We start from the raw sequence: 72,089 nt of genomic DNA, 5'->3' as shown, positions 1-72,089 counted from the left end.
GACCACGAGGTAGTTGGCAGCATTCGTAACTTCAAAGAGTGTTGCGCGATCATCTACCAAAGCTCTGACGAACTCCTCATCCCACGTTTTGACGGCATCGATTGATACAGTGGGGGCATCAAGAACATGGTATCTGCAATATTGAATAACCAGACCTAGAATCTTGGCAGAAACGAGAGGCAGAGGAATGGTAATGTCGGTACCCAAGTCCTCCATCATTCTCTGTATGATGCCTGAAGTCGATGCCACCTCTGTTTCCAGCTCAAATATTTTGCCATCGCAGCTCTGCAATTTCACAATATCATTCTTATTATTATTGCATACTTCCTTGGCCATAGGGATGGCTGATTCATCCATGATCTGAGCAAGTGGAGAGATAGACACGATGAAGTGAAAAAGATTGGATTGCTCTGAGATGCCTTTGATGATGGCAATGGTAGTAGCGTAATTTTGTTACAATATTTATAGAGAGGCGAATTCATATGAATGGAAAAATGAATGAGCACGACGGCTGGTACTCTTCCATATTTGTTGCCGACACATGTGGGTGCTATGTAATCAAATGGGGCCATTTAGGGCCTTCGGTTACCATGACATCAGCATTCAAGACATTAGAAGGTCATTGCAGCTACTTTTTGCTTGTTGAGGTGGTTTGTTCCATAGTTCTTAGGGTGGGTCAAATTTCTCATATGATTTTGACTTTTTGGAGTATGATTAAAAAGGTGCATATTTTCATTGATTGGGATTTTTTTGAGTTATTGAATAAGGTTATAGTAAATTTGACTAGGTTTACTTTCTAAGTTTAAGGTGGTGATTTTAGTCATATAGATTTGGCTGCTCATGGTATTAATGTCCATAGATTAAATGTGATAAATTCTTTAAGAAGTTTTAAAAGGCTCGGGGATTCCCATTATATTGTGCCTCATTGGGTTTTCTATGGGTTGCTTTATGTTAAATCTTGGTTTTTTTTAAGCCATAGTGATTTCGAGTTAAAATTTATTTCACATATTATTGTTATAATTATTTCCTCTCATGATTTCATTATTGACAATAATATAAAATCTATTAATTATTTTTTGAGTTCATGTTTTCTAGGTGAAATCTATTTAATGTGTTACAGTTGCTATAATTATTTTCTCTCACCTTGTTGGGCAAGAACGGCTCTACACCCTAGTATGGTGGTAAATCTCAAGTGTAAACATTTAACATGTCATGTTTAACATTGAACATTTTTAATCTAATGTAGTCTTTATTTAAAAATCAATGTAATTATTATTATGTATAAATATAATATAAATTTAAAATATAAAGAGGTTTCCTAACACTCAAAAGAGAGGTATGGTAAATAGATGAAAATATAAATAAACTAGAGATATGGTAAATAAATAAAACCTCCTTTTATATTTATTCCATAAACCTCCTTATATTTAAGAAAATTAAAAAAATGTTGTATTTAGGTGAAGCATATGGTCCAAATACCATGAGACAAATTATTATTAATACCATGGGCCAAATAACATATTTATAAAAGAGATATGGTAAATAAATAAATATAAAAGAAGTATAAGGTGGTATGGTAAATAAATAAAAATATACAAAATAGGATTAGAAAACAACATCTAATTATATACCAAAGCTATTGGCCAAATGCCATGGAAAATACCCCGGATGCGGGTGATTGAAAGGATGGGATGTGCTTTTAAATGCAGCCACCTGCCAGCCATGCGTAGTCGAAAGGAACACACATGGGCACAGGACTGTTTTCAGCCGCGCGGGAGTGGTCTGTTTGACATATACCAGGGGAGCTTAAATGCTCCGTCCACCCTTGTATGCAAGCCAGGGTCCGGCTCCTCGACTCAGATGAAGGTTGCAGTAATGGCGGACGAGTTTCGAGGAGCACGCAGGTATGATAAATGCAGTGGTGGGTTGGGCTTCATTGCGCTTGATTATGGTTTGTTCATTGTTCAACCTCAGGGTATGTTTATGCAACCTCTAGAGCTGCGAGCAGCTCCAAGCGGCTGCCTTTCCATCTGGGCCAACCCACCGCCTGTTTGTTGTCTCCCCGGGACTAGATTGATTCTCAATTTCATTCTGCGCCCTATGCTCAGCCATCGAGGCACCTCCCATGGAGGATCTTCGCGCCCTCCTGTAGACGAAATTTCTCCCCATTGCTGCCATTTCCATTTCCATCGCACCCTTGAAGCCAACCCCCTTCAGTCCAGTCAATTCCTAGATTCAAGCGCTCTTGATTCTGCTTCCTCGCCCACCTTCGGCTCTGCCATTTTCAATTTCAACAGTTCTTTGAACGGTCCCCGGATTAGCGCCCATGTGTCGGTTCTCTTCATCGAAGAGTCCCCTGATGGAAGCGATACTAAAGACAGTCGGGGGAAGCAGCGAGCTGACGGCTCAGAGAAAGTCATGAAGACGCCCACTGCAGATCGAGGGAATGTCTCAAAAAGCCCTCTGGCTCAGGAGGTGATGATCATCCAAAAAGAACATGTCAACATGGAAACCTCTCCAACTGCAGTGGAGGTGGAGGAATACGGGTGGTGTTGGGTGGTTTAGGAGGAACCTGAAGAATAGTTGCACCTTCGTTCCAGGTCTCTGCGTCACATCTGTTAGGACTTTCGGCCTCTCTTGTTGTTTTGATTATGTTTTGATTTTATGTTACTATCTTTATGCCAATGTTGATGGCAAATTGTCTATGTTTGGGTTCTGGAATCATTTTTCTATGGTTGGGAAGTGTTTGTTTCCCCTACGTGGGATTAGTGTGTTGCTCTGCTGGCGGCTCTGCGAGGGTTGGTTTATTTTTGGTTTGGTTAAGTACTCGGACATTGCAGTCTCAGCTGTTCCAAGCTGCCATTACTTCCAGGCAGATGGTTCTTTCTGTTTTGAAATGATGTAACTGTTAACTGTTTATGTATATAATAGAATAGTTTTAACGAGAAAAAAAAATGCCATGGAAAATAAAAGATATATGATAAATAAATATAAATATAAATAAACTTGAGGTATGGTAAATAAATAAATCCTCTTTTTATATTTACTTAGTAAATATATTTATACTTATGAACGCCGAAGAAAGAGGTTTTATTTAGGTGAAGCCTATTGTCCAAATAACATCGGCCAAATTATTATTAATACCATGTAAAAAAACATTATTAACCATAACATTGATATTAAAATATGAATATTTATATTATTATTAAATCTAATATTCATATTAATTTATTAACTCTAGATATATATGGGAGGGAAGAAAAAAGACATAGAGTGATAGAGGTGGAGATATAGGCAGTGTGATAAGGGACTAAAGGAGAGGGGAGAGAAGAAATGAAGAGAGAGAAAGGGAGAGGAGTGAAAGAGATAGAGAATCCTAAGAGAGGGAGAGGGAGTCACAAAGATGGAGGCGAGAGGGAGTGAAGGAGATAAGGAGGGAGACCATGAGAGGATTGGAGGGCAGAGAGAGAGAGAGAGATGGGGGAAGAGAGAGGGAGGTAGGAGAGAAAGGGAGAGAGAGGACTTGAGAGAGAGGAGGAGAGAGGGATGGATAGAGAGATGGAGTTGGAGGGGGAGATAGGGAGTGAAGAGGAAAGAAATATGCAGTGAGAAGTTGAGATATGTAGGGAGTGACAAGGGAGAGATGGAGAGAGGCAGTGTATATTTAGGGGTCAAATAAAGAGACAAAGAAGGATATATGGAGATAAGTGGGGAGAGAAGGAGAAAGGCAGGGATATAGTAACATAGTTAGAGAGAGAGAAACACACAGAGAGTGATGGGGAGAGAGAGGATTCGAGGGCACAAGGAGAGGGAGTGAGAGAGAGATAGGGGAAGAGAGAGGGAGGTAGGAGAGAAAGAGGGAGAGAGGAGGGACAAGAAGAGGAGGATAGAGGGAGGGATAGAGAGACGAAATTGGAGGGGGAGAGAGGGACGAATGAAGAAAGATTCAAAGAGTGATAAGAGGAGAGAGAGGGAGTGAGAAGGGAGAGATGGAGAGAGAGTTTGTATGTCTGGGGGTGAGATAAAGAGACAAAGAAAGAGGCATGAGAGAATGGGCGAGATAAGGAGAGAGAAAGAGAGAGGGAGGGATATAGTAAAAAGGTTGGATGGTGAAGAGAGAGAGAGAAAGAGAGAGAGAGAGAGAGAGATCAAGGGAGAGAGAGGAAGAAAGAGAGAGAGGATGTGAGAGAGTGGATAGTGTGAGGGCATGATCCAAAACTAAATAGAAATGCAACAAATCATAGATATAACCATAAATACAGAGATGCATAAAAAATAACAATGGAATATCATAATATTGAAATATGTTTACAAAAATAATGGAAACAAACTAGCTCAGACGATGGTAGCTTATCTTTTAGAAGAGATATGGTGGCTACATGCCTCTAAAATATGTTACAATGAGACTCAAGGGCGTGCTTATTATTAAACAACAAGAGAAAACCCTAAAAAACCATAACCCTAACACCACGAGATGTAATGGCAAGAATTTCTCGGCCACGTTGGGGTTGGCTAGGTAACCAACTTCCTAGGGTTGTAACTTGGTCACATTATCTTCATTGAGCACGTACGTTACCCTGTTGGAAAGGTCTCTCGAATTACTACAACATTTGTGGTAAGTTGCGGTGGACCTAAAAAAATACCGTTTAAGGTATCAAAACTCCTCTCAAACTTTAGGACCTTAAAAACTACTAAAAATAGTAAATGTTGGAATAAACAAAGAAGCAGATGAGACCAAATTGAGGTCTAGGTGGAATAGGTGGGTGGCCACCAATATCCTCCTCAATTAGTCCTGCCCCCTTAGGAAGCAATGTTTCCCATTGCGTGCAGATCCTCTAGGAGGTGACAGAATTTCTATTGAATGTGGTCCCTACTGAACCACTTTCCCTCATGAAGGAGTTGCCCTACATTGACAACTTGCTATAGATAGACCCTCTGTTGGTGAGTTTTGTTAATCATTGTATCCATCATTTCATCAGTTTTGGCTTGTTTCATGGACTAGACGGGAGTCGAGTCTCCCTAAGCAGTTGCAAATGTAATGGCCATATCAATGAGACATAGTGGCTGAAATTCTAGCCCGACTTGAAAGGGGATATGGCCTATTGAGCTTTGGAGAGCTCGGTTGTAGTTGTGTTGCACATAGGGGAGGATTTTATCCCATGTGCATGGATGCTTCGAGTTTTACATAAGCACAATGTGTATGATCATTTTGTTGATTACCTCTGTTTAGCCATTAATTTGGGGACATAAATTCATGGACTTAGTAAGTTTGGTATCCAACATCGGCCAAATACTTGACAAAAATCACTCAAGAATCTATTGTCTCGATTTGAGACAATGGACTGCGTGTTCCCAACGTGTACGCACACTCGCTCAAAGAAGAGCTTAACAGTGGCATCTGTTTTGATACTCTTCTGACAAACTGCCAGAATGGTCATTGAATGAAGGATTTTTCTTCCTATGTGAATTCCCTAGTAGGAATTTAGAAGATGGTCCACACTTATGAGATGAAGAACAAGAACTATATATATATTGATGGACAAAAACTACAATCTAATGGTGTTGAAGTAGAAATTATGAAGTAAACTCCTAAGCATTGTGGTTTTTTTTATTATGATAATTAATTTACTTATAATTTATTTTACAAATTAATAACATGTATTTTGGAGTTTCAAATAAGCATGTTGACATGTAGTAGGTGTAGATGGAAGTGCTATACTCAACAAGTTCATTTTGTTCCACATTTACCTTATGAGAAAATGGATTGATTTATATGATAAATAGAGGGAAGAAGTTTTAGAAGCAAGGAGACAATTTAAGAGATCAAACCAAAGGAATACCCCATTTCCTATTGATCTTCAAGGGGAACAGGGGAAATATTGAACACTAGAATGGGTTACTGAACAAATTCAAAATCAAATAAAGGATTTATGTATAGATACAAACATAAAAAAAAATGAAATCAACATGTCTAGAGGATGGGAAATAAAGGTAGAGTTGAATTTTATGGAATATTGTTTCCTTATAGTTTTGAAACTATCAACTATTTTAATATTCATCATTATATTTGTTTTAACCAAAATAAATGGTCTTTCACAAGTAAGGAAATATCTAGCAATGTGGGCATATGGTCAACATTATCATGTAGAACGCGTACATATAAAGAGGCAAAGATTTGATTGTGGCATCATGGTTGAATTCAAGCAATCCACTTGATGAGGATCCAAAGATAAGAGTATTATTGAAGGGAATCTACAATAATCTGGGAAAATTAGAATTTGGTATGTAGAATTTGATAGTACACGAAGACATGATGCCCATGTGGATTGTTTTCCATAGATTTGTCAAAGTTCCTATCGAAGGATAAGGAGTCGTATCTTCTACCAATTCATTGTGAGAAAGTGTTTTCTTAACTCAAGGAATTAGAGGAGATAATGATCTACATTCTATTAATACATTGTTTACTATGAATCTATACGTGTGTTTATTAATCAATAAAATTATTATAACATATGTCTAATATATGTATGTACTCGTTCATGTGCAGATATTTTTATAAAGATATTCTAGACCCAAAATGGATATTTGTCATACATTATGATCTAAGATTAAGGCATGTATTTGATGATGCATTAGTGGATACTAAAAAAAAATGATCGCCAACAAAATGAGAGAGGGATTAGAGAACATGAAATAATTGACATCCATGATGATGCTAAAGATGGTTATGTGCAGGCACAAGAAGACAAAAATAGATAGTTACATGATGTTACGGAAGACAACAACATCGATGGTATAGAAAAAGGATGTTCCAAATACATCTACTAAAAGTGTGGATGGTATAGAGTGAGATTTCAATGATGATGAAGATGATGCAAGTTAAGGCTAGGATGATTATAATATTAGGTACTTGAAAGATCATATGAACATTGACAATGATATATTGGATGACATGGATGCAGACAGTGATTTTAAGACAAAAAATTCTAATTTTTCATAAATTTTACATGTTTAAAAAATGATGATTCTTATCGCCTAAAATATTAAATGCTTTAGTATTATTTGCATCAATACAAATTACCTATTGCAATATTGTTAAGGTATTCAAGGTATGGTACAAATTGATGGCAGAAAAGATTAGGATTGCTCGAATGATTATTCCATTCATTTTTTACCAACATACGTTCATGAAGAGATAAACTTTAATAAAATATTAACATGCCTCATAATGATTTGAATAAGAAACTTTGTTAACCTCATTAATTTTATATTGTTTTCATTTTAATGTTGGTTGGCATACTCTTACATTTAGTTGTCAATCTATGTAGCCTTCAATTTTTAAAATATTGACATGCAAAGTCTATGCTAAGGAAGATGACGACTAGTATAAAATGACCTCAAACAAAATTTGTCGGACACACACTTTCAGAAATCATCAATGTTGTTACACTCCACAAAAATTGAATGTAAAGAAATACTACATAATAAGCTACTCTGTCATTCAAGCACTCTCATAGCACTCTTAAAAAAAATTACTCATTCAATATACACACATAAAGGAAGTGCCACCCAAACTATATCAAGAAATAAAATAATTTACTAGCGGACTAAATTGAGGGACCAGTCCGAGACTTAAGCTGTCACACCATCCAAAACCTATCGCAATTTATTAAATTAGACACAAAATTAACTCTAACAACAACAGTAACAAAAAACATATAAATGAGAAATATTTATGCAATCTACCATTCAACCACTCTCATAATGCTGCTAAAAACCATCACTCATTAAATATGCAAACATAAAAGGAAGTGCAATCCAAAATAGAAAAAAAAGGAAATACTCCAATACCACAATAAACTGAGGGACTGGTCCAGGACTTAATTTGTCACACCATCTAAAGCTTATTGCTACTAATTAAATTACATAAAAAATTTAATATAGAATTAGTAGTAACAACAATCACATAATTGAGAAATATTTATACAATATGTCATCCAACCAATCGCAAAAACTCTTGAAAACCATCGCTCATTCAATATGAACACATAAAAGGAACTGAAATCTAAACTATAACAATAGAGAAAATAATTCACTATGACACTAAACTGAGGGATCGGTCGAGCACTTAAGTTGGCACACCATTCAAAGCGTATTGCAATTAAAATTTGTTATTCATGGGGATCCTCCATTGGGTTTGCATCAATAATGGAGTCACTTGTGACCAATGTTGGAGTAACTAAGTAGATGTGCCTACAACAATACAGAACCTACACCACCCCAACAATTTCATTATGGTGCTTTCCTTGGCCACCCCTCTAGCAACCTTGGGTGGAGGCCACTAGGTGGACCTGGCAAGTAAGGCTTCCTCTCAGCCAATACCATATCCAAAAATCTAATGTGGTAGCCAACATCATCCCTCCTTCCATTATCATTTCTAAACAAGGATTTCCAAGATGAATTGTTCGTTGGGCACCACCCCAACTAATGGCATAACTACCAGCATGGTCTATCAACCCACTCATCCCGGACAACGTCATCCCATGAATCCTTTCAATGAATGATAACTCTTGTAGGCTAGAGCTCTGGACCACATCATCCTCCTTCACCTAATCACTTTGAAGGAAAATTTGTCCATGCCAATCACAAGCATCAATGACTAGAGTTCTACCTAGATGAAAGATAAGGCTAATTGTCTCCCTCAATAAGCATAAACCTTCACCTCCATTGTTGGAAAAATTTCTTGCGTTCAATTTTTTTCATGGCTAAATGAGAGAGAGATCTTCAGAACTTTGGCATAATGGCTCAAAGGAATCAAAAAATTCTTGGTGGATACTCTATAAAATAGGGTTCAACCATAGGACTGTTTGATGGATAATGGCATGTGTTTCGGCTGCTTCAATGGAAGTAATTATAAATGTAGAGACCACAAATTTCTTCAAAATGAGCAGCAGGTTAAGACATGGATACACATTGTCTCCTTTGTTATTGATATTAATTATGCCTTTTTTTCAGTAAAGGGCTTCAGGCTATGAAGGAAACATGTGCTATTAAGGGATGCAAGATGTTGAGAAATAGTAAGTTATCACATCTACTATCTGTAGATGTTAGACTTTGTGTAGGAAGCTAATTTTAGATGGGAGAGACTCACTAGAGATAAAAGTTATAGCATCCTTGTTTGGGGCGAGGATTCGATGTTTATCTAAGGGATTTAAATATTTGGGATGCATCTTGAAACCAAAGATGGATGTTACACAATTCGAGAGGAAATTTCCCAAACGTGACCATAGATGGCTGTCATTGGGAGGTAGGTTAAATATGGTCTCATTTGTTTTTTAAGGAATCCCTATGTTCTTGATGCACATTTTGTGAATTTCAAATGTTATCATAAAAAATATTGAGTTTTCTATAGAAAATTTTCTTTGGTCCCAATTCCATCTCCATAAAGTGAATCCATTTGTTGAGATAAATCTCGTTTTTAGACCAAAAAACAATGGTGGTTGAGGAATCTCGAACATCCAAAGATTCAATCAAGCGGTCGTCACGACGAGTATATGGCATATGTTTAGCAAGGAAAATTTTAAGAATGGAAGTTTACCTTAAAGTTTAGAAACCTTAGTGAATCTTACTAGTCCCTAATATGTAAATTTGAAATTTTTTGGTGATATTATTGTAGAAATATTTAGATTTCCAACGAATTTATATTAGTCGATATAATATTTTTGCAATTTTTAAGGTAAAATAATGGTCTACTATAAAATTTGGGCGGATGATTTTAGAAAAAAATGGAACTTGGTAAATATTTTTTTGAGAAAAGCATGGGAAATTAGCCAACCTACGAGGATTAGCGCCTAAAATTTTCCCTAATGTATAGAGGTATTTGTCATTTTATCACAATGGAAAACTACATTTCCAACGGTTGTGGTGCCATGGTTATGTAGAAATATGCGCTTGGTCATTGGGGATCGGCAGACAATTCAAGTGGGTTTGGATGCCATCAAAGGAATGTCGAGAAGCCATCTTTTATCTACCCCATTAATTGATTTCCTCACCCATTAAGGGCTAAACATTCTAGCCAGTATTGGGAGGGGACAATTGTTGCCTCAATCTTCCACATTTTGGCCACATGCAAGTGATCTTGGGATTCCAGTGTTTATGGAGCCTGAGTGGCAAGCCTACATATGTAATCCTTGTTAATATGGTGTTCCCTTTTCCACACACCCAGAGAAACTGGAATTGGGTGGAAAATAATTTGATGGTTTCATTGCAGCTACGAAAGCATACAGACACATTATTTGTTGTTCACTATCCCTTCCCTTTATTGATCTAAGTTATCCCATGTGGAGATCTCGACTCCCGCATAAGATCCTGTGCGTCACATGGTTAACCCTCCATAATCGTATTCTCACTTTGCAAGTCAGCGGTAGAGGATTGCTTACATCTATTTTACATCTACCATTTTTCCCAGGAAATTTGGAAATGGGTGATTTCACTCTTGGGATTATAGATTAATGTGGACCATACTTATATGGTAGCTTGCATTAGTTCTTGGGATCAGAAAAGTCAGGATTATAGAGTTTTTTCTCTCTATGTCTTCTAGGGTATTTGACATGCTCGAAATGCTTATATCTTTGAAGGATCCTCCCTAAACATTGTCTTGATTTCCATTCATATTGTGGCATATTTCATGGAGGTGGGGCTATGGTTTCCTAATGTTTCTCCCCGATCTACTATTTTAGTTGATCTGGCTAAAATCTTTCCTATTTTCTTCTTTGATGGGGATTTTTCTAATGGGTGTTGCGGGTGTGGATTATCTCCCCATATTGACTCTCTTCTCTTCTTTATCTTTAGATGGTTCTAGGGTCTGTGAAACAACTACAGGGCTGAGATGTTGACACTATGGGCAGCTTTACAGGCGACACTTTGGCTCAACATCGATATTAGTTTGTTTCTCAAGGACTCTCTTTCTACGATCCGTTGCATACAAGACCATTTTTTTTTATAGCTCCCAGCCCTTCTTAGCTAGATGCACCTTATTTTAGATCTCAATGCTCTATTCTGAGAGGTTTATTTTCAACACATCTATAAAGAGAGGAATTTTGAATTTCATTCCCTGTCCAAGCGTTCTCTCTCAGTTTTCCCTAGCTACATTTTTTTTGAACAAATCATGGACAAATCCATTAGTAGTGAGGACTCTTTCAATTTCGTCTTATTACACTCTGTTTTTTTCTTTTGGCCTTCATTCCCTTGCAAGGGTTGGTTCCAAATTTTCTATCTTAGTTATGATTATCTTTCTATATTTCTTACAGTTTCTCTTGATGGTCTCTTTCTGAAGCATAATATTGTTTCTTAATGATGTATTGGAGAATATTTCTGCTCTCTTTTTTGTAAGAAGTGAAACAAGGATTTTTTTCCTTGGCATGTCATAAGATGAATGACTCAAATATTATCCAATGTTCAAAGTGCTTTGGACCTACGAATATGTAAAACATTTCATCCTCAACTGAACATGTTTTCATTTTTTCTTCTTAAAAAATATCGGACTTTGATGACAATAAATATAATAGTTCTAACACCAAAATGATTCAAGATACCTACTTATTATCCTCATAAAACCAAAGGATTCTATAGACATACCTTGTCCACTTACAGTGTTGTATTATCCTTGGTAAAACAACTTTGAATATATTAAATATTATAATTATAACACCAAAGAATTCCATACAAATATTTATGTTATATTATTCTCAGCAAACAACTTTGAATATATATTTCAATTTGAAGGTATTTTCCCTTTTTAAAACTTGAGAGATCTCTTTTCTTCTTTAGATAAAAGGGAAATGATGCCATTTTTATTTAATGACATGAAAAATATGTAAGGCATGTTATACAAAAATAATTGGGAGATATAGGTGAGAGAGTGTTGGTGGTGTCAATTGTGAGATTGAGGCACAAAATTTAGATGCGATGAGATGAGAGATTTAGTCGAGTCTCAATAATAAAATGACGTTGGTGAAATTTTCGTCAAAAGGTAGCATATTTTATTCCAATCCCCCAATTTTCCCTTTTATATTACCTCTGTGGTGGAACCTGCATATTATTTGAACAACCCAAGATTATTATTTAGGCTTACCATGAGGAGGCTCACATTATTGTTTATATCTATAACTTGTTCTTCTAGACACGTAAACATCTCATTTGCTAGATCTTGATGGTTATCACAATTTTATTTGTCGGCCATGTATATGGCTTTTTTACTTTATGTTTAAATTTATTTTAGCCCGTCCACCTTCCTAAAATATAGACAAAGAAGAATGGTTTTATACCAATATGATATGTTAGTCACCATGGATCTTCTACTAGACATTTCATCACAACATATTTTATAAAAATAGATTGAAATTTAAAAATTACATTGTTATGATTAATTTTCCATAGATTTATATATTTTTTATTTTTTATTTTGTTTCTTATGCTAGTGATAGATAAAATGTGAAAAATAGAGAACAATGAAATGAAAGACACACCGATAATATTGAACACCTATATATGTTCTAGAAAACCCTTTTAGGAGAAATCCCAACTAGAAAGTAAGGTTACCTCTCTCTCATTGTCTAAATGGAAATTATGCAAATACAAAGGAGAATCACTCTCTATGGACTTACCTTGGAAGTGTGACTTATGGACTATTATGAAACACAAAATGCCTTTATTATTCTTTATGTCTATCAATTTTCAACTAATTTTCTCTACCAAGGAACAAAAATGCACTCCAATAGAATGGAGCTTCTTTTCCTCCTATTGGCTGGATTATTACATAAACGAATGACCCACTATGGGTTAAATTTGACCAATTTTATTTTGAGTTGCAACTCAACCCTTCTATAATGTTCCTCGTAATTTCCCCATGGATAACCCATTCTTCATGACTAACGATATTTCAATATGTTATGTCCTACATTCATTGGCTTGGATTCAATGATAATGTATGTAGTAGTGGGTGAAACACCATGTTATGAAGCACACTATGACAAATAGATCTTGGAAAGCCTTCAAAAAGAAAAAAATCCAGGTTGTATCAAATAGTTTCTTGGATTAACAAATTCTAGGAAAGAAAGGAAAAACCAACTAGTAATCAAGCTCTTTCTAAAAATATATAATATATATAACATACATAACATGTAAGAAAAATATTATCTATCATATTTATAACTATTGTTGATGTAATTTTTATTTTTTTTTGTTTTGTGGATGGATGTGATAATCCTTCAACATTGTTAGTGATTATATATTAAACGATTACAAGTACTTTTTTATTTTGGGGTGCGAAAGAGATAATTATTTTATTGATCATTACAAATCAATTACATTTTATCATTTCCTATCCCTATTGGTAAAGAAACCATGTTTCTAATCCATCCATAATTTTTGTACAAAGAAATGTTTAATTTTTGAGACATATAAATGTTAATATCGTATTATGCTTTCCTTCCTATTAACATTTTGATTTGAGAAATGAGAGGGTGTTTCTAAAATTAACCAATATAAGAGAAATAAATCTTCTCAATGAAAGAGAAGATGTATATATTTTTTTAAATATTTATATTCTCGGCAACCCTAGATTTCAATATACCAGGTTAAGAATAGGTGCTCCTTGCCTTCAAATTATCTATATTTTTTCTTTCTCCTTTCTTCAATACGTTTCGACTTTTATTTCCATACACTAGGTGGTACATATATGTAGTAGTTACATATAATAATGTCCATTACTTAAGCTTAAATATAGCAATAAATGATAATGTCAATTTCAAGGAAATAAGTTATAGAGCATAAATCCATGGAGTTATTATGCTACAACCATATATTTTAAAGAAAAATAATGTGTTCATATGGCTTTATGGCTATACCTTGGGCTATTTTTTATAACTATAACCACAAAATTCATAGGATTCAACATGGAAAATTTGTTATAATAAGAGCCTTTGAAAATGCTTTCATAGTGTGTGTTGGACTAAATATAATAGGAAACCAAATTGTAGTAGTATTGGACCCTTACAAGTTACTTAAGGCATATAAATACCATTGCACATTACATAAGGTATTGCAAGCCCTCTACACTTCACATAAGGTATTGCATGGCCCTTTATTCTAGGTCGTACTATATAAAGAAAAAGGCCCTTTTATATACCCATAAATACTTCCCAACATTGAAAATTCCTTTCATTTCTATCTTTTAGGTTAATACTTCAAAGACTTGTTATAATTATCCCTTGTTTCTATTTTTGTCTCCATAATATTATTTTAAGACTAATCCAGAGCTAAAGAAGGTAAATAGGATTTATAGGGATACATAATTTGATTATGGTCAATAAATTATTTTATATAAATACATATAATTGTGCAAAAGGGTCTCTGACAAGTCCTTCAATATTATGTTCTATGGAGACGCTTATTTCTATCATGGAAGACTAATTTATGAGCCATATGATTTCAAATTGAGTTCCTACATCATAGGTTAAAATGGTAGTTTCGGGGGTTAATTTTGGAATGAAATGATCCGAAAGGAAATGCGCATTTCAAGGAGACAAGGCTTGAACCAAAGCTAGCTCCATGTGAATATTATATGGGTATTCCTCAGTATTGTGTAAGTGTTCTAGTGGTTCTAAACCACTAGCATAATCGATGGTGTCACATATATGACCTAAAATATGTGAACAAAGGATTAAGTCAAAGTGAAAAAGGTATAGAAGAAACCAATTTCAATGTGAAATATTTGATGTTGCAATGGAATAGATGGAAATATGTATTTGATAAGAAATTGGAAAATCATAAAAAAGGTAAAGACCAATGCATTATGATAACTAGAGAACACATTGTAAGCATGTGCAAAGAGAAGGAGGAGTCTTGGGCTTTAATGAAGTAATTTGACGTAAGAAGGTAAAAACAACTTTTGGCATATCATCCACTTAGTGTCTATTAAAGTGCATGATGGCCATCTAAACCCCACTCCCACATTTATGGAATCTTGTTAACTAATACATATGGATACCTTTGTGAACTTAGCTCCTTTAATCCAATTGAAATTTAAACTGACAACTAGTTATGTGGAGAGTTGTTTTGTTTACCCATTTCAAGAGGTTCAAATCACACCTACCCATTTAGTGGCATCTATAATCATTCCTATGGATTTTGAAGATTCATCTCCATAGGTGGACCACAAGATGGACATCCTATTAGGGAATTTTTTGTTTGTTTGTTTTCTTTAGATGGTTTGTCTTTTTATGTGCTTACTAGGTCAAGGACACTCTGTCCTAAAAAAACACATGTTGCATTATACCAAGGTCATTCTCAAACAATTTCCATGTTTATAAATTATATGTTCTTATGATATTGGAATAACTAAGGGTATGTGCTTCATTCTTGCTCCTTATTTTGTAAAATTATCCTTTGTACAATTTGATTGTAATCTCTTAAAGTATGGATCTCTATCCATAACTATGAAAAAATTGAGGTCCACATCCTAACGTGTGTAAAGTAACCTTAAAACTTGGTAGATAATACAATATAGTGCACAAAAAATGAATAAATATGTATTAATTGAAGAAACAATGTTTAAATGAACATGGACAAAGATATAAATTGAGGTAGGCAAACTAAATTAGAATATGCATAAAATGGAGACTACTAGAGCATTAATGAGCAAGGAAATTGAGGGTGTACACATGTAAGATATTATATTCTATTCTTTTTTGAAGCCATTCTTTTGTAGAAAGTAATAATAAAAAAAAAAATTGTAGTTTGTGTGATTACATTTGAAAACTAAAAAAATTAATTGGATTGGTGTATGTTTAGTGTGCAAAGTAATTCTATAGTACCCCAATGATTGGTCATTAGGTTGAATTACTTAGTCACAAGTGGTGACACCACGAGATATACAAGAAAAGAAAATTTAAGAAATGAAAATACTTAAATTCCCCATAAGTACATAAAAATTGGATTGATTTTAAAAATGTTTAAATTTAATCTTACCATATTTTGACATGGTAATCGCTTATTTAAATAGAGAATGAAGAAAAGGGTGTGATTGGCTAATTGTCTCTACATTTGCTATCCCAATATTATATTGGGGTTAAATTGAATATATGGAGGTAGTGGATTGGGTTTTAGCTTCCCTTTCCTTCAAGTCATTTTCAGTTCCATTTCCTTATGGTCATGTATTAAGGTATGTATTGTTATGTTGGAAACAATGTTTTTCAATGAGTGAATATTTATTTATCACCCTTGTGGATTAAAATATATCCTCAAATATTTTGAGAGGATTATTCACAGAGACATGATTCACTATTGGATCTTTGATTTCTCTTTCAAATATTTTAAGGATTATGAATAATGTTATCCATATATATTATTTTCTTCAAGTAACTTTGATTTGTTTTTATATTGATGTTTTATCTATTTTCATTGTTCGATATGTTTTAGATGTATATGAAGATTCAATATATAATATGGTTGAATTTGAAGTAATCTTTGGTGCATAATATGATATCCCATGATTTTTCTATAAATTTAATACTTTGTTGATATTCTACACCTATTTAGATTGTTTCTTTTAGACTCTAAGTCAACCCAACGATCCTCCTTCCATTTAAGTTTTTATTCCACCATCAACCTGATCAAATATCTAAAGTACATGAGCATTCCTTTAGAATACAAGTAATGAATTGGGATACTTTCTTTGATAGGAATCCAAGATCATGAAGCCAAAGGAGCACTATTGTGGTGAGATTGAGCTACACTTTTGCATAGCTCCAAAGCGTGGTCTATTGGCAATAGGGACTTGATGCTACCATGATATTTTTGGAACTAATATATTATATAATTTTGACAACTTGGTGGTGAATTTTAGAGGATGTGACTATTCATATGAAATGGTGGACAATAGGGATGTTAATGCTAAATCACTTTGGAAAAAAAAATGAAAATTTGTATTTTTTCATATTTCTATTATGCATAAGTTGAAAAGAGTTTTTGGATTAACTATTATTGAAAAAAAAGGATATGTGGAACATATTACGAAATAACACATGACCAGCAATTCTGTGATAAAAATTGTAGTCCCATAGTATAATATTGACTTTAAATTATTGTAAAAACTACTGCTAGAAAAGGAAAAGTGCAAACAAGAAAAACCTAGAATGCTTAAGGAAATGTGTACTCTAAACCTAATGACATGCTCTCAAATTAATGTTCAAACGAACCAAATTGCAGAAAGGGAAGTACTCTGCCATTGCACAGTGATTTAAAGATTAATTCTATCTGTTCAGCGGTTTTCCCTTTCAACATATTAGCAATAGTTTGTGACCACTAGGTAGTTGGTAGCGTTTGCAACTTCGAAGAGTGTGGCACGATCATCTACAAGAGCTCTCACGAACTCCTCATCCCATGTTTTGGCGACATATAGTGATATAGTGGGGGCATCAAGAACATGGTATCTGCAATATTGAATAACCAGACGCAGAATCTTCGCAGAAAGGAGAGGAAAGGTAATGTGGGTGCCCAAGTTTCCCATGGCTGGGTTCCCAAGTCGCCCAAGATGCCACAAATGCATATATTCATTTTTTTTAATTCAGGTAATCTTATATGAGAATATGGAAAATATTTCCATTTGTTTAAAATTTTAAGAATTCTTTAAATATAACTGAATAAATATAACTGAATGAATAAAGTGTTTAAATTTTCTCTAATTCTTTGAACCATAGTTAAATATTTTATTTTATTTAAAACTAAATCCTTATTTAAAAGTAAAGCCTTATTTATTTTCATGACTTTTCTTTTGAAGGTTTGCCACCATGATTTTGAAATGAATATGTGTCACTTCTGATGAAAGAGGAATGTAATTCCATAGGTTTTCACTTTGAATGAAAAAATGGTATAAAGAAACATGAACAAATTGAAAATGTTGATTTTATATTTTTCATAGGAATAAGCATATCTGATGTTGAAGGTCTAAGAATACCATGGTAAAAACCATGGGTGAAGATTACCATGAGTTATTTTATTTTGTTTTTATGTAATTTCAGTGAATAAAAATACTGACAAGAGAAGACAGTACACATTTTTTTGTAAACTATGTTGGAGAGCACCTCTCAAGCCAACTATAACTAGTAAAATCATCTTACTAACCTTTGATCTACCATGTAGGGAGAGGGATCAAATCTGTTGAGATAAAAATATATTTTACAGTGAAAAGAGATTTAATCCCTCTTAGAGCTTGATATATCACCACATAACATGAGGATGAGTTGGTTTAATTCCCCCCTTTAAATAAACAATATTCCATATGAATATCATGGGTTCTCAATATCGTGGGTCATTTTTAGTTTTATTTTATTCTATAGAGTTAGTTTTTTGTTTTTTGAAAGTTAAAATGTTATTTTAAACTTGAAAGGGGCAAGGTTCCTTCATGATTAGTAAAAATAGAATGGAAATTGCCCTGTTTGTTTTTTATGGTAAAGATTTTTATTATTTTCTTCACAAATGAGGAGGTCACTAAGTTCAAAATAGTGAACAACATTATAAAAGTATAGGGATTCTTTTCAACTAACAACCAACAAAATATTTAAATTTTGAGATCTATTGCCTAGAGTTTTCTTTCAACTAACAAACAACCAATTTTTCACAATCTCAAATCTAGGAAGGAGATCATGATGGAATTCTAATTAAATTCATAAATTAATATAAGATTACATATAAGATAAATTAATAAAACTCGTTTTCTTATCTTTGGTCTAATATTCTCAAAAAAATAAATGACCAAACATCACTTCAAAGTAGCTTCAGAATATCAATAGCTCAACAACTTGGTACAAGTTTTAGATAATTGGAACATTAAAATTTGTGGAAAAAATTGTAAATTAATTGGAATTTTATGTCTTTAAATAAGGTATATTATAGAATAATACTACTAGCAAAATATGTGTTATCAAAAATCTAAATCCAAAAACAACCAACAATAAAATTGACTATTTTACCTCAATTTTATTTTAATTATTAGTTTTATTTTATTTTTTTTGAGCTAATTTAATATAAACCTATAAAATGAATCAATGGGCATGTATGCAATCTATATAACACTCAAAAATATAATTTTAACAATAAAAAATTAAGCATTGTATTTTGTACTCCAAAATAAACTTGCACTGAAATAAACCTAATCCCTCTGAGCTCATATTAAATCCATACTTATAATTACAATAAGATTATGTTGATTAAATAATTAAAGCAAAATATTTAAATAATTTTAAATAACAATAACATCACATTACATTACAATATCTCTTCTATACCTATCTACACACACATATTAAATAATATCTTTTTCTTTTATTATATTAAAGATAAACTAAAACAAGAGTCATTCATACTTCCAAACAAATAATAACAGGGACAATTGACTACATGCAACGTAATTACCAAAGGAGCTAGTCAAAGAAAAGGGTGTAATGTGTAACAAGTTTCTATCAAGGTACTTTACAATCAACTTAATTACCAAAGGAGCTAGTCAAAGAAAAGGGTGTAATGTGTAACAAGTTTCTATCAAGGTACTTTACAATCTTACAGTTCTTATCACTAAGTAATTCACAACATTCAAAGTGCAAGGGTGCAATATGTAACAAGTTTCTATCAAGATAGTTTACAATCTTATAATTTTTATCACTGTCACATTTCATCCCGTATATAAAATTAATAGTACTTTTAAGCCAAAATATCAGATTGATAAATGAGAAATTGTGTGATAGAAAATCTCATGAGAGAGTATAATACTCACATTAAAATGAGAAAACTGCTGAAAAAAATAGTAAGGAAATGTGTACTCTAAACTAATAGCATTCTCTCAAATTCATGTTAAAACTAACCTAATTGCAGAAAGGGAGGTAGTCTGCCATTGCAGAGTGATTTGGCTATTAATTTTCATACATAATGTTGAAAATTCAGAGCTAATGATATATTAATATATTATATATAATATTATAAAAAATTTAATATTGTATTAGTATAAAGTTATTAATTTTAATAATATCGATATTATAATATATTAATATGAATATTAGATTTAATAATAATATAAATATTGATTTTTTAATATCTATTGAGGCTATCAATGTTTTTTTTGGGATCATTTTTTGGATCATAGACTAACAACAAATAAAATAAAATTAATAATTGAAATAAATGGTCTTTCACACCCAGAAAAATATCTAGGAATGTGGACATATGGTGGACATTATCATGTAGAAATTGTACATGTAAAGAGACAATCATTGTCTCATTGGATTGTGGCATCATGGTTGAATTCAAGCAATCCACTTGATCAATATCAAAAGATAATAATATTACTGAAGAGAATATCCAATAACTTGGGAAAATACAAAAATATATTGACTTTCTTTACCACTATTTTAAATGTTTGAGAGTGCTGGAAGACATGATACACATAGTGGATTGATTTCTATAGATTCCTCAAAGTTCTTATGGAAGAATAAGGAGCATTATCTTCTACGGATTGATTGTGAGCAAGTATTTTGTTAATTCAAATAATAAATGAATGTACTCATTCATGTGCACTTATTTTTTTAAAATTAGTTTATCTAATTATATTAAGTTTGATGTAAAATAAAAGTGAAAATTAAAATATTTACAAATGGCCTACATTCATTTTTAAAGTATCAACAGCTCGTGCATATATGTGACAACATCTCCCTAGTGTGCTCGGTTGTAGAGACCCTCTCAGCCCAATTATTATTATTAATACTATGAAAATAATTAGTGCCATGGAAATTAAGTCTTGTGCTTGAAGAGTTTTAAAGTTCAATTTCCCTAATTTACCTATGAAGGTCATACATAGGGACATAAAAATTATAGTGGTAATAGTGAAAATTGAGACAAACATAGTTGTGTATTCCTTTATATGTCCAAAAGAACTAAAAAAGGAATTAATAAGTAATGAAGTCTTATTAGTGAGGTGGTTCAAAGTTCAATTTCCCTAATTTACTTATGAAGGTTATATATAGGGACATACAGACTACAGTGGTAGTAATTAAAGTTCACACCAACAAAGTTGTGTTTTAAAATTAATGAGTGTAATATATATATATATATATATATATATATATATATATATATAAAATAAATTAGTCCAAAATTATTAAATTTAATAATATTAATATTATAATATATTAATATGAATATTAGATTTAACAATAATATAAATATTAATTTTTTAGTTTCAATATTAGAGCTAATAATGTTTTTTCAGATTGTATTAATAATAATTTGGCCAATGTTATTTGGACTATAGGCTTCACCTAAATAAAATTGGCTCAATAGCAAATAAAATAAAATTAATAATTGAAATAAATGGTCTTTCACATACAAAAAATTATAGCCATATAGTGGACATTATTATGTACAAAGTGTACATGAAAAGACACAATCACTAGATTGTGGCATCATTATTGAATTCAAGCAATCCACATGATGAAGATCAAAAGATAGGAATATTATTGAAGGGAATCTACAATAATTAGGGAAAATACAAGAAATTATTGAGATGGATTACCACTATTTAAATGTTGTATCTTTTAGTGTAGATGGTATGTAGAATTTGAGAGTGCACTAAGACATGATATTCATAGTAGATTGTTTTCCTAGATTACTCAAAGTTCCTATGGAAGGATAAAGAGCAGTATCTTCTACCAATTCATTGTGAGCAATCATTTTTTAACTCAAAGAATATATGTATGTACTCATTCACGTGCACTTATTTTTTATAAATTAATTTATATTAGTATATTAAGTTTGATGTAAAATAAAAGTGAAAAATCAAGTATTTAAAAATGACCTACATTGAGTTTTAAAGTAACCTTAAAATCTTTGGTGCATAATATGATATCACATGCTTATTTTGTAAATTTAATACTTTGTTGATATTCTACACCTATTTAGATTGTTTCTTTTAGCCTCTAAGTCAACCCAACTATCCTTCACCCATTTAAGTTTTTATTCCACCATCAACTTGATCAAATATCTGAAGTACATGAAAATTCTTTCAAAATATAAGTAATCAATTGGGATACTTTCTCTGATAGGAATCCAAGATCATGAAGCCAAAAAAGCACTATTGTGGTGAGATTGAGCTACACCTATGCATAGCTCCAAAGCATGGTCTAGTGCTAATAGGGAATTAATGCTACTTTGAAAATGTATTTTGGGAACTAATATGTTGTATAATTTTGAGAACTTGGTGGTGAATTTTAGAGGATGTGACATATTCATATGAGATGTTGGACCATAGAAATGTTAATGTTAAATCACTTTGAAATATGTGTTACATATTAAGAAATAACAGATTGAAAGACGAGCAATTCTGTGATAAAAATTCCAGACCCATAGTATAATACTAAGTTTAAATTGCAAAAACTGCTACTCGACAAGGTCAAAGTGCAAACAAAAAAAAACTAGAATGATTATGGAAATGTGTACTCTAAACCTAATGGCATGCTTTAAAATTCATGTTCAAATGAACCGAATTGCAGAACGGGAGGTACTCTGCCATTGGAGAGAGAGATATAACGATGAAAATGGCAGAGTGATTTAACGATTAATTTTCATACCGAATTTTGAAAAGCTGACGTATCTCTTCAACGGTTTTCCCTTTCGACATATCAGCTATAGTTTGTGACCACCAGGTAGTTGGTAGCCATTGCAACTTCGAAGAGTGTGGCGCGATCATCTACAAGAGCTCTCATGAACTTATCCCATGTTTTGACGGCATCAAGTGATATAGGGGGCATCAAGAACATGGTATCCGCAATATTGAATAACCAGACGCAGAATCTTCGCAGAAACGAGAGGCAGAGAAATGGTAATGTTGGTGCCCAAGTCGCCCATCATCCTCTTTATGACGTCTTATGTCGATGCCACAAATGCATAGATTCTTTTTTTTTAAATTCATCTAATCTTATATAAGAACATGGAAAAAATTTCCATTTATTTAAAATTTTATGAACTCTTTAAATATAAATGAACAAATAAAGTGTTTAAATTTTCTCAAATTCTTGTATTTTGATGGCTTGCCATCATGATTCTGAAATGAATATGTCTCATTTTTTTTTATGAAAGAGGAATGTAATTTTATAGGTTTTCATCTTGAATGAAAAAATGGTATAAAGAAACATGAACACATTGAAAATGTTGCTTGTATATTCTTCATTGGAATAAGAATATCTCATGTTTAGGGCCTAACAATACCATGGTAAAAACCATGGGTTAAGAATACCATAGGTTATTTTATTTCGTTTTTATGTAATTTGAATGATTCAAAATACTTAAAAGACAAGACATTACACAATTTTTTGTAAACTATGTTGGAGAGCACCTCTCAAGCCAACTATAATGTGTAAAATCATCTTACTAACTTATGATCTACCATGTAGGGAGATGGATCAGATATGTTGATATACAAATATATTTTATAGTGAAAAGAGATTTTGGAAAAGTTGTAAATTAATTGGAATTTTATGTCTTTAAATAAGGTATAATATTATAGAATAATACTATTAGCAAAAAATGTGTTATCAAAACTCTAAACCCAAAACAACCAACAATAAAGTTGACTTGTTTACCTCAGTTTTATTTTAATTATTAATTTCATTTTATTTTTTTTGAGCCAATTTAATATACACCAATAAAATAAATCAATGAACATGGATGCAATCTATATAACATTCAAAAATATAATTTAAACAATAAAAAAATAAGCATTATGTTTTGTACTCTAATATAAACTTGCACTAGAATAAACTTTATCCCTCTAAGCTCATTCTAAATCCATACCTATAATTAAAATAAGATTATGTTGATTAAATAATTAAATAAAAATATTTAAATAACTTTAAATAACAATAACATCACATTACATTACAATATCTCTTGTATACCTATCTACACACAAACATTAAAATAATATCCTTTTCGTTTATTATATTAAAAGTAAGCGAAAACAACAACCATTCATATTTCCATTCATACTTACAAATAAATAATAACAAGCACAATTGACCACATGCAAAGGAATTAAGAGAGGAGCGAGTTACCACACTCAAAGTGTAAAGGGTGTAATGTGTAGCAAGTTTCTATCAAGGTACTTTACAATCTTATAGTTCTTATCACTCTCACATTTCATGGACTATATAAAATTAACTATATTTTTTCATTTATGAAACCAATGTAACTAAATGTGTACTCTAGACCTAATGAAGTGCTCTCAAATTCATTTCCAAACTAGCCTAATTACAAAAAGAGAGTTACTCTGCCATTCTAGAGTGATTTAACTATTAATTTTCATACCTAACGTTGAAAAGCTCATTATGTATTCAGTTGTTTTCCTTTTCAGCATATCACCAATAGTTTGACACATCATGTCCAAAAGGTTTGTGACCACCAAGTAGTTGGGAGCCTTTGTAACTTCAAAGAGTGCAGCACCAGAGCTAATATATATAATGATATATTAATATATTCTATATTATATTATAAAATATTTAATATAGTATTACTAGAAAGTTATTAAATTTAATAATATTAATATTATAATATATTAATATGAATACTAGATTTATATATATATATATATATATATATATATATATATATATATATATATATATATATATATATTATATTTTTAATATCTAATGTTAACAACGTTTTTCTTGAATGGTATTAATAATAATTTTTCCCAATTTTTGGATCATAGGCTTAACAACAAATAAATAAAATTAATAATTGAAATAAATGCTCCTTAACACCCAAAACAATATCTAGCAATGTGGACATATGGTGGACATTATCATGTGGAACTTGTACATGTAAAGAGACAATCATTGTCTCATTGGATTGTGGCATCATTGTTGAATTCAGGCAATCCATTTGATCAAGATCAAAATATAAGAATATTATTGAAGGGAACTTTCAATAATTTCATAAAATACAAAAAAATATTGGGTTTTGTTAAGCTATCTTAAATGTCTTATTTTTATGTGTAGATTGTATATAGAATTTGAGAGTGCGGGAAGACATGATAACCATAGTGGATTGATTTCTATAGATTCCACAAAGTTCTTATGGAAGAATAAGGAGCCTTATCTTGTACCAATTGATTGTGAGCAAATATTTTCTTAATTCAACTAATAGATGAATGTACTCATTCACGTGCACTTATTTTTTTTAAATTACTTTATCTCATTATATTAATTTTGATGTAAAATAAAAGTGAAAATTAAAGTATTTAAAAATGGCCTAAATTCATTTTTAAAGTAAAAGTAGCTTTAGGCACAACATCTCTTGTGACAACGTCTCCCTAGTGCACTCCGTTTTAGGCCCCTCTCAGCCCATCTATTATTATTAATCTTATTAAAAGAATTAGTCCCATGGAAATGAAGGCATATGTGTGAGGAGTTTCATTGTTCAATTTCCCTAATTTACCTATGAAAGACATAAATAGGAACATACAAATTATAGGGATAGTAGTTAAAATTGAGACCAAATAGTTGTGTATTCCTTTATATATTAAAAAGGAATTAAAAAAAGGAATTAATAAGTAATGAAGTCTTATGTGTGAGGAGGTTCAATGTTCAATTTCCCTAATTTACTTATGAAGGTCATATATAGGGACATACAGATTACATTACAGTTGTAGTAATTAAAATTTAGACTAACAAAGTTGTGTATTCTATTATATATTCAAAAAGAATGAATAAGTGTTAATAATATATATATTTTAAAAACATATGTTACAATATTACTTTTTACTATATATATATATATATATATATATATATATATATATATATATATATATATATAGATATATCTATACATTTTTTTTTTATTATTATTAAAGTAGCTTTAATATTATTGTTTATCGATACTACATATCTAAAGCATGACAAAACATTTTATCATTAAAATAATTTAGCTAACTCTTATCTTAATTTAATTTTATGACAAATTTGATAGATTAATTACTTTTAACATAAATTTCAACATGCATTCTAATTACTACTCTTAAGAAAGACTTTTTCACCTTGACACATTTGATCCGAAACTATACATAAAGAATTAAGATGGATCTAGGGTAGTTTCACGTTATATGGCATAGAAAAATAAGTGTCTTTTTATTCTTAAAACGTGATAAGTGTTTCACTTATTTTTTTCATACATTGCTTTTCAGTATAAAATATTTTTTAATTAAATAATTATTTGTTTAAATTTATTTTGAAATTAATATTTAGTTATATTTATTTTTTGAATTTTTTGTACATATATTTTTCAGGAATAATTTTTCCCCAAACACATTAAGTTTGGTTAAAAAATCTACCTCAAATTAAGCTCACTATGAACTTATATCAATCTTAATGCCCCATTTAATGAGCAAAGAAAATATGTTGAGGTGCAAAGCTATTTTATAATAAAAAGACATTTGACTCACTTAGGTGTTTGGTAGATACAAAATTAAGAGTAATCTACGTTGGTTAATTTAATTTTAGTTACTATAATTTAAATTTTTTAATAACATTAAATAACTTATTTGTTTATTTATATAAAATATATATTCTTAATATATATTCATTTCAAACAATAAAATAATAAAAAACACTTCATGTGAGTGGAACAACTCAATTACTGAACATTTTTTCCCAAACAAATTAAGTTTGGTTAAAAAACCTACCTCCACTTACAAGTTGAATACCAACTTACACTTACTGCCCCATTTAATGAGCAAAGCAAACCATTCGAGGTGCAAACCTCTCTTATAGTAAAAGGAGATTTGATCCCTTTAGGTGTTGCTAGATACATAATTAGGAGTGATCGAGGTTGGTTAATTTAATTTTCATTGGTATAAATTTTTTAATAAGCTTAAATCATTGATTTGTTTCTTTATATAAAATATATATTCTTAATTGATATTCATTTGAAACAATAAAATAATAAAAAAATAGTTCATGTGAGTGGAACAACTCAATTACGCTAGACATAGTAAGAAGCTTATTGAGGACACTTCCTAAGGATCCCCCTCTACCTCAAGAGGAGAATATTATACTTCATTTCGGTCTCCACTCCATAAGTCCTCAAGGAATAATAAAAGGAGTGAGCTTAATAAATACAGGTGCCAACATTTGGAAGCCCCCTCCTTATGGTTTCTTCAAGGTTAACATCAATCGAGCTTCTAAGGGAAACCCAAGTTTAGATGGCTTTGTGGGTGCCATAAGAGATTATGAGGGGGAAACAAAGAAAATCTTCCATGGCCACTTGGGGAAGGTCACTAATAACATGGCTTAGCTCTTGGCATTAGAGAAATGCCTGGAAATCCTGGTGGAGTCAAATTCACATAATGTTATCATTGAAGAAGATTCGGAATTGATCATTAGAGTGACCAAGAAAATAAGAAATGGAACTTCTCCAGATAAAGTGTCAAAGCATTGGAAGCTCTTGCAGGTCTTTCACCATATCCACTCCCACTTGAAAACCCTTAAAACTGTCAGATTTGTCCATGTGAAAAGGAAAGAAAACATGTTAGCGGATCGGTTGGTGAACGAAGGAGTGACCAAAAGGGATAGGGATTCTCAGTATGCTTGGGATTTGTTACCTACAGGAAAACTACGAGAGGGTTGTCTTTATCTGGCAACCAAAGATATGGAACTATGGATGAACATGACAAATCAAAGGGATTTAGGAGATAGGTGGGAGGATAGTGAATCCTCAAACGTTTGACCATTTTGGTTTTGGCTACTTTCCGAAGCTGTGATTACTTTCGGTTGGATGGTGAAGGTACTCACTCAGGCATCACCATAGATTTGGTCTCGTTCTTTAACTTTTCTTAGAGGGTGCTTGACGAAGAATCTAGGCGGAAGGCTCAGAAATTGGCCACGAGACTGGTCTGACAGTCATCACTTGGTGAGAGAGCGTAATTGATTTTCCACGAAACAACAGATTCAAAACCACAAGTGGTATATCGAGTAGGGTCCGAATGGTTTCTGGTTTTTTAAAGTTCGCCCCGGATTCCATTCATCATGTGACACGTTGCGGCGAGAGGAGAGAGAAAACTTCCCTCATCGGATGGTCAACCCTCGTGCTTCTCGTCCACGTGATATCCATGAAGGCTGTTGGATCTAAGTTGAGTACTCAACGGTGGTGATCTGATCGTGAAAGTTGTTCAAATGTTTCAGACCCGAAAACGTTTAGAGGACTAAGGCTATAGCTTTTGTCGAGTCCCTAAGTTAGTTTTTTGGGTGGTCTGGGGTTCTCTGTGGACCCTTAGTAGGACACTTGTAGATTTTTGTGGGTCTCCATCCCGTGGACTTGTCTTCCAAGGAGTGCAGGGTTTCTTTTGGCTTCTCTTAGGTTTGGGTGAGTTGTTAAGTTTTTGCCTGCCCTCCTTACTGTGGAACTCTCATAGAGCGGGTTCTGTCTCATGTAAATTATGTATTATTGGCTTTCGTGATAGAAGGTCCTACTCTTACTTGATCCAAAAAAAAATTGAACCGTTAAATTATTAAAGTTTTTCATTTTGTTTCTCATTTTAAAAATATTAAATTTATCTTTAGAATTAAAAAGACAACTTAAATTACAAAAATGGGCAATTTTGCAAACTATTACAAATTTAAATTTGACTAAAAACAAAACATTTAAATTCCTCTTTAAAAAATGGCTATATTAAGTAAAATAAAATCCTTAAAATGAATTTTATAAATACTTCCACAACTCTACTTCTTAATTTAGGAAAATAAGTAGAACCTCCCCATTATATTTTTTCAATTCAAAATCTAGTACAAACTAAAAAGGTTTAAAAATTTTAATTTTTAGCTAATCATATTAATTATATATAAGAACATGGAAAATATGTCCATTTACCTAAAAATTACTATTTTTTATTATCTTCTTCACAAATTTAGATGCCACTAAACCACATTTTGAAGGTCTAGGTCTTAGTTTCAACTAAGAAACAACCTAATATTTAAAATTTTGCATCTATTGTCTAGGGTTTCTTTTCCACTAACCAACAACTCTTGGTTCACAATCTCAAATCTAGGAAGGAAATGATGATGAAATTCTAATCAAATTTATAAATGAATCTAAGATTATTTTTAATTAAAATCAATAAAAGTAGTTTTCTTACTTTTAGTCTAATAAAAAAATGATATACTTGAACACAAAAATCTGCATAGTAGCATTGGGGAAGGAGAAGATTTAATCATGTCCAAATCTTGGAGAAAGACATTAAATTAACTGGAATTTTATGTCTTTAAATTAGCTATATTATAGAGTAATACTATTAGCCCAAAATCTGTTGTCAAGGGAGGCCAAAAGCTATCAATAATAAAATTGGCTATTTTACCTCTATTTTATTTTATTTTTTATTTAGCCAATTTAATATACTAGTATAAAATATCCATGCACCTATATGTAATCTCTATAACATTCAGAAAGATATTTTAAACAATAAAAAATTACACATTATTTTTTTCCTTTAAAATAATGTTACCCTATAATAAAACTTGATACCTCTCAGCCCACATTAGATTTATGAGAATTAAATAATTAAATCAAAATATTTAAATAACCTAACTTAACAAGAACATCACATTACATTACAATATCTCTTCCATACCTATCCACACACAAACATTAAATAGTATCTTTCTCTTTTATTGTATTAAAAATAAACTACAACAGCAACCATTCATACTTCCAAATAAATAATAAAAGGAACAATTGAGAATAATTACAACCATAGAATAATTTAGGGGCTAATATTGGTAAGTGGACTAATTTTATTGTTTGCATATTACATAATAGTGAAATTCCAGGGGCTTCTAAATTTCATGATAAATTTCTATGCTTAAAATTTTCTTTAATTACAACTGGACACAACGTTCAAAGTTAAAATGGTGTATTTTGCAACAAGTTTCTATCAAAGTACTAACAATATTACAGTACTTATCAATCTCACATTCTATAATCTATGTGAAATAAACCTTTTTTTTTCATTTATGAAAAAAAATAACGGATTGAAAAACAAACAATTGTGTAATAACAATTCCAGTGCATTGTATAATACTGACTTTAAATTGCAAAAAATGTTGAACGAAGAGACAAAAGAAAACCAAAAAAAAACACTAAGGAAATGTGTACTCTAAAACTAATGACATGCTCTCAAATTCATGTTCATACGAACCGAATTGCACAAAGAGAGGTACTTTGCCAATTGCAGAGTGATTTAGCGATTAATTTCCATACCGAATATTGAAAAGCTCACGGATATGTTCAGCGGTTTTCCCATTGAACATATCAGCAATAGTTTGTGACCACCGCTTAGTTGGCAGCCTTTGCAAGTTCGACGAGAGTGGCGCGGTCATCTACAAGAGCTGTCACGAACTCCACATCCCACGTTTTGACGGCATCAAATGATATAGTGGGGCCATCAAGAACATGGTATCTGCAATATTGAATAATCAGAGGCAGAAACGAGAGGCAGAGGAATGGTAATGTGGGTGCCCAAGTCCATCCCACAAATGCATATATTTTTTTTTTTTTAAGAATTTAGTTAATTTTATATAAGAATATGGAAAATATTTTCATCTATTTAAAATTTCATGAATTTTTTAAATACAAATGAAAGTGTTTAAATTTTCTCTATTTCTTTTAACCATAGTCAGTTTTTCACTTTTTTAAAAGTAGAATTTTTTTTATATTCGTGACTTTTCTTTTGATGGTTTGTAACTATGATTCTGAAATGAATATGTATCCTTTTTATGAAAGAGGAATGTAATTCCATAGATTTGCACCTTGAAAGAAAAAATGGTATAAGGAATCATGAACAAATTGAAAATGTTGTTTGTGCAGTCCTAGTGGGAATAATCATATCTCATGTGGAGGGCCTAAAAATACGATGGTAAAAACCATGGGTTAAGAATACCATAAGAAAAACCATATGTTGCTAAAATATAGTTCCATAATGTTTAATTATTTATTCACTTACTTTATTTTGTTTTATTTTATTTTGTTTTTATGTAATTTGACTAATTCAAAATACTTACAAGACAAGACATTATACCATTTTTCCTATACTAGGTTGGAAAGCACCTCTCAACCCAACTAAAATTTGGAAAATCATCGTATTAACTTGGGATCTACCAAGTACAAGAAGGGAGCAAATCCCTTGAGATACAAATATCTTTTATAGTGGAAAGAGATTCGATCCCTCTAAGAGCGTGGTAGATCACCACATAACATGAGTCGAAGTTAGTTTAATTCCCCCTTTAAATAAACCATATTCCATATGAATAACATGGGTTCTCAATATCATGGGTTGTTTGTAGCTTTATTTTATTTTATAGAGTTTTTTTTTTTTTTTTTTTTTGAAAGATGAAATGTTATTTTAAACTTGACCTCACGGTGTTTGTTTTTTCATGCTAAAGATTTCTATTATATTCTTCACAATTTTTCTTATGTGAGTAGGTTCAAAATGGTGAACCTCATTGTGAAAGTCTAGGGCTTACCTTCAAGTAACAAACAACCCAATATTTAAAATTTCATATGTATCGGCTAGTGTTCTCTTTCAACTAACAAAGAACCGACATTTCACAATCTCAAATCTTGGAAGGAGATAATGATGGAATTCTAATCAAATTCATAAATTAATGTAAGATTATTTATAATTAAAATTAATAAAAGTGGTTTTCTTATCTTTGATCTAATATTACGAAAAACAAATGAACAAACATCACTTGAACGTACTTCAAAATATCAATACTAAATAAGGAAGTTTATGTCTTTCAATAAGGTATATTATAGAATAATTCTATTAGCAAAATATGTGTTCTCAAAACTAGGAGCCCAAACACTACCAACAATAAAATTGACAATTTTACCTCAATTTTATTTCAATTATTAACTTTTTTTTTTTTTTTAGCCAATATAATATACCCCTATAAAATGAATCAATGCATATGTATGTAATTTATATAACATTCAAAAATATAATTTAAACAATAAAAAATTACACATTGTTTTTTGAGCTCTAAAATAAACTTTCACTAGAATAAAACTTACTCCCTCTAAGGTCATGTTAAATCCATGATTATGATTAAAATGAGTTTATGCTCATTAAATAATTAAATCTAAATATTTAAATAACTTAAAATAACAATAACATCACCTTACATTACAATATCTCTTTTATACCTATCCACCCAAGAAACATTAAATAATATCTTTTTCTTTTACTATATTAAACATAAATGAGAACAACAACCATTCATACTTCCAAATAAATAATAACATGCACAATTGACTATATGCAAAGTAATTACAACATGAACAAGTCACCGCATTCAAAGTGAAAATCCTGTAATGTGTAACATGTTTCTATTAAAGTACTAACATTCTTAAAGTTCTTATCATTCTTACATTTAATAACCTATGTAAAATTAACAATATTTTTTCATTTATGAACCCAAAATAACAAATTGAAAGATGAAAAATTGTGTGATAAAAAATCCCTTTCCATAGTATAACACTAGCTTTAAATTGCAAAACTACTACCTAAAAAAAGTCAAACTGCAAAAAAAACCTAGAATGCCTAAGGAAATCTGTACTCTAAACCTAATGACATGCTCTCAAATTCATTTTCAAAAGAACTGAATTGCAAAAAAGGAGGCACTCTGCCATTGCAGAGCGATTTAATGATTAATTTTCATACCTAATGTTAAAAATGCTCACTTCGAAAAGCTCAAGTATCTATTGAGCGGTTTTCGATTTCAGCATGAGCGATTGTTTCACACATCATGTCCAAAAGGTCTGTGACCACCACTTAGTTGGTAGCTTTTGTAACTTCAAAGAGTGTTGGGCGATCATCTACTAGAGCTAATATATATAATGATATATTAATATATTATATAATATAATATAATAAATTAGTCTAAAGTTATGAAATTTAAAAATATTAATATTATAATATATTAATATGAATATTAGATTTAATAATAATATAAATATTGATTTTTTAATATGAATATTAGAGTTAATAATGTTTTTTTGGATCGTATTAATAATAGTTTGGCCCATGTTATTTGGAGTAGAGGCTCCATCTAAATAAAATTGGCTCAATAACAAATAAAATAAAATTAATAATTAAAATAAATGGTCGTTCACATACAAAAAAATATCTAGCAATGTAGGCATATGGTAGACATTATGAAGTAGAAAGTGTACATGAAAAGAGACAATCATTAGGTTGTGGCATCATTGTTGAATTCAAGTAATCCACTTGATCTAAATCGTTGATCTGTTAGATCGAATGTTCCCTGTGCATTGATTCTTCATTTCTTCGCTCTTCTGTTTCACTTAGATTTTCCACCATTACTTCATTTTTTTGTCGCTCTCAATTCACTTCCGCTTGAGCTTACCTTTGTGATTTCTCTGATCACTGTCCTCGTGGCCCCTAATTGATCCTTCGAATGGATCAAAGATCTACACGATCCTCTATCTCTCCTCCTCCTCCGTGTATTCACCTCGATTCTGCCTGCATATATAAACTAAGTAAATCTCTCATTACCTCATTCAATATTCGAATCACACACTTAGACTCAGGATCAAATTCTCTGTATATAAATATAAAACAAATGATTACATATTGAGACTCTGTCTTTCTCACCTGATTATTCTAATTAATGGCCTTTGCTTCATATTCTGCTCGTAGGCTTACAATTACACTCTAACTAGCTGGCGAGCTCGCTGGCTAACTAACTCATCCAACCTCTCTCTTTTTTTCTTTTCAATACATTATTAGTAGTTTCTTTATAGTTGAGGAACTGTTCGTCAGTTACTGAACAATTTCTTCAAACTAGCTCCTAACTAATCCTAATCCCCTCATGTTCTCCAACATTTGAGAACATATCATCTCACTTTTTCAGGATCTCTACATCATCTTGTTCCACCATTCTCCTGCACTTTGATTGGATTTTCCTCTTGTCTTCTTGCATCTACAAGTTCTGTTGCACATCACCTCTGTGTGCTTACTATTTGTCAGATTAAAATATGATCTCATCTTGCCTCCATAAACATTTTTACACAAAACTATGTTCTAAGTTTTCTACAAAAAACTTTAGCTGCTCCCATACCAATTGACACAAGGGCTACCTCGCGTATACGCACAGTATGCATATAACTATGCATATATATATATATATATATATATATATATATATATATATATATATATATATATATATATATATATATATATATATTGCCCCAAGAATTTTAGACTCTTCGCCGAGTCAAATCTATAATTTATCAATGATTACAACCCTCTTTATTAAACTCTTGCAGAATTATTTCATCACAATAGCTGAATCTTTCCCTTTATTAAATCCTTCTATCGAGACTTTGTAACTCAACCCTTATAAACCTTACACAATCCTTAAGCTCGCTTATATACCAACCCCAACTTTATAACTATGGTAATGTTGGACTTAAGACATGGAAACCACATATCATGCGTATTTCATTGTAAACCCTTTATAAGGGAAATACACATAAAAATACCTTTTCTACTTAAATACGGTCTTTGCACATATTCCAAGATTTACCTTTATCGTTATCGCTAATCGCAATATCCACAAGTCTCATTACACATGAACCTTGTCTCCTCCAATATGCGATTAACATAATAGACTTCAAAACATATACAATTGTACCCATATAACCTTATCGGGTCCGCTCACGTCGCATGTCATAAACTCCCGCGCCGATAAAGCACCGTTGAATGTTTGTGATGCGATCACTTCGATGATCGCATCCGCAACGCCTGTTGTACTTCTTTACAGCCCAAGGATTATTCCTTCTCCGAAAGGTGATTAAATTTCCACCGTTGATCGTCTTCTTAGATCTAACGGTCCTCGTTCCATCGCTTAATCACAAGTCACAATCGCTAGTCCCTTGGGGTCAGGCTTGTTTGCTTAATAAGCGACGATGCGATTCAAACCCTCTAATCTTTGCGATCTAGTCTAAATCATTGATCTATTAGATCCAACGGTCCTTGTGCATTGATTCCTCCATTACTTCAGTTTTCTGTGGTTTTCCGTTTTTCAATGGTTTCAACCTTTCACTCTCAATTCACTTTCTGCCTTTGCTTCATTTTCTGCCCATAGGCTTACAATTCCACTCTAATTGGGTGGCTAGTTGTTCGTTGGCTATCTAACTCATCCAACCTCTCTCTTTTTTTCTTTTCAATACATTATTAGCAATTTCTCTACACTTGACGAACTCTTCCTTAGTTACTTTTCAGTTGCTCAACAATTTCCTCATACTTAGGAAACCAACTTCCCTAAAACACAAGACCCCTATGTTTACTAATATACAGATATTGTTGGGCTGAATGCTCCTGCATCATGATATTATAAAAAATTAAATATTGTATTAGTATAAAGTTATTAAATTTAGTAGTATTAATATTATAATATATTAATATGAACATTAGATTTAATAATAATACAAATATTGATTTTTTAATATCTAATATATTAAGGTTAACAATTTTTTTTTGCATCGTATTAGTAAAAATTTGGCCCATTTTTTGGATCATAGGTTCAACAACAAATAGAATAAAATTAGTAATTGAAATAAATGTCCTTTCACACCCAAAAAAATATCTAGCAATGTGGACATATGGTGGAGATTATCATGTAGAACTTGTACACGTAAAGAGACAATCATTGTCTCATTGGATTGTGCATCATGGTTGAATTCAAGCAATCCACTTGATCAAGATCAAAAGATAAGAATATTATTGAAGGGAATATAAAATAATTTTGGAAAATAAAAAAATTATTGAGTTCCTTTATCACTATTTTAAATGTTTTATTTTTAAGTGTAGATGGTATGTATAATTTGAGAGTGTCGGAAGACATGATCCCCATACTGGATTGATTTCTATATACTGGATTGATTGTGAGCAAGAATTTTTTTAATTCAAATAATAGATGAATGTACTCATTCATGTACACTTATTTTTTTTTAAATTACTTTATCTCATTATATTAAGTTTGATGTAAAATAAAAGTGAAAATTCAAGTATTTAAAAATGGCCTACATTCATTTTTGAAGTAACGTTATTAATTTTTTTTAAAGTAACTTTAGGCACAACATCTGTTGCATATATGTGACAACATCGGCCCAATTATTATTATTAATATTATGAAAGGAATTAGTGCCATGGAAATGAAGTCTTATGTGTGAGGAGGTTCAAAGTTCAATTTCCCTAATTTACCTATGAAATTCATATATAGGGCATACAGATTATATTGGTAGTAGTTAAAATTGAGACCAACATAGTTGTGTATTCCCTTATATATTAAAAAGGAATTAAAAAAATACGAATTAATAAGTAATGAAGTCTTATGTGTGAGGAGGTTCAAAGTTCAATTTCCCTAATTTTCTTATGAAGGTCATATATAGGGACATACTTATGATTTGAGACCAACAAAGTTGTGTATTCCTTTATATATTAAAAAATAATTAATAAGCGTTAATAATATATATATTTAAGAAAGATATGTTACAATATTACTTTTTATAAAAAAAAAAAAAATATAGTTGTTTTTTTATTAAAGTAGCTTTAATATTATTGTTTATCAATACTACATTTCTAAAACATGATAAAACATTTCATCAATAAAATAATTTAACTAACTCTTATCTTAATTTAATTTTATGACAAAATTTATAGATTAATTACTTTTAACTTAAATTTCTAATTACTACCCTTAAGAAAGACTTTGATAGATTAAGAATTAAGATGGATCTAGGCCAGTTTCATGTTACATGGCATAAAGAAATAAGTGCTTTGTTATTTTTATAAAGTGATAAGGGTTTCACTTATTTTTTTCATATATTAATTTTTAATATAAAATAATTTTTAATTAAATAATTATTTGTTTAAATTTATTTTGAAATCAATATTTAATTATATTTATTTTTTGAATTTTTTTTAAATATAATTTTCAGGAATAATTTTTCCCCAAACACATTATATTTGGTTAAAAAACCTACGTGAACTTAAGTTGACTATGAACATAGATCCATCTTAATGCCCCATTTAATGAGCAAAGCAAATCTGTTGAGGTGTAAAGCTCTTCTACAGTAAAGAGACATTTCACCCACTCAAGTGTTTGGTAGATAGAAAATTAAGAGTTATATAGGTTGGTTAATTTAATTTTCATTAGTATAATTTAAATTTTTTAATAAGGTTAAATCAATGATTTGTTTCTTTATATAAAATATAGATTCTTAATTGATATTCATTTGGAACAATAAGATAATAAAAAATAGTTCATGTGAGTGGAATATCTCAATTGTTGTACATTTTTCCCCAAACAAATTAGGTTTGGTTAAAACACCTACCTCCGCTTACAAGTTGACTACCAACTTAGATCCATATTAAATTGATATTCATTTGAAACAATAAGATAATAAAAAATAGTTCATGTGAGTGGAATATCTCAATTGTTGTACATTTTTCCCCAAACAAATTAAGTTTGGTTAAAACACCTACCTCCGCTTACAAGTTGACTACCAACTTAGATCCATATTAATTCCCCATTTAATGTGCAAAGAAAACCATTTGAGGTGCAAATCTCTTTTACATTAAAAGGAGATTTGATCCCTTTAGGTGTTTCTAGATATAGAAATAAGAGTGATCTAGCTTGGTTAATTTAATTTTCATTGGTATAAATTTTTTAATAAGCTTAAATCATTGATTTTTTTCTTTATATAAAATACATATTCTTAATTGATATTCATTTGAACCAATAATATAATAATAAAATAGTTCATGTGAGTGGAACAACTCAATTACTCTACACAATATTAAAAAAAAAATCACATGAAAAAAGGTGGTAAATTTTTCTTAAAGTTTTTCTTTTTGTTTTTAATTTTAAAAACACTAAATTTATCTTTAGACTTAAAAATACAACTTAATTACAAAAATTGGCAATTTTTCAAACTATTATAAATTTCAATTTGACTAAATTTTATAAATTATTCTAAGATTATTTTTAATTAAAATGAATAAAAGTAGTTTTCTTACTTTTAGTCTAATAAAAAATGATATACTTGAACACAAAAATCTGCAAAGTAGCATTGGGGTAGGATAAGATTTAGTCATCTCCAAATCTTGGAGAAAGAAATTATTGACCAAACAACAATTCAATGTACTTTCATATTATCAAATTCTCAACAACTTGCCACAGTTTTTATATAATTGAAACACTAAATCTTTGAAAAAAATTAAATTAATTGGAATTTTATTTCTTTAAATTAGCTATATTATAGAGTAATACTATTAGCAAAAAATATGTTGTCAAAACTCGAGGCCAAAAACTATCAATAATAAAATCAGCTATTTCTCATACTAGGAGGTAACTCCTCAAAACAATTCATTAATATTCATTCAGGTTGGTCTTTATTATATACATGAGGGAGAGACTTTTCATTTCACCTCCCGGTGACTATTCATATTTTCAATTATTTATTTACATCAATTTCAGTTATTCGCCCAGTCCTGATGATCAGGTGTCAACATTCCCCCCCTTAATCTGAAGGGATGTTGGTGAGCCCAAGCATCGTTCTCAATCTTTCGAGCTTTTCTCTTCCAAGCACTTTGGTTAAGATGTTTGCAATTTGATCATTAGTGGAACAATGGTGGAGATGGATTATTTTTGCCTCAACAATGATGTGAATATGCTACAACTAATTGTTTTTGTTGATCTCTAGGAGACAAATTCCTCATCCAAGAATCATAATTGTTTTTGTGATCATAACTTAAGTAGATACCCTAGTTTCTTTGTCTCCATCGAAGTCTCAATCAGACTATCCAATCAAGCTGAAGTCATCCGCTTGTGTATACCTGATCCCAAAGTCCGAGTTCCCTTCAAGTACCTTAGAACTCTTTTCTCAACAGACCAATGTCCCTCACAAGGCTTTTGCATAAACCTAGAGAGGATTCCAACAACAAATGAAATGTTTCATCTAGTAGTAGTTAGGTAGTTGAGACTTCCTACAAGATGTCTATACTTTGTTGCATCCTCAAATTATTTTCCTTCAATGGATGTGAGCTTTATGTTTTGTTCCACTGGAGTAGTAAGAGGATTGCATTCTGTCATGCCAAACCTTTTCAATAGATCTCCAATGTACTTCTTTTGAGAAAGGAATATGGACTTCGGATGTTGAGTTACTTCAATACCAAGATAGTAATGAACATAGCCCAAATCAGTAATTTCAAATATTTTCTTCAATTCCTTCTTTATGGATGTGATGCCGCTTTCATTGTTCCCTGTCATCAAAAGATCATCTACATATACCACAAGATATGCAACTGCTTTTCCAACTTTCTTGACAAATAAAGTTGCATCATCAAGATCATAATGTTTGAAATTGAGTTTCAGAAGATCCTCAATTACTTTTTCATACCAAGCTCACGGTTCTTGTTTGAGGCCATAAAAGCATTTCACAATTTTGCATACTTTTTGTTCATGTCCTTTCACAACAAATACTTCACGCTGGGAGATAAAAACATTCTCTTTTAGATCTCCATTCAAGAAAGCAGTTTTTACATCCATTTGATGGACTTTACAACCGTTCTGAGATGCTAGGGAAAAGAGTGTCTGGATGGTAGCCCATTTTTCTATGGGGGCAAAAGCCTCCCCATAATCTAGCCCTTCCTTGTGTGTAAAACCTTTTTCCACAAGCTTGGCTTTGTGCTTGTCAAGTGAGCCATCAACTTTATAGTTGTTCTTGTAAACCCACTTGCATCCAATTTGTTTGGTTCCTAATGGAGGATCAACCAGCTTCCAAGTGTCATTATTTATCAAGACATCATACTCCTTTTGCATCGCTTCTTTGAAGGAAGTTGACAAATTCAATTCACAATCATAAGAAACATCCATATCAACACGTGAATCAGAGTCATCTACATCACCTCCATTTTCCTGATTTGAATTTCTAGTTCCTGTCTTTCCAACCTCATGAGGATGAACACTTTCAAGTGTCTTTGTTAGCCACTTTGGGGGACCTTTCTCAGATGATCCAGGCTGCTCCATTGATTGAGTTGGGACTAAATCAAGATTGAGTCTCCCAATTCTATCAATAACATCACGTAAAGTATCATCAATTGTTGGAGTCTCATGTGAGGGAGAAAGTGCTTTAGAAGAAGATTCCACAGGTTGATCTAGTATAGGAATCCCCCCTTCAAGATGTGGAATATCGTTATCAAATTCTTGAAATGATTTTGCATTTACGAATCTATCCAAGCGATCAAGTTGCCGCTCAACAACATTGTCAATTTTGGATGTTTCAAGAAAGATTGTATCTCTAGATACAAAAAACTTTTTATTGACTTCATCATAGAAACGGTATGCTTTGGAGGTGTTTGAATACCCCAGGAAGATACACTTACGACTTCTTGCACCAAGTTTATTTCTATGTACCTTTGTTATCAAGGCATAACAGGTGGAACCAAAGACCGTGAGATGCTTTACTGAAGGAATGTGCCCATACCAAATTTCATATGGAGTCTTGTTTCTAATAGCATTAGATGGACATCTATTCTTTATATATACAACACATAGAACTGCATCAGCCCAAAACATCAATTTTACATTTTTGAAAAACATCATGGAGCACACAATATTTAAGATTGTCCTATTCATTCTTTCAGCTACATCGTTCTGTTGGGGATTATAAAGCACAGTTGTTTGATGTTTGATCCCATGTTGATGAACATAGTTTTAAAACTCATTTTAAGTGTATTCTTTACCATTATTAGTGCGAATAGAGCCAATATGAGATTGTGCATCATTTTCAATCCATTTATGAAAGTTCTTGAATGTTTGAAAAGCATCATATTTGTTCTTCAATAAATAAACCCAGCACATTCTGGTGTAGTCATCAATAAATGTCATCATATATTTGTTTCCATTTGCAGAAAGAACAAGCATTGGACCACATAAATTTGAATGAATGAGTTCAATTTTTCTATGTGCTCTTGAATGTGAATCATGAAAAGACTATTTGCTATGCTTTCCTAGAATGCAAGCACTATATTGCTTAAGTTTCCTACGGATTGTAGGAAAACGAGTAACACCATTTTTCTTCAACAAGAGGAGGCTATCATAGTTCAAATGTCCAAATCTAGCATGCCATAATAAACTTGATGGAAGTGTACCTTCTTCATAATGAGAGTTGTATGAGAAATGTTGTGCATGAGCAGAGGTACCCTGCAACTTGAGAAGCCTTTCTTCTTCTATCCCCCTCATGACAAGTGAGTGGTCAGATGCTTTTCTCACCTCACGCTTTCCATCAAACATATGAATGGAGTGACCTTGCTGGTGGATGTGGACCAAGGACAGGAAGTTTCTCTTCAGCTGTGGGAGATATAGAACATGATGCAGAAGAATGTCTGGAAGACCAGGTAATTTAAGCCTGATTGTGCCAAGCCTTGATGGCCTGAGTTTTGATTGGTCTGCAAAGTATACTGCTCCATCAACAATGTGAGTAAATTCTTCAAAAAAATCTTTTCTATGAGTCATGTGGAAAATTGCTCCTGAATCAAGCAACCAATCATTTTTCCAAGAAGCAAGCGAAGCATTAAATAAGTCTTCATTTAGTCCAATATTACATTGTGCCACAACATAATGAGCAGATTCAGGTGCTTTACCTTTGTATGTGTCATTAGCTTTACCTTTGGGTTGGTTTCTTTGCTGCTTAATTTTGTCCCAAGGTAACTTGCATGTAGAGGCATCATGTGATCCATTTCTTTTGCAGTGTATGCAGTGAAAATCTGACTTTTCTCCTTGAGAGTGTCTACCCCCCGTGCCTCTGAAATATCTTCCTCTTCCTCTTAAACCATCTCTTCCTCTCGAAGAATCTTGGGCAAGATTCTTTTATTTGTGAGCAAGGCACAACTTTTCAGAAGAAGATATGATTGAATGCATTGTAAAATCTGTGTTGTAAAAATCCTTCTATTGTCAAAAAAATGAGTTTTTAATGTAAAAAAATTGCACTGTAGTGGCAATAGTTTGAGTTCTTATGAAAACCGAGAAACAAGGTGCACATATAGGAGTTTCTAAGGCTTCTCTTGGAAAACAATAAATAATATCATACAACCAAGTTCCAATCCACTTGGAGCACAACCAACATTTTGGCACACCAACACTCCAACAAATACTAATCCATTTATCATGAGGCCTTTTGGGAAAATGACATGGATCACAACCTTTGAAATATTCACACCATATATCAAAATGCAGTCAACACATATCTGCCTTTTCAAACATGGGTAGTTCACGTAATTCAGTATGACACTTCACATAATTCAATATCAAAGACAAGAGAATGCGCTATAAAAAATATACAACCCTTCATACTATCAAGTTTCTGATTACCCTCTACCATTAACTGAATTCCATTTGGTGCACTCATTAGCAGTTCAATGTTTGGCGCCACTAGTTTCTTCTGTTCCCACAAAAAAGGCACCTTTGATTGTTACACACAGGATGCGATAACACAGTGCGGAGTGGGTGCAAATGGGAGTGGTAACGTTTTTTTTTTCTTTACCACATATAATTACACATGAACAAACTTTATAATTTGTATTAATAGTCACATAACTAAAAACGAAATGGGAGTGGTAATGTTTTTTTTTCTTTACCACATATAATTACACATGAACAAACTTTATAATTTGTATTAATAGTCACAGAACTAAAAACGAAATAGAACCTTAGAGGTCAATACCACTAAAATGGAACGGAACTACATGAGATGCCCGAGTTGGTCTAAGGCACCAGATTAAGGTCGTGGTCCAAAAGGTGTGCCTTTATTTTTTTTGTTATTTAGTTAATTTAATATATTAGTATAAAATGAATCCATGTACATGTATGTAATCTCTATAACATTCAAAAACATAATTTAAACAACAAAAAATTACACATTATTTTCCCCTTTAAAATAAGTTTACCCTATAATAAAACTTGATACCTCTAAAGTCACATTAAATCCATGATTAACATGAATTTATGAGGATTAAAAAGAGGAATTAATAAGCTTTAATAGTATATATATATATATATATATATATAATATATATATATATATATATATATATATATATATATATATATATATGAGAAATGTTATATTATTTCTTTTTATAAAAAAAAGGAATATAAATACATTGAACTAGCTTGAATATCATTGTTTATCAATACTACATATCTAAAGCATGATAAAACTTTTCATCATTCAAATAATTTATATACACTCATTTTAATTTGATTTTATAAAAATAATGATAGATTAATTACTTTTAACATAAATTTCAACCTGCGTTCTAATTACTACACTTTAACTTAAATTTAAATTTATTTTGAAATTAATATTTAATTATATTTATTTTTTGAATTTTTTTGTCTCCCAAAGACATTAAGTTTGGTTTAAAAACCTACATCAACATACAATATGACTACCGACATAGATCCAACTTAATGACCCATTTAATGAGCAAAGCAAATCTGTTGAGGTTCAAAGCTCTTTTACAGTAAAAATAGATTTTATCCCATTACGTGCTTGGTAGATATATTAGGAGTGATCCACATTTGTTAATTTAAATTTCATTAATATAATTTATATTTTTAATAAGCTTAAATCATTTCTTTCTTTCTTTCTTTATATAAAATATATTATTAATTGATATTCATTTGAAACAATAAATTAATAAAATAGTTCATGTGAGTGGAACAACTTAATCACTCTACACAATATTACAAGAATTCACATGAAAATAAAGGTGGTAAATTCAACCATTAATTTTTTAAAGTTTTTTTTTTTTTTAAATATTACATTTATCTTTATGGCTAAAAATATAACTTGTAAAATTATAAAATTAAATTTGACTAAAAACTAAATATTTAAATTCATCTTAAACAAAATGGTTATATCAACTAAAATAAAATCCTTAAAATGGATTTTATACATAATTCCACAACTCTACTTCTTAATTATGTATAAAATGGATTTTATACATAATTAGACAACTCTATATTATATTATTATCCAAACACAAACATTAAATAATATATTTCTTTTTTATTGTATTAAAAATAAACTAAAACAGAAACCATTCATACTTGCAAATAAATAATAAGAAGAAAAAATAGCTGGATGGAAAGTAATTACAAGAGGAGCCAGTCACCACATTCAAATTATAAAGAGTGTATTGTGTAAGAAGTTTTTATCAAGGTACTAACAATGTTACAGTACTTATCACTCTCACAATTCATCTCCTATGTAAAATTTGACAATATTTTTTTCATTTATGAACCCAAAATAACAGATTGAAAAAGGAGCATGTCTGTGATAATAGTTACAGTCATACTGATTTTAAATATCAAATACTCATACTGGAAAAGGTCAAAGTACCAAAATTGCACCCAAAAAAACGTAGAATGCGTAAAGAAATGTGTACTATAAACCTAATGACATGCTCTCAAATTCATGGTCAAACGAACCGAATTGCAGAAAGGGAGGTACTCTGCCATTGGAGAGTGATTTGACGATTAATTTTCATACCGAATGTTGAAAAGCTCACGTATCTGTTCAGCGGTTTTCCCTTTCAACATATCAGCAATAGTTTGACACATCGTGTCCAAAAGGTTTGTGACCACGAGGTAGTTGGCAGCATTCGTAACTTCAAAGAGTGTTGCGCGATCATCTACCAGAGCTCTGACGAACTCCTCATCCCACGTTTTGACGGCATCGATTGATACAGTGGGGGCATCAAGAACATGGTATCTGCAATATTGAATAACCAGACCTAGAATCTTGGCAGAAACGAGAGGCAGAGGAATGGTAATGTCGGTACCCAAGTCCTCCATCATTCTCTGTATGATGCCTGAAGTCGATGCCACCTCTGTTTCCACCTCAAATATTTTGCCATCGCAGCTCTGCAATTTCACAATATCATTCTTATTATTATTGCATACTTCCTTGGCCATAGGGATGGCTGATTCATCCTTGACACGATGAAGTGAAAAAGATTGGATTGCTCTGAGATGCCTTTGATGATGGCAATGGTAGTAGCGTAATTTTGTTACAATATTTATAGAGAGGCGAATTCATATGAATGGAAAAATGAATGAGCAGGACGGCTGGTACTCTTCCATATTTGTTGCCGACACGTGTGGGTGCTATGTATCAAATGGGGCCATTTAGGGCCTTCGGTTACCATTGCATCACCATTGAAGACATCAGAAGGTCATTGCAGCTACTTTTTGCTTGTTGATGTGGTTTGTTCCCATAGTTCTGAGGGTGGGTCAAATTTGTCATATGATTTTGACTTTTTGGAGTATGACTAAAAAGGTGCATATTTTCCTTGATTGGGATTTTTTTTGAGTTGTTGAATAAGGTTATAGTAAATTTGACTAGGTATTAAAGTCCATAGATTATATGTGATAAATTCGTTTAAAAGTTTTAAAAGGCTCGGGGATTCCCATTATGTTTTGCCTTCATTTTGGGTTTTCCATGGGTTTTTATGTTAAATTATGGTTTTTTTTAAGCCATAGTGATTTCGAGTTAAAATTTATTTCACATATTATTGCTATAATTATTTCCTCTCACGATGTCATTATTGACAATAATATAAAATCTATTAGTTATTTTTTTGAGTTCATGTTTTCTAGGTGAAATCTATTTAATGTGTTACAGTTGTTATAATAATTTTCTCTCACCTTGTTGGGCAAGAACGGCTCTACACCCTAGTATGGTGGTAAATCTCAAGCTTAAACATTTAACATGTCATGTTTAACATTGAACATTTTTAATCTAATGTAGTCCTTATTTAAAAATCAATGTAATTATTATTATGTATAAATATAATATAAATTTAAAATATAAAGAGGTTTCCTAACACTCAAAAGAGAGTTATGGTAAATAAATGAAAATATAAATAAACTAGAGATATGGTAAATGAATAAAACCTCCTTTTATATTTATTCCATAAACCTCCTTATATTTAAGAAAACTAAAAAAATGTTGTATTTAGGTGAAGCATATGGTCCAAATACCATGAGACAAATTATTATTAATACCATGGGCCAAATAACATATTTATAAAAGAGATATGGTAAATAAATAAATATAAAAGAAGTATAAGGTGGTATGGTAAATAAATAAAAATATACAAAATAGGATTAGAAAACAACATCTAATTATATACCAAACTATTGGCCAAATGCCATGGAAAATACCCCGGATGCGGGTGATTGAAAGGATGGGATGTGCGTTTAAATGCGGCCACCTGCCAGCCATGCGCAGTCGAAAGGAACACACATGGGCACAGCCCTGTTTTCAGCCGCGCGGGAGTGGTCTGTTTGACATATACCAGGGGAGCTTAAATGCTCCATCCACCCTTGTACGCAAGCCAGGGTTCGGCTCCTTGGCTCACATGAAGGTTGCAGTAATGGTTGGGTTTCACTGCACCTGTTTATGGTCTGTTCATTGTTCAACCTCAGGGTATGTTTATGCAACCTCTGGAGCTGCGAGCAGCTCCAAGCGGCTGCCTTTCCGTCTGGGCCAACCCACCGCCTATTCGTGGTCTCCCTGGGACTGGTTTGATTCTCAATTTTGTTCTGCACTCTATACATTTGGGCCCTGCAATCATGGTTTGGCCTCGACAGCGAATGCTCAGCCGTCGAGGCACCTCTCGTGGAGGATCTTTGCGCCCTCTTGTAGAAGGAATTTCTCCCCATTGCTGCCATTGCCATTGCCATCGCACCCTTGAAGCCAACCCCCTTCAGTCCAGTCAATTCCTGGATTCAAGCACTCCTGATTCTGCTTCCTCGCCCGCCTTCGGCTCTGCCATTTTCAATTTCAACTGTTCTTTGAACTGTCCCCGGATCAGCGCCCATGTGTCGGTTCTCTTCATTGAAGAGTCCCCTGATGGAAGCGATACTAAAGACAGTCGGGGGAAGTAGCCAGCTGAAGGCTCAGAGAAAGTCATGAAGACGCCCACTGCAGATCCAGGGAATGTCTCAAAAAGCCCTCTGGCTCAGGAGGCGATGATCAGCCAAAAAGAAGATGTCAACATGGAAACCGCTCCAACTGCAGCGGAGGTGGAGGAATACGGGTGGTGCCGGGTGGTTGAGGAGGAACCTGAAGAATAGTTGCACCTTCGTTCCAGGTCTCTGCGACACATCTGTTAGGACTTTCGGCCTCTCTTACTGTTTTGATTATGTTTTGGTTTTATGTTACTGCCTTTATGCCAATGCTGATGGCAAATTGTCTATGTTTTGGTTCTAGAATCATTTTTCTGTGGTTGGGAAGTGTTTGTTTCCCCTGCGCAAGATTAGTTTGTTGCTCTACTGGCGCCCCTGCGAGGGTTGGTTTATTTTTGGTTTGGTTAAGTCCTCGGACATTGCAGTCTCAGCTGTTCCAAGCTGCCATTACTTCCAGGCAGCTGGTTCATTCTGTTTTGAAGTGATGTAACTGTTAACTGTTTATGTATATAATAGAATAGTTTTAACGAGAAAAAAAAAATGCCATGGAAAATAAAAGAGATATGATAAATAAATATAAATATAAATAAACTTGAGGTATGGTAAATAAATAAACCCTCTTTTTATATTTACTTTGTAAATATCTTTATACTTATGAATGCCCAAGAAAGATGTTTTATTTAGGTGAAGCCTATTGTCCAAATAACATCGGCCAAATTATTATTAATACCATGTAAAAAAACATTATTAGCCATAACATTGATATTAAAATATGAATATTTCTATTATTATTAAATCTAATATTCATATTAATATATTAACTCTAGATATATATGGGAGGGAAGAAAAAAGACATAGAGTGATAGAGGTGGAGATATAGGCAGTGTGATAATGGAGAGATGAAGATAAACTAAAGGAGAGGGGAGAGAAGAAATGAAGAGAGAGAAAGGAAGAGGAGTGAAAGAGATAGAGAATGCTAAGAGAGGGAGAGGGAGAGGGAGTCACAAAGATGGAGGCGGGAGAGAGTGAAGGAGATAAGGAGGGAGACCATAAGAGGATTGGAGGGCAGAGAGAGAGAGAGATGGGGGAAAGAGGGAGGGAGGTAGGAGAGAAAGGGAGAGAGAGGACTTGAGAGAGAGGAGGAGAGAGGGAGGGATAGAGAGATGGAGTTGAAGGGGGAGACAGGGAGTGAGGAGGAAAGACATATGGAGTGAGAAGTTGAGATATGTAGCGAGTGACAAGGGAGAGATGGAGAGAGGGAGTGTATATTTAGGGGTCAAATAAAGAGACAAAGAAGGATATATGGAGATAAGTGGGGAGAGAAGGAGAAAGGCAGGGATATAGTAACATAGTTAGAGAGAGAGACACACACAAAGAGTGATGGGGAAGAGAGAGGATTGGAGGGCACAAGGAGAGGGAGTGAGAGAGAGATGGGGGAAGAGAGAGGGAGGTAGGAGAGAAAGAGGGAGAGAGGAGGGACGAGAAGAGGAGGATAGAGGGAGGGATAGAGAGACGAAGTTGGAGGGGGAGAGAGGGACGAATGAAGAAAGATTCAAAGAGTGATAAGAGGAGAGAGAGGGAGTGAGAAGGGAGAGATGGAGAGAGAGTTTGTATGTCTGGGGGTGAGATAAAGAGACAAAGAAAGAGACATGAGAGAACGGGCGAGAGAAGGAGAGAGAAAGAGAGAGGGAGGGATATAGTTAAAAAGTTGGATGGTGAAGAGAGAGAGAGAGAGAGAGAGAGAGAGAGAGAGAGATTAAGGGAGAGAGAGGAAGGAAGAGAGAGAGGATGTGAGAGAGTGGATAGTGTGAGGGCATGATCCGAAACTAAATAGAAATGCAACAAATTATAGATATAACCATAAATACAGAGATGCATAAAAAATAACAATGGAATATCATAATATTGAAATATGTTTACAAAAATAATGGAAACAAACTAGCTCAGACGATGGTAGCTTATCTTTCAGAAGAGATGTGGTGGCTACATGCCTCTAAAATATGTTACAATGAGACTCAAGGGCCTGCTTATTATTAAACAACAAGAGAAAACCCTAAAAAACCATAACCCTAACACCACGAGATGTAATGCCAAGAATTTCTCGGCCACGTTGGGGTTGGTTAGGTAACCAACTTCCTAGGGTTGTAACTTGGTCACATTATCTTCATTGAGCACGTATGTTACCTTGTTGGAAAGGTCTCTCGAATTACTACAACATTTGTGGCAAGTTGTGGTGGACCTAAAAAAATATCATTTAAGGGATCAAAACTCCTCTCGAACTTTAGGACCTTAAAAACTACTAAAAATAGTAAATGTTGGAATAAACAAAGAAACAGATGAGAGCAAATTGAGGTCTAGGTGGAATAGGTGGGTGGCCACCAATATCCTCCTCAATTAGTCCTGCCCCCTTAGGAAGCAATGTTTCCCATTGCATGCAGATCCTCTAGGAGGTGACAAAATTTCTGTTGAATGTGGTCCCTACTGAACCACCTTCCCTCATGAAGGAGTTTCCCTACGTTGAACACTTGATATAGATAGATCCTCTGTTGGTGAGTTTTCTTAATCACTGTATCCATCATTTCATTAGTTGTGGCTTGTTTCATGGACTAGACGGGAGTCGAGTCTCCCTAAGCAGTTGCAAATGTAATGGCCATATCAATGAGATATAGTGGCTGAAATTCTAGCCCGACATGAAAGGGGATATGGCCTATTGAGCTGTGGAGAGCTCGGTTGTAGTTGTGTTGGACATAGGGGAGGATTTCATCCCATGTGCATGGATGCTTCGAGTTGTACATAAGCATAATGTGTATGATCATTTTGTTGATTACCTCTGTTTGGCCATCAATTTGGGGACATAAATTCATGGACTTAGTAAGTTTGGTATCCAACATCGACCAAATACTTGATAAAAATCACTCACGAATCTATTGTCTCGATTTGAGACAATGGACTGCGTGTTCCCAACGTGTACGCACACTCACTCAAAGAAGAGCTTAACAGTGGCATCTGTTTTGATACTCTTCTTACAAACTGCCAGAATGGTCATTGAATGAAGGATTTTTCTTCCTATGTGAATTCCCTAGTAGGAATTTAGAAGATGTTCCACACTTATGAGATGAAGAACAAGCATTATATATTATTGATGGACAAAGACTACAATCTAATGGTGTTGAAGTAGAAATTATGAAGTAAACTCCTAATCATTGTGGTTGTTTTTATTGCGATAATTAATTTACTTATAATTTATTTGACAAATTAATAACATGTATTTTGGAGTTTGAAATAAGCATGTTGACATGTAGTAGGTGTAGATGGAAGTGCTATACTCAACAAGTTCATTATGTTCCACATTTACCTTATGAGAAAATGGATTGATTTATATGATAAATAGAGGAAAGAAGTTTTAGAAGAAAGGAGACAATTTGAGAGATCAAACCAAAGGAATACCCCATTTCCTATTGATCTTCGAGGGAAATGGGGCAATTATTGAACACTAGAATGGGTTACTGAACAAATTCAAAATCAAATAAAGGATTTATGTATAGATACAAACATAAAAAAAAATGAAATCAACATGTCTAGAGGATGTGAAATAAAGGTAGAGTTGAATTTTACGGAATTTTGTTTCCTTATATTTTTGAAACTATCAACTATTTTAATATTCATCTTTATATTTGTTTTAACCAATATAAATGGTCTTTCACAAGTAAGGAAATATCTAGCAATGTGGGCATATGGTCAACATTATCATGTAGAACGTGTACATATAAAGAGGCAATGATTTGATTGTGGCATCATGGTTGAATTCAAGCAATCCACTTGATGAGGATCCAAAGATAAGAGTATTATTGAAGGGAATCTACAATAATCTGGGAAAATTATAATTTGGTATGTAGAATTTGAGAGTACACGAAGACATGATGCCCATGTGGATTGTTTTCCATAGATTGGTCAAAGTTCCTATCGAAGGATAAGGAGCCGTATCTTCTACCAATTCATTGTGAGCAAGTGTTTTCTTAACTCAAAGAATTAGAGGAGATAATGATCTACATTCTATTAATACATTGTCTACTATGAATCTATACATGTGTTTATTAACCAATAAAATTATTATAATATATGTCTAATATATGTATGTACTCGTTCATGTGCAGATATTTTTATAAAGATATTCTAGACCCAAAATGGATATTTGTCATACATTATGATCTAAGATTAAGGCATGTATTTGATGATGCATTAGTGGATACTAAAAAAAAATGATCGCCAACAAAATGAGAGAGGGATTAGAGAACATGAAATAAATTGACATCCACGATGATGCTAAAGATGGTTATGTGCAGGCACAAGAAGACAAAAATAGATAGTTACATGATGTTACGGAAGACAACAACATCGATGGTATAGAAAAGGATGTTCCAAATACATCTACTAAAAGTGTGGATGGTATAGAGTGAGATTTCAATGATGATGAAGATGATGCAAGTTAAGACTAGGATGATTATAATATTAGCTACTTGAAAGATCATATGAACATTGACAATGATATATTGGATGACATGGATGCAGACAGTGATGTTAAGACAAAAAATTCTAATTTTTCATAAATTTTCCATTTTTAAAAAATGATGATTCTTATCGCCTAAAATATTAAATGCTTTAGTATTATTTGTGTCAATACAAATTACCTATTGCAATATTGCTAAGGTATTCAAGGTATGGTACGAATTGATGGCAGAAAAGATTAGGATTACTTGAATGATTCTTCCATTCATTTTTTACCAACATACATTCACGAAGAGATAAAATTTAATAAAATATTAACATGCCTCATGATGGTTTGAATAAGAAACTTTGTTAACCTCATTAATTTTATATTGTTTTCATTTTAATGTTGGTCGGCATACTCTTACATTTAGTTGTCAATCTATGTAGCCTTCAATTTTTAAAATATTGACATGCAAAGTCTATGCTAAGGAAGATGATGACTAGTATAAAATGGCCTCAAAAAAAATATGTTGGACACACACTTTCAGAAATCATCAATTTTGTTACACTCCACAAAAATTGAATGTAAAGAAATACTACATAATAAGCTACTATGTCATTCAAGCACTCTCATAGCACTCCTAAAAACAATTACTCATTCAATATACACACATAAAGACAGTGCCACACAAACTATATCAAGAAATAAAATAATTTACTAGCAGACTAAATTGAGGGACCAGTCCGAGACTTAAGCTGTCACACCATCCAAAACTTATCGCAATTTATTAAATTAGACACAAAAGCAACTCTAACAACAACAGTAAAAAAAAACATATAAATGAGAAATATTTATGCAATCTACCATTCAACCACTCTCATAATGCTCCTAAAAACCATCACTCATTAAATATGCACACATAAAAGTAAGTGCAATCCAAAATAGAAAAAAAAAGGAAATACTCCACTACCACAATAAACTGAGGGACTGGTCCAGGACTTAATTTGTCACACCCTCCAAAGCTTATTGCTACTAATTAAACTACATAAAAAAATTTAATATAGAATTAGTAGTAACAACAATCATATAATTGGGAAATATTTATACAATATGTCATCCAACCAATCGCAAAATCTCTTGAAAACCATCACTCATTGAATATGAACACATAAAAGGAACTGAAATCTAAACTATAACAACAGAGAAAATAATTCACTATTACACTAAACTGAGGGATCGGTCGAGCACTTAAGTTGGCACACCATTCAAAGCGTATTGCAATTAAACTTTGTTATTCATGGGGATCCTCCATTGGGCTTGCATCAATAATGGAGTCACTTGTGACCAATGTTGGAGTAACTAAGCAGACATGCCTACAACAATACTGAACCTAAACCACCCCACCAATTTCGTTATGGTGTTTTCCTTAGCCACCCCTCTAGCAACCTTGGGTGGGGGCCACTAGGTGGACTTGGCAAGTAAGGCTTCCTCTCAGGCAATAGCATATCCAAAAAGCTAATGTGGTAGCCAACATCATCCCTCCTTCCATTATCATTTCTAAACAAGGATTTCCAAGATGAATTGTTCGTTGGGCACCACCCAACTAATGGAATAACTAACAGCATGGTCTATCAACCCACTCATCCCGGACAACGTCATCCCGTGAATCCTTTTAATGAATGATAACTCTTGTAGGCTAGAGCTCTGGACCACATCATCCTCCTTCACCTAATCACTTGAAAGAAAATTTGGCCATGCCAATCACAAGAATCAATGACTAGAGTTCTACCTAGATGAAAGATAAGGCTAATTGTCTCCCTCAATAAGCATAAACAATCACCTCCATTGTTGGAAAAATTTCTTGCGTTCAATTTTTTTCATGGCTAAATGAGAGAGAGATCTTCAGAACCTTGGCATAATGGCTCAAAGGAATCAAAAAATTCTTGGTGGATATTCTATAAAATAGGGTTCAACCATAGGACTGTTTTATGGACAATGGCATGTGTTTCGTCTGCTTCAATGGAAGTAATTATAAATGTAGAGACCGCAAATTTCTTCAAAATGAGCAGCAGGTTATGACACGGATACACATTGTCTCCTTTGTTATTGATATTAATTATGATTTTTTTCAATAAAGGGCTTCAGGCTATGAAGGAAACATGTGCTATTAAGGGATGCAAGATGTTCAGAAATAGTAAGTTATCACATTTACTATCTGTAGATGTTATACTTTGTGTAGGAAGCTAATTTCAGATGGGAGAGACTCACTAGAGATAAAAGTTATAGCATCCTTGTTTGGGGCGAGGATTCGATGTTTATCTAAGGGATTTAAATATTTGGGATGCATCTTCAAACCAAAGATGGATGTTACACAATTCGAGAGGACTTTTCTCAAACGTGACCATAGAGGGCTGTCATTGGGAGGTAGGTTAAATATGGTCTCATTTGTTTTTCAAGGAATCCCTATGTTCTTGATGCGCATTTTGAAAATTCCAAATGTTATCATAAAAAATATTGAGTTTTCTATAGAAAATTTTATTTGGTCTCAATTCCGTCTCCATAAAGTGAATCCATTTGTTGGGATAAATCTCATTTTTAGACCTAAAAGCAATGGTGGTTTACCTTAAAGTTTAGAAACCTTAGTGAATCTTACTAGTCCCTAATATGTAAATTTGAATTTTTTGGTGATATTATTGTAGAAATAGTTAGATTTCGAATGATTTTATATTAGTCGATATAATATTTTGGAAATTTTTAAGGTAAAATAATGGTCTACTATAAAATTTGGGTGAATGATTTTAGAAAAAAGTGGAACTTGGTAAATATTTTTTTGAGAAAAGCATGGGAAATTAGCTAGCCTATGAGTATTAGCCCCTAAAATTTTACCTAATGTATAGAGGTATCTGTCATTTTATCACAACGGAAAAATACATTTCCAACGGTTGTCGTGCCATGGTTATGTAGAAATATTCGCCTGGTCATTGGGGATTGGCAGACAATTCAAGTGGGTTTGGATGCCATCAAAGGAATGTCGAGAAGCCATCTTTTATCTACCCCATTAATTGATTTCCCATCCATTATTGGGAGGGGACAATTGTTGCCTCAATCTTCCACATTTTGGCCACATGCAAGTGATCTTGGGATTCTAGTGTTTATGGAGGCTGAGTGGCAAGCCTACATATTTAATCCTTATTAATATGATGTTTCCTTTTCCACACACCCAGAGAAACTGGAATTGGGTGGAAAATAATTTGATGGTTTCATTGCAGCTACAAAAGCATACAGACACATTATTTCTTTTTCACTATCCCTTCCCTTTATTGATCTAAGTTATCCCATGTGGAGATCTCAACTCCCGCATAAGATCATGTGCGTCACATGGTTAACCCTCCATAATCGTATTCTCACTTTGCAAGTTAGCGGCAGAGGATTGCTTACATCTATTCTACATCTACCATTTTCCCCAAGAAATTTGGAAATGGGTGATTTCACTCTTGGGATTATAGATTGATGTGGACCATACTTCTATGGTAGCTTGCATTAGTTCTTGGGATCGGAAAAGTCAGGATTATAGAGTTGTTTATCTCTATGTCTTCTATGGTATTTGACATGCTCAAAATGCTTATATCCTTGAAGGATCCTCCCTAAACATTGTCTTGATTTCCATTCATATTGTGGCATATTTCATGGAGGTGGGGCTATGGTTTCCTAACGTTTCTCCCTGATCTACTATTTTAGTTGATTTGGCTAAAATATTTCCTATTTGCTTCTTTGATGGGGATTTTTCTAATGGGTGTTGCGGGTGTGGATTATCTCCCCATATTGACTCTCTTCTCTCCTTTATCTTTAGATGGTTCTAGGGTCTATGAAACAACTACGGGGCTGAGATGTTGACACTGTGGGGAGCTTTACAGGTGGCACTTTGGCTCAACATCGATATTAGTTTGTTTCTCAAGGACTCCCTTTCCACGATCCGTTGCATACAAGACCATTTTTTTTACAGCTCCCAGCCCTTCTTAGCTAGATGCACCTTATTTTTGATCTCGATGCTCTATTCTGAGAGGTTTATTTTCAACATATCTATAAAGAGAGGAATTTTGAATTTCATTCCCTCTCCAAGCGTTCTCTCTCACTTTTCCCTAGCTACATTGTTTTTGAACAGATCATGGACAAATCCATTAGTAGTGAGGACTCTTTCAATTTTGTCTTATTACACTCTATTTTTTTCTTGTGGCCTTCATTCCCTTACAAGGGTTGGTTCCGAATTTTCTATCTTCGTTATGATTATCTTTCTATATTTCTTACAGTTTCTCTTGATGGTCTCTTTGTGAAGCATAGTATTGTTTCTTAATGATGTATTGGAGAATATTTTTGCTCTCTTTTTTGTAAGAAGTGAAACAAGGATTTTTTTCCTTGGCATGTCATAAGATGCATGACTCAAATATTATCCAATGTTCAAAGTGCTTTGGACCTACGAATATGTAAAACATTTCATCCTCAATTGAACATGTTTTCATTTTTTCTTCTTAAAAAATATCGAACTTTGATGACAATAAATATAATAGTTCTAACACCAAAATTATTCAAGATACCTACTTGTTATCCTCATAAAACCAAAGGATTCTATAGACATACCTTCTCCACTTACGGAGTTGTATTATCCTTGGTAAAAAAACTTTGAATATATTAAATATTATAATTATAACACCAAAGAATCCCATACAAATATTTATGTTATATTATTCTCAGCAAACAACTTTGAATATATATTTCAATTTGAAGTAAGGTATTTTCCCTTTTGAAAACTTGAGAGATCTCTTTTCTTCTTTAGATAAAAGGGAAATGATGCCATTTTTCTTTAATGACATGAAAAATATGTAAGGCATGTTATACAAAAATATTTGGGAGATATAGGTGAGAGAGTGTTGGTGGCGTCAATTGCGAGATTGAGGCGCAAAATTTAGATGTGATCAGATGAGAGATTTAGTCGAGTCTGAATAATAAATGACGTTGGTGAAATTTTCGTCAAAAGGTAGCATATTTTATTCCAATCCCCCAATTTTCTTTTATATTACCTCTGTGGTGGAACTTGCATATTATTTGAACAACCCAAGATTATTATTTAGGCTTACCATGAGGAGGCTCACATTATTGTTTATATCTATAACTTGTTCTTCTAGACACGTAAAATCTCATTTGCTAGATCTTGATGGTTATCATAAATTTATTTGTCGGCCACGTATATGGTTTTTTTACTTTATGTTTAAATTTTTTTTAGCCGTCCACCTTCCTGAAATATAGACAAAGAAGAATGGTTTTATACCAATATGATATGTCAGTCACCATGGATCTTATAATATATATATTTATCATATATATATATATATATATATATATATATATATTATATATATATATATTTATATATATATTATATATATATTATATATATATATAATTTTTTTTTTCTTATGCTAGTGGTAGATAAAATGTGAAAAATAGAGAACAATGAAATAAAAGACACACCGATAATATTGAACACCTATATATGTTCTAGAAGACCCTTTTAGGAGAAATCCCAACTAGAAAGTAAGGTTACTTCTCTCTCATTGTCTAAATGGAAATTATGCAAATACAAAGGAGAATCACTCTCTATGGACTTACCTTGGAAGTGTGACTTATGGACTATTATGAAACACAAAATGCCTTTATTATTCTTTATGTCTATCCATTCTCAACCAATTTTCTCTACCAAGGAAAAAAATGCACTCCAATAGAATGGAGCTTCTTTTCCTCCTATTGGCTGGATTATTACATAAACCAATGACCAACTATGGGTTAAATTTGACCAATTCAATCTTGAGTTGCAACTCAACCCTTCTATAATGTTCCTCATGATTTCCCCATGGATAACCCCTTCTTCATGAGTAACGATATTTCAATGTGTTATGTCCTACATTCAATGGCTTGGATTCAATGATAATGTATGTAGTAGTGGGTGAAACACCATGTTATGAAGCACACTATGACAAATAGATCTTGGAAAGCCTTTAAAAAGAAAAAAATCCAGGTTGTATCAAATAGATTCTTGGATTAACAAATTCTAAGAAAGAAAGGAAAAACCAACTAATAATAAAGCTCTTTCTAAAAATATATAATATATATATATAACATACATAACATGTAAGAAAAATATTATATATCATATTTATAACTATTGTTGATGTAATTATTACTATTTTTTTTTAAATGGATGGATGGGATAATCCTTCAACATTGTTAGTGATTATATATTAAGCAATTACAAGTACTTTTTTCTTTTGGGGTGCGAAAGAGATAATTTTTTTATCGATCATTACAAATTAATTACATTTTATCATTTCCTCTCCCTTTGGTAAAGAAACCGTGTTTCTAATCCATCCATAATTTTTCTACAAAGAAATGTTTAATTATTGAGACATATAAATGTTAATATCGTATTATGCTTTCCTTCCTATTAACATTTTGATTTGAGAAATCAGAGTGTGTTTCTGAAATTAACCAATATAAGAGGAATAAATCTTCTCAATGAAAGAGAAGAGGTATATATATTTTTAAATATTTATATTCTGGGCAACCCTAGATTTCAATATACCAGGTTAAGAATAGGTGCTCCTTGCCTTCAAATTATTTATATTTTTTCTTTTGTTTTTTTTCAATATGTTTCAACTTTTATTTCCATACACTACGTGGTACATATATGTAGTAGTTACATATAATAATGTCCATTACTTAAGCTTAAATATAGCAATAAATGATAATGTCAATTTCAAGGAAATAAGTTATAGAGCATAGATCCATGGAGTTATTATGCTACAACCATATATTTTAAAGAAAAATAATGTGTTCGTATGGCTTTATGGCTATACCTTGGGCTATTTATTATAACTATAACCACAAAATTCATAGGATTCAACATGGAAAATTTCTTATAATAAGAGGCTTTGGAAATGCTTTCATAGTGTGCGTTGGACTAAATATAATAGGAAACTAAATTGTAGTAATATTGGACCCTTACAAGTTACTTAAGGCATATAAATACCAGTACACATTACATAAGGTATTGCAAGCCCTCTACACTTCACATAAGGTATTGCATGGCCCTTTATTCTAGGGGGTACTATATAAAGAAAAAGGCCCTTTTATATACCCATAAATACTTCCCAACATTGAAAATTCCTTTCATTTCTATCTTTTAGGTTAATACTTCAAAGAATTGTTATAATTATCCCTTGTTTCTATTTTTGTCTCCATAATATTATTTTAAGACAAATCCAGAGCTAAAGAAGGTAAAATGGATTTAAAAGGATACATAATTTGATTATGGTCAATAAATTTTTTTATATAAATACATATAATTGTGCAAAAGGGTCTTTAACAAGTCCTTCAATCTTATGTTCTATGGAGACGCTTATTTCTATCATGGAAGACTAATTTATGAGCCACATGATTTCAAATTGAGTTCCTACATCATAGGTTAAAATGGTAGTTTTGGGGGTTAATTTTGGAATGAAATGATCCGAAAGGAAATGCGCATTTCAAGGAGACAAGGCTTGAACCAAAGCTAGCTCCATGTGAATCTTAGATGGGTATTCCTCAGTATTGTGTAATTGTTCTAGTGGTTCTAAACCACTAGCATAATCGATGGTGTCACATATATGACCTAAAATATGTGAACAAAGGATTAATTCAAAGTGAAAAAGGTATAGAAGAAACCAATTTCAATGTGAAATATTTAATGTTGCAATGGAATAGATGGAAATATGTATTTGATAAGGAATTGGAAAATCATAAAAAGGTAAAGACCAATGCATTATGATAACTAGAGAACACATTGTAAGCATGTGCAAAGAGAAGGAGGAGTCTTGGGCTTTAATGAAGTAATTTGAGGTAAGAAGGTACAAACAACTTTTGTCATATCATCCACTTAGTGTCTATTAAAGTGCATGATGGCCCATCTAAACCCCACTCCCACATTTATGGAATCTTGTTAACTAATACATATGGATACCTTTGTGAACTTAGCTCCTTTAATCCAATTGAAATTTAAACCGACAACTAGTTATGTGGAGAGTTGTTTTGTTTACCCATTTCAAGAGGTTCGAATCACACCTACCCATTTAGTGGCATCTATAATCATTCCTACGGATTTTGAAGATTCATCTCCATAGGTGGACCACAAGATGGACATCCTATTAGGGAATTTTTTGTTTGTTTGTTTTCCTTAGATGGTTTGTCTTTTTATGTGCTTACTAGGTCAAGGACATTCTGTCCTAAATAACACATGTTGCATTATACCAAGGTCATTCTCAAACAATTTCCATGTTTATAAATTATATGTGCTTATGATATTGGAATAACTAAGGGTATGTGCTTCATTCTTGCTCCTTATTTTGTAAAATTATCCTTTGTACAATTTGATTGTAATCTCTTAAATTATGGATCTCTATCCATAAGTATGAAAAAATTGAGGTCCACATCCTAATATGTGTAAAATAACCTTAAAACTTGGTAGATAATACAATATAGTGCACAAAAAATGAATAAATCTGTATTAATTGAAGAAACATTGTTTAAAGGAACATGGACACAGATATAAATTGAGGTAGCCAAACTAAATTAGAATATACATAAAATGGAGACTACTAGAGCATTAATGAGCAAGGAAATTGAGGGTGTACACATGTAAGATATTATATTCTATTTCTTTTTTGAATCCATTCTTTTGTAGAAAAATAATAAAAAAAAAAATTGTAGTTTGTGTTATTACATTTGAAAACTAAAAAATTTTATTGGATTGGTGTATGTTTAGTGTGCAAAGTAATTCTATAGTACCCAATGATTGGTCATTAGGTTGAATTACTTAGTCAAAAGTGGTGACACCACGAGATATACAAGACAAGAAAATTTAAGAAATGAAAATAATTAGATTCCCATAAATACATAAAAATTGGATTGATTTTACAAATGTTTAAATTTAATCTTACCATATTTTGACATGGTCAAAATGACCAACCCATAAATCGCTTATTTAAATAGAGAATGAAGAAAAGGGTGTGATTGGTTAATTGTCTCTACATTTGCTATCCCAATATTATATTGGTGTTAAATGGAAGATATCGAGGTAGTGGATTGGGTTTTAGCTTCCCTTTCCTTCAAGTCATTTTCAGTTCCCTTTCCTTATGGTCATGTATAAAGTATGTATTGTTATATTGCAAACAATGTTTTCAATGAGTGAATATTTATTTATCACCCTTGTGGATTAAAATATATCCTCAAATATTTTGAGAGGATTATTCACAGAGACATGATTCACTATTGGATCTTTGATTTCTCTTTCAAATATTTTAAGGATCATGAATAATGTTATCCATATATATTATTTTCTTCAAGTAACTTTGATTTGTTTTTATATTGATGTTTTATCTATTTTCATTGTTGGATATGTTTTAGATGTATATGAAGATTCAATATATAATATGGTTGAATTTTAACTAATCTTTGGTGCATAATATTATATCCCATGATTTTTCTATAAATTTAATACTTTGTTGATATTCTACACCTATTTAGATTGTTTCTTTTAGACTCTAAGTCAACCCAACTATCCTCCTTCCATTTCAGTTTTTATTCCACCATCAACCTAATCAAATATCTAAAGTACATGAACATTCATTTAGAATACAAGTAATGAATTGGGATACTTTCTTTGATAGGAATCCAAGATCATGAAGCCAAAGGAGCACTATTGTGGTGAGATTGAGCTACACTTTTGCATAGCTCTGTCTAGTGGTAATAGGGACTTGATGCTACCATGATATTTTTCGAACTAATATATTATATAATTTTGACAACTTGGTGGTGAATTTTAGAGGACGTGACATATTCATATGAAATGGTGGACAATAGGGATGTTAATGCTAAATCACTTTGGAAAAAAAAATGAAAATTTGTATTTTTTCATATTTCTATTATGTATAAGTTGAAAAGAGTTTTTGGATTAACTATTATTGAAAAAAAAGATATGTGGAACATATTACGAAATAACACATGACCAGCAATTCTGTGATAAAAATTCTAGTCCCATTGTATAATATTGAATTTAAATTATTGCAAAAACTACTGCTAGAAAAGGAAAAGTGCAAACAAGAAAAACCTAGAATGCTTAAGGAAATGTGCACTCTAAACCTAATGGCATGCTCTCAAATTAATGTTCAAATGAACCAAATGGCAGAAAGGGAAGTACTCTGCCATTGCACAATGATTTAAAGATTAATTCTATCTGTTCAGCGGTTTTCCCTTTCAACATATTAGCAATAGTTTGTGACCACTAGGTAGCGTTTGCAACTTCGAAGAGTGTGGCACGATCATCTACAAGAGCTCTCACGAACTCCTCATCCCATGTTTTGGCGGCATATAGTGATATAGTGGGGGCATCAAGAACATGGTATCTGCAATATTGAATAACCAGACGCAGAATCTTCGCAGAAAGGAGAGGCAGAGGAATGGTAATGTGGGTGCCCAAGTTGCGCATGGTAATCTGGGTTTCCAAGTCGCCCAAGATGCCACAAATGCATATATTCACTTTTTTTTTAATTCAGGTAATCTTATATAAGAACATTGTTTAAAATTTTAAGAATTCTTTAAATATAACTTAATGAATAAAGTGTTTAAATTTTCTCTAATTCTTTGAACCATAGTCAATTATTTTATTTTATTTAAAAGTAAACCCTTATTTAAAAGTAAAGCCTTATTTATTTTCATGACTTTTCTTTTGAAGGTTGCCACCATGATTTTGAAATGAATATGTGTCACTTTTGATGAAAGAGGAATGTAATTCCATAGGTTTTCACTTTAAATGAAAAAATGATATAAAGAAACATGAACAAATTGAAAACGTTGATTTTATATTTTTCATAGGAATAAGCATATAAGATATTGAAGGCCTAAGAATACCATGGCAAAAAGCATGGGTGAAGAATACCTTGAGTTATTTTATTTTGTTTTTATGTAACTTGAGTGAATCAAAATACTGGCAAGACAAGACATTACACAATTTTTTGTAAACTGTGTTGGAGAGCACCTCTCAAGCCAACTATAACTTGTAAAATCATCTTACTAACCTCTGATCTACCATGTGGGGAGAGGAATCAAATCTTTTGAGATAAAAATATATTTTATAGTGAAAAGAGATTTAATCCCTCTTAGAGCTTGATATATCACCACATAACATGACTATGAGTTGGTTTAATTCCCCCTTTTAAATAAAAAATATTCCATATGAATATCATGGGTACTCAATATCGTGGGTCATTTTTAGTTTTATTTTATTCTATAGAGTTAGTTTTTTGTTTTTTTGAAAATTGAAATGTTATTTTAAACTTGAAAGGGGCAAGGTTCCTTCATTGATTAGTAAAAATGGAATGGAAATTGCCCTGTTTGTTTTTTATGGTAAAGATTTTTATTATTTTCTTCACAAATGAGGAAGTCACTAAGTTCAAAATAGCGAACAACATTATCAAAGTATAGGGATTCTTTTCAACTAACAAACAACAGAATATTTAAATTTTCAGAATCTATTGGCTAGAGTTTTCTTTCAACTAACAAACAACCAATTTTTCACAATCTCAAATCTAGGAAGGAGATCATGATGGAATTCTAATTAAATTCATAAATTAATATAAGATTACACATAATTAAAATTAATAAAACTGGTTTTCTTATCTTTGGTCTAATATTCTCAAAAAAATAAATGACCAAACATCACCTCGAAGTAGGTTCAGAATATCAATATCTCAACAACTTGGTACAAGTTTTAGATAATTGGAACACTAAAATTTGTGGAAAAAATTGTAAATTAATTGGAATTTTATGTCTTTAAATAAGGTATATTATAGAATAATACTACTAGCAAAATATGTGTTATCAAAACTCTAAACCCAAAAACAACCAACAATAAAATTGACTATTTTACGTCAATTTTATTTTAATTATTAGTTTTATTTTATTTGTTTTTGAGCCAATTTAATATAAACCTATAAAATGAATCAATGCGCATGTATGCAATCTATATAACATTCAAAAATATAATTTTAACAATAAAAAATTAAGCATTGTATTTTGTACTCCAAAATAAACTCGCACTGAAATAAACATAATCCCTGTGAGCTCATATTAAATCCATACTTATAATTACAATAAGATTATGTTGATTAAATAATTAAATCAAAATATTTAAATAATTTTAAATAAAAATAACATCACATTAAATTACAATATCTCTTCGATACCTATCTACACACACATATTAAATAATATCATTTTCTTTTATTATATTAAAGATAAACTAACACAACAGACATTAATACTTCCAAATAAATAATAACAGGGACAATTGACTACATGCAAAGTAATTACCAAAGGAGCTATTCAAAGCAAAGGGTGTAATGTGTAACAAGTTTCTATCAAGGTACTTTACAATCTTACAGTTCTTATCACTAAGTAATTCACAACATTCAAAGTGCAAGGGTGCAATGTGTAACAAGTTTCTATCAAGATAGTTTACAATCTTATAGTTCTTATCACTCTCACATTTCATCCCGTATATAAAATTAACAGTAATTTTAAGCGAAAATAACAGATTGAAAAATGAGAAATTGTGTGATAAAAAATCTCATCAGAGAGTATAATACTCACATTAAAATGACAAAACTTCTGAAAAAAATAATAAGGAAATGTGTACTCTAAACTAATCTCATTCTCTCAAATTCATGTTAAAACTAACCTAATTGCAGAAAGGGAGGTACTCTGCCATTGGAGAGTGATTTGGCTATTAATTTTCATACATAATGTTTAAAAGTCAGAGCTAATATATATAATGATATATTAATATATTATATATAATATTATAAAAAATTTAATATTGTATTAGTATAAAGTTATTAATTTTAATAATATCGATATTATAATATATTAATATGAATATTAGATTTAATAATAATATAAATATTTATTTTTTAATATCTATTGAGGCTATCAATTTTTTTTTGGATCATAGACTAACAACAAATAAAATAAAATTATTAATTGAAATAAATGGTCTTTCACACCCAGAAAAATATCTAGGAATGTGGACATATGTTGGACATTATCATGTAGAACTTGTACACGTAAAGAGACAATCATTGTCTCATTGGATTGTGGCATCATGGTTGAATTCAAGCAATCCACTTGATCAAGAACAAAAGATAATAATATTACTGAAGAGAATATACAATAACTTGGGAAAATAAAAAATATATATGACTTTCCTTACCACTATTTTAAATGTTTTATTTTTATGTGTAGATTGTACGTAGAATTCGAGAGTGCTCGAAGACATGATACACATAGTGCATTGATTTCTATAGATTCCTCAAAGTTCTTATGGAAGAATAAGGAGCCTTATCTTCTACCAATTGATTGTGAGCAAGTATTTTGTTAATTCAAATAATAAATGAATGTACTCATTCATGTGCACTTTTTTTTTTTAGAATTAGTTTATCTAATTATATTAAGTTTGATGTAAAATAAAAGTGAAAATTAAAATATTTACAAATGGCCTACATTCATTTTTAAAGTAACAACATCTCTTGCATATATGTGACAACATCTCCCTAGTGTGCTCGGTTGTAGAGACCCTCTCAGCCCAATTATTATTATTAATACTATGAAAATAATTAGTGCCATGGAAATTAAGTCTTGTGCTTGAAGAGGTTTAAAGTTCAATTTCCCTAATTTACCTATGAAGGTCATACATAGGGACATACAAATTATAGTGGTAGTAGTGAAAATTGAGACCAACATAGTTGTGTATTCCTTTATATGTTAAAAAGAATTAAAAAAGGAATTAATAAGTAATGAAGTCTTATTTGTGAGGTGGTTCAAAGTTCAATTTCCCTAATTTACTTATGAAGGTTATATATAGGGACATACTACAGTGGTAGTAATTAAAGTTTAGACCAACAAAGTTGTGTTTTAAAATTAATGAGTGTTAATAATATATATATCTATATATATATTAAAATAAATTAGTCCAAAATTATTAAATTTAATAATATTAATATTATAATATATTAATATGAATATTAGATTTAACAATAATATAAATATTAATTTTTTAGTTTCAATATTAGAGTTAATAATGTTTTTTCAGATTGTATTAATAATAATTTGGCAGATGTTATTTGGACTATAGGCTTCACCTAAATAAAATTGGCTTAATAGCAAATAAAATAAAATTAATAATTGAAATAAATGGTCTTTCACATACAAAAAATTATAGCCATATGGTGGACATTATTATGTACAAAGTGTACATGAAAAGACACAATCACTAGATTGTGGCATCATTATTGAATTCAAGCAATCCACATGATGAAGATAAAAAGATAGGAATATTATTGAAGGGAATCTACAATAATTAGGGAAAATACTAGAAATTATTGAGATGGATTACCACTATTTAAATGTTGTATCTTTTAGTGTAGATGGTATGTAGAATTTGAGAGTGCACTAAGACATGATACTCATAGTATATTGTTTTTCTAGATTATTCAAAGTTCCTATGGAAGGATAAAGTGCAGTATCTTCTACCAATTCATTGTGAGCAATCATTTTTTACTCAAAGAATATATGTATGTACTCATTCACGTGCACTTATTTTTATAAATTAATTTATCTTAGTATATTAAGTTTGATGTAAAATAAAAGTGAAAAATCAAGTATTTAAAATGACCTACATTGATTTTTAAAGTAACCTTAAAACTTTGGTGCATAATATGATATCCCATGCTATTTTGTAAATTTAATACTTTGTTGATATTCTACACCTATTTAGATTGCTTCTTTTAGCCTCTAAGTCAACCCAACTATCCTCCACCCATTTATGTTTTTATTCCACCATCAACTTGATCAAATATGTGAAGTACATGAAAATTCTTTCAAAATATAAGTAATGAATTAGGATACTTTCTCTAATAGGAATCCAAGATCATGAAGCCAAGGAGCAGGGAAAATTATGGTATATAGGAAAAATGGAAGGCGATTTTATGAATAATATAATATGTATATATGATTTTTTGGCTGATCTCTCACGAGGCATGGCGAATATTTTACTCAATTATAAAATCTTGTAAGATCTTGGCGAGTCTTTCACTAAATAATAAAACTTTGTAAAGTCCTAGTGAATCTTAGCATAGGCTACATGCTGGTTTAATTCCCCCATTTAAATAGGCTACATTCCAGGTGAATACCATGGGTCAATACCATGAGCCATTTTGGTGAATACCATGGGTTAATACCATGTGCCATTTTTATTTTTATTAGAATATTTTACTCAATTATAAAATCTTGTGAGATCTAGGCGAGTCTTTCACTAAATAATAAAACTTTGTAAAGTCCTAGTGAATCTTAGCATAGGCTACATGCTGGTTTAATTCCCCCATTTAAATAGGCTACATTCAAGGTGAATACCATGGGTCAATACCATGTGTCATTTTGGTGAATACCATGGGTCAATACATGTGCATTTTTATTTTTATTAATTCTCATATTAGGGTTAATAATGGTTTTTTGCATGGTATTAATAACAATCTAGTCCATGGTATTTGTCCCATAGGTTTCACCTAAATTTAACCCATTTTTGAGTGTTCTTAATATAAGGTGACTTATGGAGTAAGTATAAAAAAAATGTTTTATTTGTTTACCATACTCTCGTTTATTTATATTTTTATTAATTTACCATACCTCTTTTAAATATGGTATTTGGCCAATAGGATTCACTTAAATAAAACCTCTTTCTTGAGCCTTCATAAATAGAACGAGGGTTATGGACTAAATATAAAAAGAGGTTTATTTATTACGATACGTCTAGTTTATTTATATTTTTTATTTATTTACCATACCTTGTGAGTAAGTATAAAAAGACGTTTTATCTATTTATCATACCTCCATTTTACTTATATGTTTATTTGTTTACACCCTTACATGTATATAAGGTGACTTATGGAGTAAATATAAAAAATGTTTTATTTATTTACCATACCACTCATTTATTTATATTTTGGCCATAGGTTACCATACCTCTTTTATAAATATGGTATTTGTCCCATAGGATTCACTTAAATAAAACCTATTCTTGAAAATGGGCGAATGGATTCACTTAAATAAAACCTATTCTTGAAAATGGGTGAATGGACGGTTGTAAGTCATAATTTGAAGGGCTAAATTTATCTTTTTTACCCTCTCCCTTAAAATAAGGTGGGCTATTTGAGGTGATTTGTAAAAATTTACTATGATACAAAATATTAGCCCACTAAAAATTTAAAACCCCTTAATTTCGCCAAAGGGCGAACATTCGCCCCTAAAATTATCCTTGCAAAGGAGCACTATTGTGGTGAGATTGAGCTACACCTATGCATAGCTCCAAAGCTTGGTCTAGCCGTAATAGGGAATTAATGCTTCCTTGAAAATGTATTTTGGTAACTAATATGTTTGTATAACTTTGAGAACTTGGTGGTGAATTTTAGAGGATGTGACATATTCGTATGAGATGTTGGACCATAGAAATGTTAATGTTAAATCACTTTGAAATATGTGTTACATATTAAGAAATAACAGATTGAAAGACGAGCAATTCTGTGATAAAAATTCCAGTCCCATAGTATAATACTAAGTTTAAATTGCAAAAACTGGACAAGGTTAAAGTGCAAGCAAGAGAAACCCGGAAGTTCAAACGAACCGAATTGCAGAACGGGAGGCACTCTGCCATTGGAGAGCGATTTAACGATGAAAATGGCAGAGTGATTTAACGATTAATTTTCATACCGAATTTTGAAAAGCTGACGTATCTCTTCAACGGTTTTCCCTTTCAACCTATCAGCTATAGTTTGTGACCACCAGGTAGTTGGTAGCCATTGCAACTTCGAAGAGTGTGGCGCGATCATCTACAAGAGCTATCATGAACTCATCCCATGTTTTGACGGCATCAAGTGAGATAGGGGGCATCAAGAACATGGTATCCGCAATATTGAATAACCACACGCAGAATCTTCGCAGAAACGAGAGGCAGAGAAATGGTAGAGGCAGAGAAATGGTAATGTTGGTGCCCAAGTAGCCCATCATCCTCTTTATGACGTCTTATGTCGATGCCACAAATGCATATATTCATTTTTTTTTAAATGCAGCTAATCTTATATAAGAACATGGAAAATATTTCCATTTATTTAAAATTTTATGAACTCTTTAAATATAAATGAATAAATAAAGTGTTTAAATTTTCTCAAATTCTTGTATTTTGATGGCTTGCCATCATGATTCTGAAATGAATATGTGTCATTTTTTATGAAAGAGGAATGTAATTTCATAAATTTTCATCTTGAATGACAAAATGGTATAAAGAAACATGAACAAATTGAAAATGTTGTTTGTATATTCTTCATTGGAATAAGAATATCTCATGTTTAGGGCCTAAGAGACAAGACATTACACAATTTTTTGTAAACTATGTTGGAGAGCACCTCTCAAGCCAACTATAATTTGTAAAATCATCTTACTAACTTATGATCTACCATGTAGGGAGATGGATCAAATATGTTGAGATACAAATATATTTTATAGTGAAAAGAGATTTTGGAAAAGTTGTAAATTAATTGGAATTTTATGTCTTTAAATAAGATATAATATTATAGAATAATACTATTGGCAAAAAATGTGTTATCAAAACTCTAAACCCAAAAACAACCAACAATAAAATTGACTATTTTACCTCAGTTTTATTTTAATTATTAATTTCATTTTATTTGTTTTTGAGCCAATTTAATATACACCAATAAAATGAATCGATGAACATGGATGCAATCTATATAACATTCAAAAATATAATTTAAACAATAAAAAAATAAGCATTATTTTTTGTACTCTAACATAAACTTGCACTAGAATAAACTTTATCCCTCTGAGCTCATTCTAAATCCATACCTATAATTAAAATAAGATTATATTGATTAAATAATTAAATAAAAATATTTAAATAACTTTAAATAACAATAACATCACATTACATTACAATATCTCTTGTATACCTATCTACACACAAACATTAAATAATATCCTTTTCTTTTATTATATTAAAAATAAACGAAAACAACAACCATTCATATTTCCATTCATACTTACAAATAAATAATAACAAGCAAAATTGACTACATGCAAAGGAATTAAGAGAGGAGCGAGTTACCACACTCAAAGTGTAAAGGGTGTAATGTGTAGCAAGTTTATATCAAGGTACTTTACAATCTTAGAGTTCTTATCACTCTCACATTTGAGGTCTATATAAAATTAACTATATTTTTTCATTTATGAAACCAATGTAGCTAAATGTGTACTGTAAACCTAATGGAGTGCTCTCAAATTCATTTTCAAACTAGCCTAATTAAAAAAAGAGAGGTACTCTGCCATTCTAGAGTGATTTAACTATTAATTTTCATACCTAACATTGAAAAGCTCATTATGTATTCAGCCGTTTTCCCTTTCAACATATCACCAACAGTTTGACACATCATGTCCGAAAGGCTTGTGACCACCAAGTAGTTGGGAGCCTTTGTAACTTCAAAGAGTGCAGCACGAGAGCTAATATATATAATGATATATTAATATATTATATATTACATTATAAAATATTTAATATAGTATTAGTAGAAAGTTATTAAATTTAATATTATTAATACTATAATATATTAATAAGAATACTAGATTTAATTATATATATATATATATATATATATATATATATATATATATATATATATATATTGAATTTTTTATATCTAATGTTAAAAATGTTTTTTTGAATGGTATTAATAATAATTTTTCCCAATATTTGGATCAGAGGCTTAACAACAAATAAAATAAAATTAATAATTGAAATAAATGCTCCTTAACACCCAAAACAATATCTACCAATGTGGACATATGGTGGACATTATCATGTGGAACTTGTACATGTAAAGAGACAATCATTGTCTCATTGGATTGTGGCATCATTGTTGAATTCAAGCAATCCATTTGATCAAGATCAAAATATAAGAATATTATTGAAGGGAACATTCAATAATTTCATAAAATACAAAAAAATATTGGCTTTGTTTAAGCTATCTTAAATGTTTTATTTTTATGTGTAGATTGTATATAGAATTTGAGAGTGCGGGAAGACAAATAACCATAGTGGATTGATTTCTATAGATTCCACAAATTTCTTATGGAAGAATAAGGAGCCTTATCTTGTACCAATTGATTGTGAGCAAATATTTTCTTAATTCAACTAATAGATGAATGTACTCATTCATGTGCACTTATTTCTTTTAGATTAGTTTATCTCATTATATTAAGTTTGATGTAAAATAAAAGTTAAAATTAAAGTATTTAAAATGGCTAAATTCATTTTAAAGTAACTTTATTAATTTTTTTAAAAGTAACTTTAGGCACAACATCTATTGCATATATGTGACAATGTCTCCCTAGTGCACTCTGTTTTAGAGCCCCTCTCAGCCCATTTATGATTATTAATCTTATGAAAAGAATTAGTGCTATGGAAATGAAGTCATATGTGTGAGGAGTTTCATTGTTCAATTTCCCTAATTTACCTATGAAAGACATAAATAGCAACATACAAATTATAGTGGTAGTAGTTAAAATTGAGACCAAATAGTTGTGTATTCCTTTATATATTAAAAAAGAATTAAAAAAAGGAATTAATAAGTAATGAAGTCTTATGTGTGAGGAGGTTCAATGTTCAATTTCCCTAATTTACTTATGAAGGTCATATATAGGGACATACAGATTACATTACAGTGGTAGTAATTAAAATTTAGACCAACAAAGTTGTGTATTCCTTTATATATTCAAAAAGAATTAATAAGTGTTAATAATATATATATTTTAAAAACATATGTTACAATATTACTTTTTATAAAATATATATATCTATACAATTTTTTTTTAATTAAAGTAGCTTTAATATTATTGTTTATCAATACTACATATGTAAAGCATGATAAAACATTTTATCATTAAAATAATTTAGCTAACTCTTATCTTAATTTAATTTTATGACAAACTTGATAGATTAATTACTTTTAACATAAATTTCAACATGCATTCTAATTACTACTCTTAAGAAAGACTTTTTCACCTTGACATATTTGATCCGAAACTATAGATTAAGAATTAAGATGGATCTAGGATAGTTTCACGTTATATGGCATAGAAAAATAAGTGCCTTTTTATTCTTATAACGTGATAAGTGTTTCACTTATTTTTTTCATACATTGCTTTTTAATATAAAATATTTT

The 72,089-nt window shown here is 31.6% G+C and overlaps 2 pseudogenes; both read right to left on the bottom strand.

Moving 5' to 3' along the window:
* Positions 1–357, bottom strand: part of LOC149228877 (SKP1-like protein 1A pseudogene) — a 459-nt pseudogene extending 102 nt beyond the window's left edge.
* Positions 358–30,432: 30,075 nt separating this feature from the next.
* LOC149228876 (SKP1-like protein 1A pseudogene) lies at positions 30,433–45,173 on the bottom strand (annotated as a pseudogene).
* Between the last annotated feature and the right edge of the window lie 26,916 nt (positions 45,174–72,089).

This window comes from Pinus tabuliformis, chromosome J, assembly GCF_031772625.1.
Source record: "Pinus tabuliformis cultivar Carrire ecotype Pingquan chromosome J, CPIR1, whole genome shotgun sequence".
NCBI lineage: Eukaryota > Viridiplantae > Streptophyta > Pinopsida > Pinales > Pinaceae > Pinus > Pinus tabuliformis.
This window is presented reverse-complemented; position numbering and strand designations above follow the sequence as displayed.